Source organism: Python bivittatus, unplaced genomic scaffold (genome assembly GCF_059951505.1).
Source record: "Python bivittatus isolate LINGU-HERP-01145 unplaced genomic scaffold, Pbiv_v1 ctg000220_np1212, whole genome shotgun sequence".
Lineage (NCBI taxonomy): Eukaryota > Metazoa > Chordata > Lepidosauria > Squamata > Pythonidae > Python > Python bivittatus.
In genome coordinates, this window is record NW_028277048.1 from 35,857,743 (window position 1) to 35,929,831 (window position 72,089).

Below are 72,089 nucleotides of genomic sequence, written 5' to 3' on the forward strand. Positions count from 1 at the left end.
CATGATATTACATGTATTTCAAAGTTGCAGAAGTTAAAATGAATATAGGTCAGCTTCAGTACAGGGAAGTAGAAACACTGTTGGTGTAAAAATGCCCTAAGTAGAATTTTATTTTATTTTATTTTATTTTATTTTATTTTATTTTATTTTATTTTATTTTATTTTATTAGAAATGAGGGACATAGAGATGGAGATGAACAATTAACTCATGGTTAAAATAAATGGCAGGCCTCATCTTGAAGGCCAGAGCTAATGGTAGGCCTCCTGAATCTGGCATGATAAAGAGCAGGGAGACTCAGGTTCAGATCTTTCACTAGACCATGAAATATCCTGGGTAATCTTGGTTCAGCCATTCTCCCTCAATTTAGTATAATTCATTGGACTACTGTGAGGCCAAAGTGGTATGTAGCATGTAAAGAAAAAGCAAGAAACATGCATATCTCCTACTGATATCTCTACTTTGACCTTTAGGGAATTAAGCTATATGAACCATTGAGCAGAGTCCTTTTCTAGCATTCATAATCTATAAACATAGAGGGCCATGTGAGATACAGTTTTTGGTACTGTCCCTCCATATGCAATCTCATACCATCAATGCTATTACTGGGAAAGTCTGCACTGGAAATGCAATAGCTTGAAAAACAAAGTACTTTGCCAATCAGGATTCATGATCAGGTGGAGCTCTGCAACAATTTCATCTGAACGTAGTTACCTTTCAAACAAAAGACTCAGCTTTTAAATATGGACAGGATAAAATAAGCCTGAGAGAAAAAAAATAACAATAGGGAGTCTCTGTGTTTGGGTCCAGGATACATATTTTGGTTGTGTCTTTGAGTGTTTCTTTATCAGCAAAGATTATTCTGAAAAGAGTGACCTGAGTGAATATCATAGGTATCAGAGTTGTGGGTGGGGGAACTCTAAATTCAAAGAAGAGTGTTTCCATTGGGGGCTCAGATCCCACCTAATCAGGTTCTTAATCAAGTTACTTCAACCTCACTAGCGCTTGTGTGAAATAGGTGTTTTGTGACTGATAGTAGCCACCCCGGGCAGCCACTTTGTGGATGGATATCTCTCATGTCAGCCATTTTGAGACTGAGTTCCAAGTGTGTCAATTGTCCCTGAAAAGCTTGAGATTCCTGGGCTAGGAAGAATCAATCATCCAATGTATGTATGTACTGATTAGTTCCCACTTGTTTTATAGCCAGGTACCCCTTTAAATGTCATTAACCCTTTATCTTAACCCTTCTCAGCTGCAGTTTGGGGCCTATGGATGTTCCCTGGGTTTATCTCCAAATGGAGCCCAACCCTGTAGACTCATCTGAGCTGGCTACGCCTGGCGCCAGCAAGCAGGACAACTTGGTGTATGGAGCTTAGCCAACCTGGCTCTTCACACATGGTAGTTAGTGCTTTGTAAAACCCAGTAGTTATTACAATTAAAAACATTACTGGGGAGCGTCTCCCTTGTTAAGCGTATTGGGATTAAAAATAAGTGAGAGCTGTATCCTTGGCAATGAAGAAGCCACTTTATGCACTATTATTATTTTTGAGAAATGATGCGGGAATTGGGGTGTGTGGAGAAAGGATCTGGCAAATCTGACTAACTGATGTAGAAAGTTCAGGGTAAAAGGTGGGATCTGAAGCCTTCCCATTTAACTCTTTGCGGGCTGGCAAAGACTGCCAATGACTGTTTATCCTCTCCCAGCCATGTACAAGCATCCAGTGGGTGGATCCCACTTGGCTGCTCCCCACTGAGCAACTTTAGCCCACACCCTTCCAATGAGCCTATTTCATAGTTCCAGAACCAACGTTCTCCCTAGATCTCCCTGTTATTTTAAAATTATTCCTCATACCAATGCACATCAACCTATTGTAGTCATTTCATTGCCAAGTCTAATATCTGCTTGGAGAGTACAATTTCAAAAATGCACAGATCATATTCTTTAATCCAGCCCTTAACATAGGACCATGGGGAAGTTCCGTCTGATAAAGCTGTTGTTATGGAGGCTAAAAATGATGTTCAGGTCTCGATGGAAGAGGAGATTACAAAGATAGAGTTCACAAATCCTAATTGCATATGTGGCTCTGTGTGTGTGTGTGTGTGTGTGTGTGTTTAGAGGTAAAATTGCATGGCATATTAGATACATAAATGCCTGGTAATTGCTCTGCAGATAAAATAATGCAGCAAATTCACATTCACAGAGATAGGTATCTATACATGAAAGTACAAGAACAGCGCAAAGCTGCAGACATAGTGCTGTGCTGATAGCAGAACAGAGCATCTGTCTCAGGAAGCCATGTAGGTAGAGATTTATTTTAATTTAGCTTTTAATTAACATGGTGCCCTTCTAGTGCCCAGGCGTTGCTGAAAGTGGTTCCCAGCAAAGGCACAATAGAGCAGATGTATTAATGGAATGTCACCTGTGCAAAACTCAGATGCCAATGAAAGGTTTTATTTCTGTGACTATATCACCTGGGGCATGTTCATAAGGCTGTTTGATACATATTGTAAGGTGGATTGACTGGTTTTGATTGGAACAGGATAATTTCACTGCCAGCAGATAGGGAGAGGGGAAGAGCATCAAGATTTTCCAGTGTTTATATTTACTTGAGGCAGGGGGCAGAGGTGGTCAGGAATGTGTGTTTATTTCATGCAGGATAAACCTGAAGGGCATTATGGTGAGAATGACTTTAAAAATAGTGAATGCTAAAAGAAGCCTAAGCAAAATTTTATTGAAATCTTCACAGTTTGGGAATTAAACTTCCATACTCTAGACCTTTGTAACCAGATCATGAAGACACTTAATCCCATGTTGGAAAGGATTTAAAAAGACTCAACTGTTTTCATTTCTATCAATAAAAAGAAATGGGAAAAGGTGAAATTTGGGAGAAGAAAGCACAAGTCTTACAAACACAGACTACAGATACATGCACGCGCGTGCGCGCACACACACACACACACACATCACCTTCTTTGTGATAGAATTAGTGTTTCCAGGTACAATTCCCTGGGAGATCCATCAACAGCATGTAGTTACAACTTACAAGGCACACTAGAAACTTGGACAGAAAAGGACTAGTGGGTGGTAGGGATTAGAAACTAAAACTAAAAAGGAGTCTGAACCCATGGAAGCAGAAAGAACTTTAATATCATGTAATTTGAATAAGCTTGCTGTACACCATTATAGCCAGAATGGGACTGTTGTTCAATGAGAGAGCATAATGTTGTACACATGAAAAATCCCCATCATTGTCATCTCCATTAGTAAAATATTTCTATTAATAAAAGATTTCTTCCTACTTTGTGAAGATCATGTTTAGCCACCTAGATAACCCAGAGCAATAGGGTATCTCAGGGACCAATGATCTGACCACATCAGGCAACTTCCCTTGTTTGTTTTACACTTGTGAAGATATAAGAATTGTGACGAAACTCTCATGCATTGCTAGAGATTGCAAGGTAACAGCTAAATAGCAAGCAAGCGCTTCTACATTAGGTCAATAATTGTCTTGATCTGAAGAATCAAACTGTTTGCCTGTTAAAACAAATCCAAATATTCCATCCAATTTGATATCTGTATCACAGCTTTTCTCTATTTCTAAATATTTTTAATTGCATTTTTTGTTGAGCATACCAGTGTGATACACGTAACCATGCTCAGGAATACAATATGATATATAACCATTCTATATCACTTTTTAATATCCTTATTAATTAGCTTCTCCCTGACTAAGTAAGCAGTGGTCTGAGCTGGTTTCTTAACTAATATCAAATAATTGCTAAAAAAATTGTAAAAATGTGGAATAATTGCCGTTTATGGCATACCAACCAATCATTCCATATTTATCAAGGAGTAGAACATTTCTATACACAGAAAGATGTTAATGTGCAGGTGGCAGACCTTATTTGACCTTGGTTGATCTTGAAAAGCTAAGCAGAGTTAGGCAGGTTAGTACATGGATGGGTTAGGGAGATTTCAGTAAACTAGACTGAGAAGTAAAAAAACTTCTCAGAAGAATGCTGCAGCAAACATTTCCATTCTGTTATCAAGAAAGCAATGTGTACATGTAGTTACAAGGGACACTACTTAGTTGAATAGCTGCAATTTCATAAAGTGGTTTCTAAAGGATGTTGGTTTTATTATGTATACTCTACTTACCCTATACTACCAATGAGCTGGTATCACCAATAAACAAGAAATTTCCTCCTTCCAAGGCAGAGGTGATGATTATGGATGAGCTCATGATAGTAAAGTGTGTTGTGCATTAAAAGGAGCTCCCTCTTGTGTCATCATTCATGGGCTAAGTAAAAAGTAACCATAACTATGTTGGCAATGAAAAGAAATCCCAGTTCTATATTTGACTAATACCTTTATCATGGCCAGTGAAAAGTGCATGTAAGTTTTTAAGTTCTTCAAAACTCTTCCTCCAATAACATTTTCCTAAAACAAAGGGATGGAAAAAAAGACAGAGATCCTCCCCCCCCCCCAAAAAAAACATTGGGTTGCGGTATTTAAAACATAACATCACGGTTCATGGCCTGTCTCAAGATAGAGACTGCAGATAGACTGTATTAGTGATAGGTGCTACGTTCACTCAGTAATGAAAGCAGTGGTAAGATTAAAAGCAACTGGACAAATATCAAGGGACTGGTGGCTAGAATACACTCTTGAACATCAATGTTTTGTGTGAACCCTTGGTTCAAATCCCCAAGCTCTGGACCCAACATGATCTTGAATGGTTCACTTTCTTTCAACCTAATAAAGCATGAGGTTCATAGATAAATGTGAACATGGAAACTACTTATACAGATTGTGGGTTATGCTGTCATTGTTGCATGATTTGTCATTCTGTTGTCCCAGTGGTAACTCATTGGTGCCTTTTGCCAGCTGAATTCTGTGGTGCCTCTTATGATCAATGTCATGCTGCTCTCCCATCACAACTACCATATGAAATATCTTCTCAGTGCATCTAACACAAGTCCAGCAAGTGTAGGGGAGGCTACCAGAAAGATAGCTGAGTTCTCAGCACAACACGGAATAAGAGGACAAAAGCATAAGTCTCTTTTTTTTTAACATCTGAAACTATGTGAGGACAGGCATACATGTATTCAGAGCTCTCAGAGTAGACCTCCACAGTAAACACTCAAAAATCATGTTTTGGAAAAGTTTGCTGAAGGTTTACGCTAAGTGCTTCCACAAGTATTGGGAATATTGGTTGTGGCTTTTTCAGTTCTTACACTCTCTTCCCTTTGAGCCTGGCAGAAGCATCTTTGTGCACACCTGCAGCTGTTGAACTGGGCATTGTTAAGCTGTCAAAACAAATAGTGTAGCAGAACATATGTTCCATTGGCATCTGCAAATCATCAGTGTCAGGGACCACACCAAAGGCTGGGAATTCCCTGGAGCTGGCCTGTAGCTCCTCCAGCAGATGGACTTTATGAGTCCCAGAGGGGAAATAATGAGGAGAATATCTACAAGTCCCTGTAAAATATGCACCAGATGATACTGGAAGGAACAGAAAATAGCTGGAGGAAGGAAACTTCAAGGAGACACTGTTGAATAATCTGTGGAAGAAAATACGCTTTGAATGAAAGAATCAACAGCCTACATTTCGGCTTCATTAAACTGACTTTCCTTGTCCTTTTCTCATAACTTACTAAGTAGATTCCATATTATGAATTCTCAGCATTTAAAAATTGTAAGCCAGTTTTATGGTTGCAGTCTAGAGCAATATTGGGCATATGTTTGATTTAGCTATTAATGAAGTCAATCAGAATCAGATTGTCAGTCTTCTCAGCCACCCACCTCTTTAACTTCTTGTGATAGTCCCTTAAATGCTAGAAGCATAAGTGAGCCAGTTGTTTGCTTATCGTTTTCTGAGAATCCGGGTAGAAATTGCATGTCCATCTCAATAAGGACATAATTTATCCTCACTTTCAGCTGGATACACCTTGGGTTGCACCTGCCTCCACCTCTCAGTGTGTTTAGAGTACAGTTAGGTACAGGGGAAGTGTGGATATTGACTGGGGCCAGACTGCAACAAGGGAAGAAGAAATTGGCTTGCCATGTCTCCACATTTTCAAAGTTGGCATGCAAATGCCTCTCACACATACTACAATGCCATAAGCTTATGTGAATGAGAGCCCACTTCCTCAGTTCCCACAGTGTAACATCAAGGAAAGGGAACATGTCTAACAATCCTTTATTCTGATGAAGTAGACTTGACTGTAGTCCACAAAAACATACACTATAATGAAGAGGTTAGTCTTTAAAGTTCCGCAAGACCCTTTGGTGTTTTTGAAAAGCATGTTATTCATCAACAAATCAATACAGTTCACAATCACTGACTTTAAAATAAAAAAGGCATCAGCATTAACTATTCACTGTAGAATCTGTAAGGCAGAACTAGGCACTTTTAAGGGACCAAGGCCATGCTCAAAATCTGGAGGGTTGAGGGTTGTGATGGTGGGATCCCACCACATACAGTAGGTGGGTGGGGAATTGAGGGTGGTTTTGTAAAAAAACAATCTCTGAGCTGACTATTTTAGGTATTATATTATTGTTTCTGATCTCAAATTAATAGTAAACTGTGCCTTCCGTTTTCAGCAGTCATGGTCAGAAGGAGCTCCAAAGGCTGCAGAACGGGGTTGCAGATCAGGGGCTGAAGGTTGCACACCCTTGCTCTGAGGTTTGTCATCAATAAATATCAGGGCCCAAGGAACAAAGAAGAAATAGCTATTTCCATCATGAAATACGTATTTCCATTTCTTAAAAACAGGTGCCTGTGGCTGGAAGCAGAGTCACAGAGCAGACTAGATGAAAACTTAATGCTTTATGACTGGGTCAGATGTAACTTCTTAACATGCATATGTCATCTGCTGCACTGATGAATCATTTAAAATAATGGCTTGGGTATATTGATTGCCTTGTCAGTCAAGAGATCCAGTTCCTGCAATCAGGAGATTCAGATTCTCCTCCCTCCCTCCCACAGTGTGCATATGCCACCTCATCATTGATTCTAGAGGGCTCACAACAGTAAAACCTTTCCTAAACCATCAAATTATAAAAACAACATAGAAACCATAATTAAAAGAGTCACTTGGTATAACAGATAGAAGCTATCTAGTATCAATCTATGTGCCAAAGGCTTAATGAAAGAGGAGAGTTTTCACTTCTTTGCTCAAAGCTATCAAGGAGGGAGCCATTCTGGCCTCCAAAGGCGGCGGGGGCGGAGGGGGGGGGATTCTGCTTGCTTCCGCATAGCGGACCCTTGTTCCAACTGGGTGTGTGTGCAATCAACAGTATGCCTTCCAAAGTAGAATGCAAGGGGCAGGAAGACTCTACTCAGACAAGATAGTTCCAAAGATAAGGAACACTCAACCCAGAAAAATCTTTGTAGGTAATGAGCAGCACTATCCATTGTACCTAGAAACCTATTAGTAACCAGCGCAGTTTCTGAACTATCAATTACATACTGCTGAACTGGCCATAGACCATCAACAATAGGCAGATGCATTTTGGTCTAGTTGTAGTTTCTGAATAGCAATGGGGCAGATTCCCTGAATAGTTAATATCTGCATGTCCCAAAAACATAGACATAAATTATTTCCCACACTTCCAAGCTTATTTTTTAAGAAAAAAAATTCATATATTTTTCTTCCTAGCAACACAGAGAAATAGCAATAGAGGTCCCATATCCTTGTCTTCCCCCTTCCATCCTTGACAGTGTGGTCCATTGCTTGCTTTTCACTACCACCACACCACCACAACCACCCACATGTTTCTGTAGTTGATGTGCAATGCAAAATTATCTTTCAGAAAAATCTTTAGTCACCAGCGGCATGCAAGGGCTGCCACATCCATCCGATTCTGTATGTGGAACTTGACTGTGAGCATTTGGGGAGTGGAGAGAGAGGAGAAAGCAAACTTCACAACACTGAAGGGATATTTATCAGGTTAATCTCTGTTAAGCACGTTTTCACAGATGCAGCTTGTGAAGACATGTTCATGTGCATATGTTAGTGCTGGCTCATGGCAAGGAAGGACTTTGAGAAAAGATCTAGAATCCAAAGGTTGCTGTTATGATTTATGATTTGTTGTCTCTAGGCAGAGATGTATGACATTACTAACTATAAGTGCTGCATAAAATCTCACTGGATAGTTCAAGTGGTACGTTAGCTGACAAGGAATGCAAGAGCAGGCATCATCAGCAATCTGTATGGAGGATCAAATATCCTTTAAATAATGCAGTTCCCAAACCTCTGATATTAACATTCTTCCGATCTCAGGAAAGTGAAACCTTTCAATGATGTCATGCTATCAAATACCTACCAGACAGGAAGACCCAGAGCAAGTTCTGCAGCACTTCATAAAAGGACAAATTCATCAATATAATGTGAAACTGGCCAAGCCAGGTAAAATTGTTATAGGTGCCAATTTTTAACAGTAAATCAGAGCATACTACAAATTACAAGCTTCATCTGGTAGAACTATTACTATATTCCATTTTCTTCCACAATGAAATTCAAGGCAGCAATCATTCAGTTCCCATTCAGGCCCTAAGTGTCTTCAAAGCCACTGCATCATGACCCTTCAGACTTAAAAAGCAGAATGATGCAAGACCCCAGAAAGGATCCTTAAAATCCTTCAAGCAAAGATACAAACAGATCTATGTATTTTCTTGATTCTACTTAAAAAAAAAAGCTATGAATTTTTGAACTCATATTTATACTCCATAAAAGAATGACGTTTTCTGGAGAAACTAGTGCAAAGATTCTAGATCTAGTTCTTGGAGCTCAAGAGTGCACACCTTCCATCACTTTAAAAGTTATAACTGGCTTTGCATAGTAGGTTGAGGGCCACACTCCAAAAGTAGATGGGATCAGTGCCTGTTCCGTAAGATAGATTGGGGATTTTTGAGGAGAAAAAAGGGTGCTTTAAGAGACTTAAAACATCAGTTTTACTCCTTAAATTCTCCAATTCCCCATGGCAAAATAAGTCCCACATATCCTGTCAGGGCTGTGAGGGGCCATAAAGCGGATGCTGGTTGTGTGCGGCTCATCGGTGACATCTATTCTACCCCTGATTTAAACTGTCATCTAAATCTATTCCTAAACTAAAAAGTTATAGGCCTTCTTTTCTTTCTCTTTCTTTGACTTTAAGGAAAACTATCGTTACAACCTCTGCATCTCTTTCATTGATACTGAGTAAGCTCCATTATTTCAGATTATCTCTACTGCTTAAAAACTTTATTCTTGTCTTTTAAACATTTTAAAAAGTGACAGGTATTTGTAGTATTCTCATTCTAGTCAACGAAAGGCACAAAGCTCTGGTTTTTCCAAATCCTATTTTGGATTCAGAGCTCAGATCAAATTAGGCAACCTATAATTCAGTCTAACTTGAAACAGACTGTTTTCTGAACCACCAAATCAGGGCTCGATTGAAACCTATAGTCTGTGCAATCCCTTACTTATATGCAATAACTGGAATTTGAAAACAGACATCCATTCGCTCAGAAGGCAGCAAACTACGAAACACAAAAGCTGGGAACACAGTTGAGTTTGTTTCAATCTGGTACACTTTCTTTACACAGAAAAAGAGTGATGCAGTTGATTCGTTAAAAAAAAAGAGTGGTCACCTTAGTCAGCTTCAGAAAATTGATCTTTTTCCTGGGTGAAATTGTTCTGTTTTGACCCATTCTGCACAGCTTTTGGCTATCTAGCCTGCATAGAATGGCACACTGGGAAATCCATACTGAGATTTCAGTATAGAAGAAGAATATCACAACTGGAAAATTAATTGAATAAATGATAAACAGGAAAATTCATTTGTCTTGCCAGTTATATGTATTGAAATAGAAGCAAGTGAGTTCTACATTTAAGGAGGAGATCTGATCTGGCCAACCATTTAAGTCTTTTGCAAATAATTTAACCATAATATTCATAAAGATTGTTTGCATTTTATTTATTTTTGTCATCATAGTTCACTTAATTTCCATGGAATAAATATACTGATGAAGAACAAACCAAAATCCAAAACCAAAATTGCATCTTCTTCTTCATCGAGTAAGGTAAAGACTTCCTTGAGTTAAGTTCAACTTCTGGTCACTGTTTGAATATATCCATGTAGTTTTCTTTGCACCAATACAAAAATGGTTTTGCCAATGACTTCTTCCAAGATCTTTTTTTCCCCCAATTTTTCAGTCTAGCTATAGCACTGGGATTTTCTGATTTTCCATCCAAGTAGCAATCTGGCCCAGCCCTGTTTCGTTTTTTCATCAAGGCCAGTTTGGTCTCACAAAGTATTAAACATAAAATCATTTGATTACTATGGCTATTATCAAGCAGAAATTAACCAGTGCTGAGAGTAAGGCTAGATATAGCACATATCTGCAAAAATGCTGGACACACTTTTTAGATTTATGGCTTTTCGGCTAGTTTAAATGTTGTGGAAAATATGCAGAATTGGTCTGATTAGAGACAGTGGTTGGACCGTGAAAGGAATACACTGAAAATAAAAATACTGTCTATATAACATTAGTATCTTTTCTTTTCTTTTTGATTGATCATAGTACTGTCCTGAATAAGAAAGCAACTCAGAAGAAATTCTCAACACGTAGATTTTATGGATTGGGAGCAATAAGCAGACTGCTTCCAAACATTCTTTGAATTGGAACATTCACCAAATAGAACATTCAGATGTGCCATTTTTACAATGAACTTTCCATTAAAAATATTCATTCAAGAAGTAGTATGCCACATGTAATGGCCAGCCAATTTATATTCAAACACCCTACCAAGGAATACATGAAAATCATCCTTTTGTTCCCATTACATTCCCACAGTAATTCTTGTTGCTTATTTTATTTTATTTATTCAATTTATATGACTGTCCATCTCAAGTTAATGGATCTGGGCAGCTAACACATTTTTTAACATTTGTTACATTAACATTTGTAAAATGTTAAATGTTTTTAACATTTTATAATGTTAAAAATATATTTTAAAGAACCCAGAAGGACAACAAGAACAACACACATAAAACAGCAGCCAGAGTAAAAAACAGATCCATCCATAACAATTGACATAATTGATGCACAAGCTCAACCCCACCTAAATGCATCCTTAAATGAACTGCTTGAAATGCGTACTTAAGAATAACTTTATATAGAATCCTCAGCCAGCCACGACAATAGAATTCATAGTTATCATGAAAAGCTCTCTGGTGAGGCAACTGAGAATCCCATTACAAAAGAATCTCTTCCATAAATCCAGAAGTTTCATTACCAAGAGAACCAGATCAGAAAACCTCAATAAAACCAGGAGATTACTTTTGTGTTCACACCCTTTTTTTTTTTACTTAATTACTGATTTAAATAAAATGTTGGGGCTCTTAATGAAGCTCAGAGATGTGTCAACAGTGCCACATTTTGGCACTACATTGGTTAAGTATCTGTATGTCAAGGCCAACATCATCCAGGAAACGTTTGGTCTTCAACAGTTGGTATCCTGATGAAATGCAGTACATTTTATTTCATCCTTCTTTTCTACTTAAAAATGCAGTCACTGACACTTTCTATAAATTACTGCTAAGGCTATAGTATAGTGCATGCTTGATTTGGTCCCAGAAAGAGAGTGTGTGCATAGTTTGACAAGAACAATCTGAGCATTTAGGAATCTTTGGCTAAAAATTCTTGCATTTTTTCTTGCAATCTCTTTATAACTTCTCATTCCTTTTCCTGAAACTATTTGATTAAGGTGATTTGTGATTCCAGTACGTTTATGAACTGCAGATCACATCACATCCAATGCTGCCACCACCGGTCTAGTGTGTTTCTTCATATATGTAAGATTACATTTCATGGTGATGTTCTGCTATTGCCACTGAAGAAAATATTAGGTGCTACATAGGTCTGCAAGGAATCACAGCATTTTAGAACTGGAAACAAATTGGAAGATGGCTTAATTTTTAGTTTTTTTATTGCCTGATTGCTTAAAATTCAATTTAATGGAAAAGCAATATGGTTAACACAGAATAAAATAAAATCAGTGAAATGCTCATGGATTGAATGCAGACTCTTGCCCTTGCTTTACATATGACGTGACCAAGGATTCTGTGCAAGTGTCCTATCTTTCCCTGTATACAATCATTTTCCAACAATTTACACCTTGCTGGCCTCACACATTTCAAGTAAATCCCCAAAAACCACAGCACCAGGAACCTGTTTTTCAGATCTAAAAACAAGGGAAGCAAAGGAGACGGAGAGATGTAACTAAAAAAAAACAAAAACGTACTATTGATACCTTCAGCCATTTTATAGCAATAAAATAATACCAATACAGATTCAGATTGAAAGAAATTTAAGAATAGAAAACAGAAAATTCTTTCTCAAGGAAGAAACTAGAAGATTGGGGATGGTTTTCAACCTAGTGTTAGCTGCACATTACTTCCAATAAAATAAAAAAGGCAAAATGACCGCACATCCCTCAATTTGTACCTATTGTAAAACTGGCCTTCAGCATAGCAGCAATCTGCAGTCCTGTAGGCTATAATAGCAGAAGTAATATTCCTTCTCCAAAACTGCCATTCAGGAAATTCTTCCAGAAATAATGCAATAATGTTTGAGACAGATGGAAGGAATTTGTGACCCTGACTATAGTTCAGGCAGCCACACGCAGCATGGCCAATGGTGAGAAATGCTGAGACTTTGAAATCAGTAACATCTGTAGGTCACCATTTCTAAATCACTGTTGTACAACTACAGGTATTGTAGATTCAAAATGGTGTTTAGCTTTTCACCACATTTCAGTGTGTATGTGCTGGCATCTAGAGCCAAAGTATGCTTACACCAAACACTTCCAAGAAAAAGCAGCTATGGCATTGTACTCCCCATGTTCCTATCTACATTTGCACTCTATACTAGCTTCAAACTGAAAACAGCCAACTTAAGCATGCTTTTTAAAAAATGTGGGAAAATATGAATTCTATTCTGTATATAGCTTGGCACTCCGTTCAAGTAAATCCCCCAAAAAGGTGGCACCAGGAACCTTTTTCAAAGGTTTCAGAGGTCACCAACATTTTTCCCTTAAACCGAAAACAGCCAACTTAAGCATGCTTTTTAAAAAGTATGGGAAAACGTGAATTCTGTACTGTATATTAGTTGGCACTGCTTTCAAGTTCTCTAACCACAACAGGGACTTGATAAATCAAGGATTAAAAGGAATAAATTCAGGAGTTGTATATGAAACAGTATAAAAGCTTACAAATATGACAGTATTTTACATCAACCATGGCACAAAGAGGTTCCACCAAATGTTTTAGCACTGGTATCCTCATGATGCAGTCTTTATCTTATTTGCAGTCCAGTGCAATGGCAAGGCTTAACTCATCCATAACTGTGTCAGTTTTAAAGTACTCTTTCCCATCTCCTCCTGACACAAATCATAGCATTTGAGCAATCTACAAGATAAAGCTGGCATCCATTCCTATTGGCCAGTTGAAGCTGCTGCAGGTACGCCTTCAGTCTTCAGTCACTGGTCACTGTCCCCTGGCAGTTTTAGCTTGGACTGCAGTATAAACCAGACAGCTGGTTTCCACAGAGGCATTCCACATAATGCCTGACCTGTTCTTTGCTGTTCAGGCATTATATGGGCTGCTTATATACTGTACAATGATAAACCAGTCCTTTGGAAGACCACTATACCTGTTATGAAATACATTTAGTGGTCTTTCAAAAGAATTGGAGACCTTATCTGTAAGAAACAAGGGCTAGCATTGGATTTAAAATGGGAAAGAGATGTATTGTTGATTCTGCCCAAATGCATGCATTAAAGCTTTTCTGCTGCTCTTGCCAACAAGTGCAATTTTGTCTAGTTTAACATCATTTTGCACATTTCATGAGATACTTCCGGATGCTGTCTTCTGTGTCCGTTCACTACCAGCACTGGGATTTCCTTGAAGCACTTACTGATTTTGGATATTTGGGAGCTGGGTTGACATTGATAAGAGTTCTGTCATTTCCCCTTTTAGCCGAGTGAAAAGAAGAACAGTTTAACTGTCTACCAGTCTTTTGAAGTCTGGTAGACAGGTTTATGGTTCTTCCTGCCACTTGAGCTTCCAGAAGAACAACAGGCCAGGACTGAAAAACAGCATGAGCTGTCACTCAGACAATTTGAAAGATGGCTAAACCCTTAATCCAAGGCACTCACCCATACTTGTCCAACCTGCCATGTCATACTTTAAGGAGAACAGTTGGTGGAAGTTCTTCCTATTAGCAGCTGACTCTGGGTAGGAGGGGAAACACAGCCAGGGAAATCTACCAATCACTGCCCTTCAATTGTCCCAGAGTAAAGCTGTGTGTGACAACCAGTTTGGCACAGTGGTTAAGGCACCAGGCTAGAAACCAGGAGACTATGAGTTCTAGACACGAAGTGAGCTGGGTGACCATGGACCAGTCACTCTCTTTCAGCCCTAGAAGGAGGCAATGGCAAACTACTTCTGAAATCGTGCCAAGAAAACTGCAGAGACTTATCCAGGCAGTCACCAGGAACCAACACTGACTCGAGGGCACAATAAACAAATAAAAAATCACAATAAATAAAGAAAAAAAGCATCACAGGCAATTCTCTACTGAGGCAGATTAGAGCTAACCCATCAGGGCAACACAAATTATGCTGGCATATTTTTCTACTAATTCAAGGACTGGAAGCCATGAGGAAGAGCCCATAGTGATAAAGAAATTGCTGTTGTTAAGCATTCTGCCTTAGGCACTAAATAGCCTTTCTAAGCCTATTTCACAAGCTCAAATGAACAAAAATAAACAAACAACAAAACAAAAACAGAATAATTCATGTATTTAAGAGACTCGCTTAAAATAGCTTTATTTCATTCTTACAAATGAATTAGGTTTTTTGCTATGATGTGGTATATTTTTCTCCTAAGGGAATTCTTGCAAAAAATTGTTTTCTGATTAAACTCAGCTATAAGATCCTATCACTACAATGGGAAAGTTTGCTTCCCTAATCATACCACTTCCAATATCCAATATTTCTAGTTACCAGACATCTTACTATGTTTAAACATCTGCTAATTCTGTTTTTGCTAGAAATATTTTTATGCTAAATTTTATTACAAGATACTGTACTGTATTTTGTTTTACCTTTTGCTCTATAAGCCACACAGAGAATATTTATGATGGTAACCAAACAAATTTATTTTTAGAAAATCCAGTGACTTTCAGATGCTCAGACTGGAAAGTCTGAATTATTGGCTTTGGTGCAGAAGCAACTGCACTTGTACTTCAGTGGGGCTACATTATGAAGCTCCATAAGGAAAAGTCCAAACTACTTTCTAATAAGTAAATACATTAACAAAGATCAAATTTGGTAATGTGAGAAATGAAATTTCATGAAGATTCAGCAATGAGGTAAACTTTAGGTTTCTGTGATAGACTGTCATACATGGTATTCTATTTCACTCTTCTTCACCTGGTGCTATCAAGATGAACTGCTACACCTTCCAGAATCCCAGCCATTAGACTGAGGAAGGATATCCTTTCTATTGTCCATATTTCTGGGCCAGAAACCACCATGAGACAGACATGCAAGTCTTTTATTTAATAAAATTTACTTTGTAATACATCTCCTTACCTGATGAACTTTCCTAAAACTAAATCCTGAGAGAGACAGACCTGTTCTTTCATTCTTACCTACTGTACAGCAATGCAAGGTTTATGGTCCCCCAAAGAAGAAAAAGACACCAGGATGGCAACAGGAATTTTAGTAATCCTCATCCCATTACTAGGTATACCTGAAAGCTAGAAGAGAGAAAGGTTTTGCATACATGAGGAAGAGTTTAATTCCTTTAGCTTTCAGAGAAGGTACAGTTCTAATATATCTCTATTTAAATTTATCCCAAAACTAATTTGAGGTGCCATTCACACTGATTAGTTTCCTGAAGCTTAGGTTGAAACTTCTGCAAAGTTGAAGAGATATGGAGATATGTTTAGATGATGAGTTTATATCTTCCTGGTTTCCACATGACTAACGGGATACGCTCTGATTTCTTCAGTCACAGCTTATATCTATTTTGAATCTTACACATGATGGGCTACAACTCATAAGCAAACAATTTCATAATTTATAAAAGAGGTATTTTCCATCAAGCAAAGTCCTTTTCTCCACAAACAGTTGGATCTTCTACACTTGGCCTTTCCGTCAACATCTTCTGGATCCCAATTATCACTTTCTTTCTTGCACGTTATCCTACAGAGAAAAACAAAAGCAATGTATGTTATAGAAACCAGTGTGTGTATCTCTTAGAATAAAAAAATGGAACTACAAATTTGTTCTCTCATTGACAAGACACTTAATATTTGCAAGTGAAAAAAAATGTGCATGCTTCATTTGTTTTAATGCTATCTGACTGTTGCTTCTGCAGAAAAATACTAATCTCATCAATACGGGTTTCTAACAACACAGAAAATACATTTGGCATAATTAGCTGCCATCAACCACTAACTACAAATAAACTGGAAATGAAAGTGGAGTGCTAAAAGTGGGTTGTCTGCTGCTGAACCCTTATAAATAAAGTAATTAATGATTAATCATCAGGAAGAGAATACCTCATCCTTTTCCTTAGTCATGGATTCCCCTTGAAACTCTTTCTCTGAAGCTCATTTTCCTCTGATTTAGTGCCAAATCTGAAAATAAGCCTTATCAGGAGGAAAACAAGAAGGCTGGGGGAAATCATTTGCAGGGAAGTGGGAATCATCTATTCTTCACATATGTTTCTTGTGCTGTTGCTACAACATCTTTGTTTTATAAACATTTAGCATTTTCTGACTTCTAATAGATCGTTCCTGCCACCGTAGCATTTGCATATGAGCTTGCAGTTTCATAAACCTCACAGAACCATGATAAATGACATTTTCCATCACATGGAGGTTTCAGAGGAAAAATTCCACTACCACACCCGTGTGGATACAGGGATTTAAAAAAATTAATTAATTGGTATCATATGAGGAGTGTATGTTTTAAGTCACATGCCAGAGGAAGTATTAGCCTCTCCCACACCATTTACAGTAGTTCTGATCTTGGTTAGGCCACTGTGAGCTTACTCTTGAGTAAAACAATATGCAATGGTAGCTGTCTGATACACAGTCAGTTTATAATTTCAGTTTTCATGGCCATCTACTCACACATGATTCTGGACAGTTTACAAGGGTTAAGAATAAAAAATAGCATCAACTGGAACAGTGATTTTCAAAAATGGTCCTGCCAGCAGAAAAAAACTAAACAGCTCAGCAGCAATTTCAGACTCTATGATGGGCTCACACAGCACCCCAGGCCATTGCAGGAAGAGCCAATCGAGTACAGTTATGACACATTATGAGAATAAACCGCATTTCATAACTCATTGGTAATAAAGATTTATAAGCAATATTAATGTGGAATCATGTATATTCTGAGGCAAAAATCTGTTTTGCCTCAGGACTCCAAGCTATATTCTGTAGTTTGATCCTTACATGTTTGCAAATAACATTTAAAAATTACTGAATGGCCTCTAATCCAATGCTCACAGCATTCAGGACTCACTGTGGAGTCCTTGGTGCTCTCTGAGCTTGGTTGTTTGCTTGTAGATGTTTCATTACCCAACTAGGTGACATCATCAATGCGTGTGAGTGGGGTTTTACAGTAGCGAGCCCTGCCAATTTTGGTGGGGGTGTGATTTCTCCTTGGTAGTTCCTTGATTAGGGTATTGTTCTCTGCTTGATTGTTTGTCTGGTATTAATCCCTGGGTGTTGGCTGCTAGAGACATGTGTCTTTTTGTTTCCTTCTTAGCTTTTTTTAATTGTCTCTTTTGAACAGTATGTAAATGTGGTTTATCTCTATGTGTCTACTGATGGCTGATTTGTCTGAATGCTAAGCTTCCAGGAATTCCCTAGCATTTTAGGATTTGGCTTGGTCTAGGATGCTTACAGTTTCCCAGGTGAAACTGGTTGAGTCTCTCCATGTGTTGTGAGATTTAGGAGTTTTCACTGTGTCCTGCTAGTTGGTGTTCATGGATGCGCTCCACTAATCTACATAGTGGCTGTTATAATCCTTACACTGTATGTTGTAGATGACTCCTGTTTTTCCTTCTTAGGCTACTGGGTCTTTTGATTTACTGAAGATGTTTTGGAGGGCTTTAGTTGATTTGTGTGCTACAGTGATGCCATGTGATTGTAATAGTCTGTTGATTGTTTCTGAGATGTTTTTGATGTATGGCAGTGTTATCTTTTCATAACTTGTGTTGATTGTGTTGTAGTGGGGTTGAGTGGTCAGGCACTTTTTGATAAAGTTGAGTGGGTATCCATTTTGTTGGAAGATGTTGTACTGTATAGGCGGTCTGTTTCCTTTTTTTTTTGGTATTCTGGGTTGCTGCAGTGCATTTGTGCTCGTCTGAATAATGTTCTTGCACACCTCCTCTTGTGGGAGGTTGGGTTGTTACTTTGGTAATGGAGCACTTGGTTAGTATGGGCTGTCTTTCGATAGACTTGGATTTCTAATTTGCTGTCATTTCCTCTGCTGATGAGGATATCCAGGAAGGGTAATGTGTTGTTTTCTTCTTCCCCTGTGAATTTTATCCCTTTCAAGATGTTGATTGTTTCATGCATCTTCTCTAGTAATTCCTTTTTTATTATGACAAAAGTGTTGTCTACATACTGGATTCATACTTTTGTTGTATGTGTGGGAGTACTATAGTTTCTAGACGCTGCATTATGGTCTCTGCTATGAATCCTGATATATATTTTCTTCTACTGGATTCAGGACTCAATTAAAGGGATAGGCAACTCAATGTCAGATTCTATCAATATGGAAAGTGAGTATGCCAGTCATGGAATTCTAAAAAGGGATCCAAGATCATTGCCTCCTATTTGTAAACGTTTTCTCACAGCTCCTTACCCTTTTTTAAAACTTTGTATAAAAATTCTTTAGGAAAAAATGTATCCTGAATAGATGCATACTGCTTATTGACTGATGAATTAAAAATGCCTCCCACCCAAATTTGGAAGCCCCAGTAATACAATTGTGTGAAAAACTCCATAAATGTAGTTCTAAATTCTTGGATGGAGGTGGGGGAATTGATTCCTTTCCTCCATTTCAAACATATTTTAGAAGCAAAAGGCTATTTGAAGCATGCTGATGTGTACATAAGGCTTGATTCATATCAAGTAATATTTAAATGTGTTCTAAAGTTTTGAAGTGACAGTAGTCATCTCTTTTATCAGTTGAAAGAAAAGAAAGTGAGGATGATGTTAATCTCAGATGAAACTGGATTAAAACAAAACAAAAGCAAATTAATGCATCTTCAGCTAGAAATAAAGATGAAAACTAGAGCTGAAGAAAGTAGAAAACCAAGAGAAATGGTTGTGTCTAAACTGGCATAGCATCCAGGGCAACGCTGGCTGTGTCGCTCCCCTAGAAACATTTGATCAGAAAGAAATGAGGCTTTGGCCCAAGATGCAAACACCAAATGACTGGGTAACACCACGTGGCTCCAGCTGGCACTTCCGTTCTGTTGCTTGGCAACCGCATGTGCATGACCAAAGATGATAAACAGAAGGCCAGAGGGAAGAGGGGCTGCTCAGCCACTGCACTCAGTCAAACAAAACTTGGGAGGGAAAGCTGCATTAGGAACGGGGGTGGTGGAAAAGGAAATTAGATTGGACAAATTACCATTGCACACACCCCTTTGCAGGCTAAACAAGTGGGCTCTGTTCCCTTTAAGTGGCTAACAAGACATACATTCTAGCATCTGGACAATGTTTGACTAGCATGAGGCCACGGTCCAAAAATTAACACTTTGCTACAGTCGTGACTGCCTGTAAATTATCATGTGATAGGATTTAAGAATCCTAGCTGGGGGAGAAACAAATGAAGCCTCCTCTCTCTCACTCGCTCTCTCTAGCTATATAGGTAGAGATTCCTTTGAGTTGAGCTCAGTTCCTAATGACCACATGGAGACGTCCATGTAGGTTTCTAGGTACAATTCTAAAGGGCTGGCTGTCGCCTTCTTCCAGGTGTTTCTCCAAATTCCTGCTCCAGTTTTTGTCATTAGGTTGGTGATATGGCTTATGACTCTGTCACAAATGTCCAGTTTATGACACCTGAAGCAACTGATATAACAAGCTTTTTAAATATCTTTGCTCTTCATTACATTGTGTATTACTATTTGGGCTTCTGCAAAAAGAAGATGCCAACTTTTGGCTTATAATAAGATATGGGGACTGCTGGGAAGAAGAATAATTTTAAAATCCACTATTTTTATTATTGAAAAAAGCTACTTGAGAAATAGTACAACGCTCAGTTGTGTGGAAAAAGTTGACATCCTTTCTACACTGTAAACAACAAGCCTTGTGATGCATTAAAGACTAGTGTACCTTGTTGTATTTCCTGCCAAAAAATAACTCAGGTGCCCTTCCAAAAGGATAGCACAAAGCAATATGAGAAGAGCCCGCATTATGATTCCTTTATCACCAAAACTGTCCCAGGTCTTCTTCTTGCTGGGAAGGTTTAAAAATGGACACTGACTTGTGGCCCAGGATATCACATAGTAAGCCACTAATCTGGGAAAGGCTGATACTGCAATAAATGCAAGCTTAAGTCCTCGGTGACCCCAAAGGTTCTGGTTGACTTTGGGCCACTCACCACCTGTCAGCCCAATTTACCTCAAAAATGTGTGGTGAGAGAAAAAGGGGGCTATAAGAGCAGTAAATGAATAAATACAGCCACTGCATCTCCTCCTGATATCCTGCACTGCTTCTTCCTTGTTATACTTCATTACCCATCTCATCACCACAAGCTACAGCAGCAAAGGCCATTAGCTAAAGTTTTAAAGAAACTCATGGAGGAAAAGCCCATAAAGAACTATTTATCATTGTGGCAATTCAGCTACAATCAAAGTCAATAAAACCAAGATATCTCAGACCATGCATGGAAAACTGTTGTTCTGTTATCTGACTATCCAGATGGGTTGCTTCTTTCTTTGCATCTGCAGGAGTGTTACCATAAAAGATCAAAGCTCTTTCTTAAAATGCCTCACCTAGATCTAATCTTGAGTGCCCAACAGACTTCCTGAGGGTAAACAGGTATGGTAATCATCTTGCCAAGAATCGGTTTTCCCCTCTGCATACCGTGCAGAGGAAAGCATATGATGTAATGAGCCAGCATCCCAAACTGGGTTCTCACTGATCAGAAGTCAGGAACTGGATAGGTGTGCTCTCAGGGTCTCCTAGAACTAAAGGGGACAAAAATATGTAATAAGATTTTATATTTGCTGCAGATATATTAATATTTAGTAATATATTGGGAGTCCTTTAACCCCAAAATTTAACTTGTGTCTCCATTCCAATATGGAGACAATATTACTGAAAGCATCAGAATTTCAAATCTCAACTTCAGATGTCAATTATTACAAGCAAGGGTTTTCTGACTATAGCCATTGTTGTTAGATTTTATGTCACCTTTTTTATATATTTGGGTCAACTCAAAGCAGTGAACATACCTAATACTCCTGCCTCCTGTTTTCCCCACAACAACCCTGTGAGGTGGGTTGGGTTGAGAGAGAGTGACTAGGCCAGCACCTTAACCATCACACCAAACTGGCTCTGCATAAGCCATATAGCCATAATCAAATTATGAGAAGATACTAAGATCCAAAGTGGAAGTGACTATGTATCTCTATCAATGTTATAAATACAGTTACAGTTATGATCTGCATCACATCTTTACCCTAAGATGTCCATGATTTGTAGCTGTGTACCATTTGTATTCCACAATTTGTACTTCGATACCATTCCCTATAACAGTTACTTCTTCTTTTCCCTTGCCATGTGCTACCTAGGAAGGAAGGGAAATTTGCTTCTTGTCACAGCTTCTAGTTAACAGTTTGAATGGGCCTATTCAAGAACTAAAAGGGTGCTTACAGAATATCTTGATTCTTCTTGGGGGAATAAACACAGAGAGATAATTCCATGCATCACTGAACCAATCTGCATTCAGTGGAATCTATAAGGTTTGGTAATGCTCAGCAGAGATACATGGATTTTGATTCAGTGCAGTAGAAATCTGCTACGTATATGTATTTACAGAAGATCTAGTTTTTCCAAGAAATGAAATCAGAAATAAATGAAGGCATGGGGATGGAATCTGGATTTTGCTAATAGTGGGAACAAGAAAAACAAACAACCTATGCATTATTCTGTACTCATATAGCACTGTGCCCCAATTCAGTTCCTTTAGGGATTCTTCCTAAGCAGATGACAGGTCTGATTGTTATGCATGACAGTTGTGCCTGGAATAGACAGCAGTGATAAAAGGGCCGTTCTTGTTTGACATGTATTTCAGGAGCCACAGAAGATGAAGTATTTTGTGGCTGGCAGAAGAATACTGTAAGAAATTAAGTTCAGTTTGAGGTGAACTGCATCTAAGAGCTGATAATGACATCTTGGCAGAGTACTTTTATTTGATCTACAGATCTTTCACTACAGCAGGGGTATTTGACCTAAATGAATTCACCAGTATCTACTATTCACCAGTATCTTAGAACTTCACTCACCTCCATTCTTTTTACCCCAGTAAGTCAGATGTTCTTGTACAAAATATAGTATCCTATCCAGGCATCAGGATCCACCAGAAATGAACATCAGGTAACATACAGTATCCTCCATCTGGAAATGTTAGACTTTCCAAAGTCACATTATAGCTTTCTTACAGGGATGAAAGCCTGATTACCCAGCATTCTCAAACTCCCATAAACATGTAGTGGGGTTGAATGATTCAACAATGGGCCACCCTTGGAGTAAAGCAGGAGATCTCAAGGGTCAAGAATCCTGGGCCTCCAGCCCACACTCCCTTCTGCACCGACCACAAGTCGGAGAGACTCTCTGAGGCCTTCAGAGGAGGAGTTATAAACTGTTGCAGTTAGAGCTGGCCTCTATACAAGGGTACAAGCTGTAAATGAGCAAATTTCACCTCAAGCAGCAGGACAGGAAGACAACTTCATCCAGAGAAAACAATGAAAGAGGCAAGGATAAAATAATAATGTGTATCTAGATCTATCTGCTTGCCATTAACTTCTCTTGCTCCTCCACCTTCTTCTATTCAGCAAACATATGCTTAGTAGTGCACGAGATACTCTCTTGGCTAATTCATTTGGGGTGTTTTTCTGATTCAGGGGAAAAAAGAAAAGAAAAGAACTTGTTGGGACATGGAATTTTGTTTATCTCCAAAACTGTGTGGGCTGCAGAGTAAAGCAGGAAAGGAAATTATTCTGGCAGTTTTAGCCATACAGCTTTCCCCTGGCAATTATTAAAGCTTAATCCCACCACCCCCACCACCCATCCCTTAATTTTGGCCCTTCAGTTCTGAATGCAACCACTCTATTATTTTCATCCCTTTTAGTAACCCCCTGCTGAAATACCCAGGCAAATATGTGCCATAGTGGAAAACTTCACTTTAATGCACAGATACCATCTGGTTGGCATTCTGTTTCTAAGTTTGCTTGTAGCATGTTAAATCCATTAATTATGGATATAACAAATGAATATACAGATACATCCAGGACACATTTTTTTTCAAAGTTGTGTTCAAGCAATTTTGAAGGAAGGAAGGAAGGAAGGAAGGAAGGAAGGAAGGAAGGAAGGAAGGAAGGAAGGAAGGAAGGAAGCAAGGAAGCAAGGAAGCAAGGAAGCAAGGAAGCAAGGAAGCAAGGAAGCAAGGAAGCAAGGAAGCAAGGAAGCAAGGAAGCAAGGAAGCACCCCAAGGTTATTTTCAAAAGGTATAGGAATGTGATATAATGAGAATTCCTTGATGGCTAAGATGTCTGAAAATTGGTGCTGTGTTCAAAACTTTATTTTACACTTGAAATGGCCCCAGTAAAAGACATCCTTATTCTAGAGGATTGACATTGTGGTGTTACAATAAAATCAAGTATGTAGGTGTGCAAAGTAATTCTCCAATTACTTTGGAGAAAAAGTTCCAAAAAAATCCAATTTTTACCCTACTTTGAGAATCCTCCTGCTTCAGGGTGGAAGAAGAAGTGAGATGCACCAAAATACCCTGATATCCAACATGAAGGTGTCGGACATTGTGCAACTTTCAGGCTACGTGTAAAGGAAATCTACATCATATTCTGTTGTAGAATTGGCTGAATCAGTGTGATGGGATGAAACATTCCAACAGCACAAGAAGTTCACAAACTCTGGGAAAGTGCAGCTGCCAGTTTTGGATTTAAATTTCATATAAGCCATTATTGCAAAAATGCCTAATAGAATAGTTTCTCCAGAAGGCAGAAACTTAAAAAGCAGAAAGCCCAGGCTGAAGGAAAGGGCAGATCAATTACTGGATTCAGAGGTACTTATTTGGAAAAGTTAATGAGTCAAGGGGCTTGGTAAATCTAGATTAGCTTTCTCCAGTTTCATGGCTACAGGTTTTGTTACAGTTTGTTGAGAGCTTTCTCCCCAAACCAGGTTAGAAAGGTTAGATATTTAGAGGCTTGTTCCACTTTAAGAGTTGCATGGGAAGAAGAATTCTGCCAGCTATTACTGCTGCCACCACTGCATTGTTTCCCCTGGAAACAGGACATGATTAAAAAAAAAAGTCAAGATGGAGACCACAACAATGTGATCAAAGTTCCACCTGTTTTTTTTATAAGCATCACGTGTGCACCACATTTAAAAATGGGGGAACTTTGATCACACTGCCATGACTGCCATCTTGACTTTTTTTCACCACGCCCAAGGACATCTCTGCTTCAAATGCTTAAAAGGCTAGAAAAGTAATGGAGCAGAATATTGAAATGCATGTGTGAATTTGAAGTACTGAGTCAATTCTTGGCTACAGGCTTCCAGAATTTTTTTATTAAATAGTAAACTGTTTCTAGGGCCTGTGTTTAGTTAGAAAACTGACCACAAGTATCCCAAGTTGCCATTTAAATCAGTTTTTGTTGATTATTTTAATACCATAGCCAGGAACCAGTAACATTTACAGTACCATGGAATACCAATACCAGTGGAGAGTGCCATGCACTCTTCTGTTTTCATCTCCAACTTGGCCAAATCTAGATGTAGCCCACACAGAAGGGTATGAGCATGATGGGAGGGAGAGGGCATAAGCAGTCAGTCCCATAAAAGCAGGCAGGGCTGAAACAGGAGTAGGAAGCAAGTTGAAGGTGGGAACGGTAACATGCCTCTCTAAAATACTGTCAGTATGATGAATCAGTTCTAAGCCAGCCATAGTAGAGCTACTATCTTCATCCTCATCCTCATCCTCCCACCAGCTGCACAGGCAGTCAAAACTGTATCAGCAGAGGAAATGCTGAGGTAGGGGACTGGATTCAGGCTGATGCTGATAACCAGCATCAGATTCTTTGATCATCCAGCTTTTCAAATTGTCCCTCTGCAAAAGCTGATTTTAATATAATTCTACTGAAATAAGACATTTTTTCATGAAGCACACCACTTGAATAAGTGATGTTGAACACTGGCTTACTGACTCAGATTGACTTCGATATAATTACCACCTGCACCTCCTAGTGTTCAAGACTGATTTGAGAAGCAAGGGGAGGTTAAACTTCAGGCTAAAGGAAAATAAGCAGATCTTTTATTTCTGAGATAAAGATATAATATTTCTATATTTATTACCACTTTTTGCTCGTAACTAGTTAATATATAACCACGTTCCAGACAGGTGCTGTCAGCTAAGCTTTAGCACTTCTTGTGTAGATGAAAGTTGAGTCATTTCCTTTTATGTTGGTAAATGAAAGATGTGTCACAGAAAGAACAGATCCTTTTACAAAGAAAGGAAACAATAACTTTTTCACACATTCATCCAACATTTTCACACAGAAATTTCACATGGATTGGTTGACAGAAATGAAATTCAATGATGCTCGAGGCCATAAAATATAGGAATCATTTCAGAGAATCAAAAAAGTTGATTTGAACTTGTTTTTCCTGTTGGTGTTTATATCATATATACTGTAGATCCAAATATATGAATGTAATGATTGTGGCTGTTTTTGTGATATTTGCATAGACTTTACCCCATTGCTATTTTATCTACTTGGACATCATAGATTTGTATAGCACTGATCTAATATGTAAACGCTCCCTTGTAGCAGGTAGACATGGAAAATCCATTAAAGGCCTGATCTTATAGTTGACAGGAATTTAAGTCTGAAATAGGCATCCTGATTTCTTTTCTCACAAACAGCTGTAGTTCTGAACTGTTATTATAAATAAAATCTCCTCCTTACCCAGGGATGTAAAATAATTCTATCACAAGCTCCTTTGGGACTGGATTAATGCTTTACCCCTAAAGGAATTTATAGTGAAATGATGCTAGCCATAAGTGAAGTCCATTTAGTATTAATCCTCCATGCCAAAGAAATCTGCTAAAGGGGGCGGGGTGCTTTCTTTTTTTCACAACATGCAAGGTCACTGAGAGATCTCTTTCAACTTGTTTCAACTTCTAAGAAGCTAGCACCCTATCAGCAGCGCTGGCCTATTTACAAAGTTTTCTTATTTTTCCCTTGTGCTTCCTGGAATGACTTTGTAACATGCAATTCTGCAATTCCAAGAATTACCAAGGTAAAAGGAAGAATACTTTTTGCAGACAACACAGTACTGCTATTAACATGTTGGGCTTTTTTAAAAACAAATATGATAGAAGAGAGCCTCATCTGCACTTGTATTTTAAAAACGAAAGTGCAATCCCCACCTGCCCCCATCCAGCCTTGTGAACATTTGTTTGGATTTAAAAGTTCCTACTGAGAAAGTGCCATACTGAATTTCCCAGGCAAAGCAAGCATTAGAGCAAACCAAACAAACTGAATTTCTAAGGATCTGCTTATCCCTTCGTCTAACCCAACAGTATGAAAGAATAAAGGCAAAAATATTCAGTTTTGTAGTGATCTCAAGCAAAATGATGCTTGACAGCAACCAGCTGAAAATTGCACTGGAAGTTGCCACGGTCTCCAGCACTACATTCACCAGAAATGGCTCTGCCTGTACATTCAAGTCAAGGCCATATCTGCATTTTTGTTGTTCCTTGGTCTGGCAAAGGTGAATGAATCAAGCACCCCTCTATGTTTCGCAAACTTGTTTACTTCCCACACAAGAGGAAAATAACTCTTGACTTGCAAACTAAAGAGAAGGATCTCATTTGGCTGCAAGCCTCATGAACTGTATTTTACATTTGCTTTATTTGTTAGGAAAATCCTGCTGTGGACTGAAAAAGATAATTACCTTCAGCACAATAAATAATAGGTTAACTCAAATTAGGATTCTCTTCTCAGCTACAGCCTTGCCTACGCACTGTGCTTAAGAAGGATACCATTCCTTTAAACAGCATATGTGTCATATCTGAACTGACATGCTGATGAAAGAATGAAGAAAATCCCCTTCTCCTTGGTTTCTAAAACAAGATAATAAACATCAAGGTGATGTTAACTCTGTCTAAACCACATTGGTTCAGGGGGCAGCTCATTCAACTGGGGCTTCTTCATTGAAGCTTCTTCCCCAACTCAAGGAATGACGAGATCTGGCTGCTAGTTTGATAGGAGTGTTAGTTTAAAATTCCAGTTTTTGCACCATCTGCTGTCAGTTTTTATTGTTCTACAATCCTGTCTCAACACCAAGATTCTTCCTTAGCCTACAGATGATACCAAGGCAGACCCACACACGGCTCCCAGTGCTTTTAAAGTACTTTAAGAGGGTTTTATTCAGTTTCAAACTGCTTCTATGCTTCATTCATATTTCCTCAGAAAGAACCCACTTACATGGCTGCAGGACTCAAGCAACTTCATCTCCCTGATCTCAGGATGTACCATTTACATGTCTGTTTATTTATTTGATTTATCCTCTGCCATTCTTTTCAGATTTTCTTAGCTGGGACTCAAGCAGCTTGCCTGGAGACTTTAGCTGAAGTCCGGACCAGCCAAATATGCAGAAACTCCCACTCAGGCCAGCTGAGGTATCACAATAGAAGCCATTTAAGGTAATGCCCACTTCTATTGAGTGTGGGCATGTTGGAATCCCAGTTTGGATGGTATGTGCCAAGTAAACCCACCCAAGGAAACAACCTTGCCATCCTACTGCTATTACAACAGTGGGGATCACACATCACACCCAGCCAAAATGAAACAAAACACATTACTGCTTGGGTTCTTGAGGTAATTAATCCTAAAGCAAGGTTAAGTGAACATAATTACTGCTCATATAACATGCTACCCTCAAACTATACTATGGGTTAAAATGATGGCCTGATTGACATCACATATTTTTTTTTAGTGTAGCATATTATATGAATCCAGCCTACCACTTGATGCCAAACATGGACCCACTTCAGGATTTCTGTACTGAAATCCATCCAACAATCTTGTTTTCATTACCTCAGCTTTGATTCTGACTTATATAAATTACAAGTCTAAACTGTGATCCTGCCAAGTCCTCAATTTCACAGGAAACCATGATATAGCTACATCTGTAGTTCATCTATTTGCCATTGTCTGGGGATATCCAGCACCAAATCAAAGGCAATGTAAGTTACCAGAGTTTTTCTCCTCCAGAAGTATCTAACTTGTCTGTTGGAATCAGAAGCCAAAAGTAAAAGAACACTGTTAATAATAAAAGCAGACATCAGTGCCTAATCAGAATTAACCATGAATACTATGTCATCTTGTATCTTGTCTATCAACTACCAAAGGAGCTAGCTAAAAACTATATAATATTGTTGCCAGTCTATTTGAGGTGTTCTGTGTTCTCTGTACATAGGTGTTCCTTTAAGTTCTATGAATGCAAACCTCAATCACGTAGGCAAGACTTACATTGGCTAATGGCTTGGTGATGTTTTTATGGGAATGAAAGTTACTGATTAGATGCTGTTACAAAACTAGGGAATTGAATCATAAGAAGTATAACTAATGAAGCTTCTTGATCTCTCAGACATATGGTGCTATACCTAGAATTGTTTCTGAAGGTACTTCATTAAGATCCATCTGCCTTCCCACTATTAGCTGGAAAATCCCCCAAAAACAATCATCATCCTGGACAGTTTCACATTATACGCCAATCTGCTTGACTCCTCATGCCTATGAGGGAGTCCTCCCTTATCCTGGGGCTGTGCAAAATGTAGGTGGTTTGTAATGTACCAACACAGCTGAGCAGCCTGTGTGACTCACCAATTCCATTCTGCCTATACATATCTAGAAGCCACCACAGTGGGGAGGCTTGACTTGAAACGGAAGTTTATGAGTTAAAAGTCAGTAGCTTTAAAGCTGGGTGGAGTTTTAAATATTCCTCTTCCCTCAATGTTACCAGTGCTTTAATGCTATCAGATTAATTCTATTTTAACGCAACAATTATTCCAAATCCCCAAAATGTACGTCAAAAACTGTGGTGATAGGTATAAATGACCTGCTTGGACTATAGATTCCTTAGACAATGATAGATGCTTTGCATATGAATAATAACAAATAACATCTATTTAATAAGTTTGTGAGTCCAGAAATATGATTACCAAGACTGCAGTGATGGCATGTCAATCAGGAAAAGAAAATATGATTGTCATATATTTGATATTGATGTATGGAATATGACTGCAAAATGGGAATCCCTGTATCCCTATAGGCAAGCTTTGGCTTCCCTATATCATGCCATGTCATTCTGTGATTAAGATGGGGAGAGGAAAAGGGAGTTCATAACCAAAATGAATGGTGTCTGGCACCAACTCAAAGGACTGGAGATGCAGAAAATCTCACAAGTCATAATAGTGTTTGAGATAAGCTAGTTTTGCAAACAATGTGATAAAAAATAAGTCCTGAAAATAATGTGACTTAATTCATATTACTTGTAACAAAAGATGTCTCAAGAAGCCACTGGATTAAAAAAAAAAAAATCTTCCTGCATTGGAATGTGTCACATGTTACACTTAGTGTTTCAGGGGCATGCCAAGAGCTGCATTCCAGCAGTAACAAGACTAAGATAAAAGTGGAGTTTCATTAAATGGAATGTAAATGCAATTAATTTAAATTTAGATTAATGAGAATAATACAGCTGGATGGTGCCATTGGCATCATTGAGTCCAACCCCCTGATCAGTGTAGAAATCTGAATTAAACCATCATAGGTAGATGGCTATCTACCTGTACTTGAACTTATCCAAAAAAGGAGAGCCCACCATCTCTCTGGATACTTGGTCTCACTGTCAAACTGCTCTTACTGCTAGGAAATTTCTTCTAACGTTCAGTTGGTATCTGCCTTCCTATACATTAAAACCTTCTAGAATGAGATAGAACAGGATTTGACCTTCTGTGTAGCTTCCCTTCAGGTATTTGAAGAGTGTTATCATATGTCCTGCATCAGCCTTTTCTCCTCTAGGCTAAATATATCCAACTTGGATCTTCAGAACAAAGAAAACTCACAAATACCTTAAACTGTAGCAGTTAATCTAATTTTATTTAATACTGGAATGCATTCCAGAAGCATAGAAAATGGAATTCTGATATATTTTTGAGAAGTCACATTTTAGCACATTTATTTGCCAGGTAATATATTCAAAACTGTAATTTAAATAGCAGTGGACATACAGTATAATCCAATTGATTATGCATACAAGTAGAAGGACATGAGTGCTTAGTACCCTGGAGCTTTCAAGTGACACAGTGATATCATGGAAGAACGGTTAATTCAGACATTTCCAGCCTGGGGTATCTGATTGGTGTTTGAATAAGCAACTATAATACCTAACTAGCATGGCCAATTTGACCACAAACAGAATTATAAAGTAGGAAAGGGCCATTTAGACCATTGTTTTCAACCACCTGCTCAGTGGAAGAAACCAACTTAAAGCATCCCAGTCAGATGGCTGTCTAGCCTCCATTTAAGCACACCCAACAAAAGGAAACTCACCATTCTGACTAGGCAATTCTACTTTTAAATTTTTCTTACTGTGTTTTTTTTCTAACATTCAGTCAGAATCTGTCTTCCTGTAAGCTAAATCCATTGTCCTGCACTCTGGAATGAGAGAAAACAGGTTTTAACCTTCTTCTATGGGACTTCCTTTCAGGAATTGAGGAGCACTGTCATATCCTCCCTTAACTGTCTTTTCTCAAGGCAAACCACACCCAGCTTCTTCAGTCTCTCTTCATAGAATTGAGTTTGTCGTCATCTCTTCATCCTTGTTTTTCTTTGAACCTATCCCAATTTCCTGAGCAAGAAAATGGGAATTTTTCAACAGAGGTCAAGGGGAAAAGACTTTGTTTGTTTGTTTGTTCTTTCTCTTTTATGTTATCATCTTCTTTCAGTCCAGGCTACTCTTTACCCAGAGAAGCAGCTTCTGCAAGCCTGTAACCAGAGCAAGCAAATAGGGAAACTTTGCATCAGGGTCTGGCCAGAGGAGTTGGCAGGGAAGGCTCCAAGTAACACAAAGATGAGGGAAGCATCATTGTGACCTACAAAGTGTGTGCAGTGTTAGTCTTCTTCCCCTAAAGGGGATTCAAAATACACTAACTGCAAGGGCAATCTTGTTTTCTTACTGGAGGGAAAAGTGATGGAATTTGAGGAGAGAGTTCCTATATTAAAATGCATCAGAGAAGGTAAGAGGTTCCTTGACAGGACAGCTGAAGCTCTCCAGGAAGGACAGAGACATGAAGAGAACACTGAAGAACAGGGGAAAAAACCCTTTTGGCAGAGGCAAACACATGGAAGCATGTGATACCAAGAAGCAAAGGATTGGAGGTGTTCGGTGCCAGAATGATTGACAGTCATTTGAGCAGACCAGGCATGGAGAATTCTCGAAGACACATGGGCCCCCATATATCAAAGAGACCCAACAGCCACCCTGAGAAAGAACAAGTATATCATGGTAGTGGGTGATTCCTTGTTAAGGGGGACTGAAACAGCTGTATGCAGACATGATATGATGTTGCAGAAGGTACATTGTCTTCCAAGTGTCCATATACAGAATGTGACCAAGAGGTTTGCAACTATTGTTTCCTTTTAATTCATGCAGCAATATATGACATGGTCAGAAGAGATCTTGAAAATATCTCTAGAGACAAGGCCTTGGGCAAGAAGGTGAAGGCTGGGGACTCAAAGTTTCACAGGACACTAAAACATAGACACCAGTAGGTAGTACTCAGAACCTCAGATATTTCTATACAATGCACAGAATATGAGAAATAAACACAGAAAACTAGAGAGCCTAACTCAATAATACAAATATGATGTAATATGCATCACTGAAACTTCATAGAATGTTTGGCACATGGCACTGGAAGCTTAACATTTATTCAAAAGCCAGAAAGTGAAGTGGTGACCCAGTAATAGGTGATGGTAAAAAGACAGGACTTTTTTTAAACTCCTATTTTATACCTGTCTTTTCTCAGAAGGTGAATGGAGATGTAGCTGATCATAGTTATGCTACTGGAGCAAGGAGGGAATTGGAGCTTAGGATACAAAAGGAGAGGGTAAGAGAGCTAATTTGAATTAATTCAGGTGTCCTGGGCCAGATGGCTTATATCTAAGGGTATGGAAGGAACTAGCGGAGGTGATTGCAGAACCATTCTTTGAAAACTTTGAGAATTCCTGGAGGACTAGTGAGGCCCCAAAAGACTGGAGGAGAGCAAATGTCACCTCCACCTCCAAAAAGTGGAAGGAGGCTGGCCTGGGAAACTACAGACTTTTCAGTGTGACATCTATACTGGGCAAGACCTATAAATAGATTATCAAGCAGCATGTATGTGAGCACTTGGATAGGCATGTTACAATTAACAGAAGCCAGCAACAGTTTGTCACAAACCAATTGTACCAGATTATCCTTATCTTCTTCTTTGATAGAGTTATTAGCTTAAAGTTCAAGGAAATGCTGAATACATAGTATATTGGTACCTCAGCAAAGGCTTCAACAAAGTCTTTCATGACATTTTCTTTACTAAAATGGTAATGTATACTTCTGCTACATGAACTCCCAATTGGTAGAATGACCACACACAAAGAGTGCTCATTAATGGCTGCACTTCACCTTAGAGGAAGCATTGAGTAAAATACTCCCTGGGTCTTGCACCATTCAACATTTGTATCAATAATTTGGATAAGGAAGTTGAGGGGGCACTCATAAAGTTCTCAAGAAAGGTAGCTAACATTTTAGATGAAAAACATTCAAAAAAAGGTCCAGACAAGCCTGAGGAGTGGGCTGAAGTGAACAGAATGGAATTTAACAAGAAGAAAGATAAAAATCTACATCTGAGTAAGAAAAATGCAATGCACAAATATAGGATGGAGGAGACCTGGCAGTAGTACATAGGAAATGGGTCCTATGTAGATGGGTCTAGTTAACCATCCAGTTAAACCTGAGCTAGCAGGATAGGATGCAGATTATTATCTATCTATCTATCATTGTGTTATAATTAATTATTATTATATTATTATATTATACAATTATAATAGTAGCACGTGCTATCTTGGGCTACATTAACAGGGACACAGAGCTCAAATCATAGGAATGTTCCAATCTACTCTGCCCTGTCAGACACCATTTGGAGTACTGTGTCCAGTTCTGGCTACCACAATACAAAAAGAACAGTGGCAACTTGGAACAGGTTCAGAGGAGGGCTACCAAGATGATGAAGCATTTGGAAACCAAACCCTATGAGAAAGAGTTCATTGAAGAAACTCCATAGAAAAGATGATTAAGGGGAGATAGGATAGCAGTCTTCAAATATCTGATGGAATGTCACACAGAAGGAGGATGGATTTTCTCTCTGTTGCTAGAATCAAGTGGGTTAAAACTACAGGGAAGGAGTCTGGGGCTAGACCTCAAGAGGAACTTCCTGCCTATAAGAGCTGTCCATCAGTGGAACAGGCTGCTGTATATGTGGGGTAAGTTTTCCTTTGCTAGATGCTTTTAAATAGAGGCAGGATAATCATCTGTCAGAGATGTTCTAGCTGATTCTGTGATCCTTTCCAACTCTATGATTCTTAATGTGGTGCCAAGAACTGGATACAGTATTTGAGGAGAGGTCTGATCAAAGCAGAATAAAAATGAGCAGTTGCTTGACATTAGTTAGAAATTATACATTGGTTGTTGCAGCCTAAAACTGCATCAGCATTTTTGCAGTCGTATTTCACTATGGAAGACTTACAGCAGGGATATGCAACCCTCAACCCCAGTGCCCTGTGCAAAGTCCCTTGGTGTACCCTGCCCCCTGCCCCCTCTCAGACTATGGTTTGGTTTTCTGCTGTTTTGAGGTTGTAAACACACAAACCTCTATGGAGTTTAACTAAACTCCTCTCCCCAAAACATCAGGAAAAATTGAGTCTCACCACAGCTGACATGAGTAGGGTGCCCCACCCATTTTGCCTCACTACCTGGCCACTGCAGTCCTTGCCACTTCCAAAAACAGGTTGCCCAATCCTGGGTTAGAGGGAGTAACACCTCGTTTAGATCCTCAAGCTTTACATGTGGATTCAGGTTTAATGGGTTGCAAGGAGCTAAAGTTCACACCTGAAACCACAAGTAGCAAAAACATTTTAATATATCCTGCCCTATGGTTACTTCGTATTGGTTTCTGTTAAGTGAAGAGGGTTAAATTCTGATCATGGAAAGTCAGTACATAACTAACTATACAATATACTTATTATCACTATAATCATGTGTACACACACACATTCTTTGCAAAACAGGAACATTATTTTCACATCCAGGCCATCCCTATAAACAGGTAGCAATTGCCCAGTCGATGCTGTGAATTAGCACAGCAAAAGACTCTCTAATTGTCACAATGGACTCCAGGAGTGGATCTGGAAGAGAAATTAACTTGTATCCTCTATGAGACAGGCCCGCAGGTGAGGATTAAAGCCAACCATAGAGACAGGGTGGAGAAAATGTTTCAGAAAAGATCCCCACCCTGCATTTGGCCTTTCGAGAGAGGCAAACCTGAACTTTTCCATGCAATGTAAAATGTAGTAAAAGAGAATAAAGCTTTTAGCTTAGAAAGTATTTTTCCAAAAATATTAATAGCAATGCTTCTTTAAAAATCTCATTTTGCATACATTACCCTTTCAAAGAATTAAACAATCTATAATCACATCTCTCTGATATTTGTAGTCCATTTTTTCCTTAGAACTTCTTTATTTTCTACACAAACATACTTTTTCCCTAAAATACTTAAGGTCTAATTTTCTGGAGGAAATTCAAAATTCAATCCCATTCTCACGTTCCATGTATAAAATCATGGGGAAAAAAATTACAAATAACAAGGTAGCAGTGCAAAAGGGGATTAAGCTTCAGAGGTATCAGGCACGTGAAAATCTGAAACAGAGAGCCCTATGGATTTGAACAGCCAGTCTCCATGGATCCAAAGAAGTGAAGGTAGCTGCAGAACTGGGACCACCGAAGCAAGCTAACCCCACTTCTCCTGTAGCCACCAAAGATGCAATTCCTCCCTCCCCAGCAGACACACATTTGGAATGGACAAGAAAAGTCTCTCCTACTTACTAGTATGTGTGAAAATAGATCCTCCATGTTAAGGAAGTCCGCAGTGGGCCTGGGTCACTGTTTTCAAGGAAAATTTCTACACATTTCCATTATTTAGAGTGGGAATCCTTTTTTGTGTGCTGAAGCCATGTGGCCATCAGGTATCAAGGCACAACAGCATTGCAATTAGCCAGGAGGTGCTATCCCTCCCATATGCATTATAGAACATCAATATTTGTATACAAATTGCTACAGCCCAGACAGTTTACATTTCCAACAACATGTACATGAAGCCACTGGGAGGGGTCATCTGTCATTTTGAGATAAGGTATCAGTATGCTTATTAAATTCATTTGTATCCTGAGCCAAGTTTGAGATGCTATACATGTCCTTATTTGGCATTTGAAGGCTGTGATACACTGTATGGGACAAAACAAGCTTAAACTAAATCCCAGGAAGGTGGAGTTGCTATCTGTAGATACACAATCTGGCTCTAATCTGACTCTCATGTTAACTCTGAATTAGTTTGAAGTCCCCCTGAAGGAGCAGGTCTAGAATCTTGGTGGTTCTCCTGGCCTTGCAGGACTTCTGGATCAGCAGATGTGGGAGGTTCCAGCTGGTGTGCCATTTACAGCCTTTTCAGGACTAGGAAGCTCTTACAACAGTGACTCATGCCCTTTTCATTTTGCATTTAGAGTACTGCAAGAGGGAGAGAGGGAGGGAGGGAGGGAGGTAGGAAGGAAGGAAGGAAGGAAGGAAGGAAGGAGAAGAAAGGGAAGGAAGGAAGGAAGGAAGGAAGGAAGGAAGGAAGGAAGGAAGGAAGGAAGGAAGGAAGGAAGGAAGGAAGGAGTATATCTGTGAAGCTAAGAGAATGGAGAAGGATCTGAGTGAAGGCTGACTGAACTCATAGAATGACATTAATGGATGTATGCAGGAAAGTGAAGACATAGGTTTAATGGTGAATGAAAGGGCTAAAAAGTATGAATTGTTGTCATTTGTCTTTTTAAAAAAAACTATTGTATTAATTTTCTTGAAGACTACAAGTTAAAGTAAGAAAAAGATTTAAATAAAATTTACAAATATGCAAGAAAGAATAAAAAGAGATGGGGAAAAAGACAACAAATTTGTATGTTATTGAAAGAAAGAAATTATAATTTGACCTTAGTTCTCATGAGAAACTGACTCTTTGGAATAACCTGCATTTAAAAATGGTAGGAAAACTTTCTTTTGGAAAGAATGGTTGGAAAACAGAATAGTCATTTTTAATCAGTTATTAATGATACCTTTAAAATTGGTGAAAGTTTATAAAAGGAACATAATTTACTAAAACCAGCTGAATATATACAAAAAAGTATTGGAAGAGAGATTAGTCTCCCGACATAATGAATAGAAAATGGATATAATGAAAGAGTATGTGGAAACTGCTTAGAACAAAACGAAAAGAGTCATGTTACAGAGTGCTACAGAAATGTGTGGAATTATGCTGATGGGAAGTTTGAAAAAAGATGCTTGATGCTTGGCAGATGATGAAATGAAAGAGGCAGTGAAGGGGGGGGAGCAGGATGGAAAAATATATGGTATAATGTGATTAGAAAGAAAAAGATAACTGCAGAGAAAATAGTCAAAGAGAACAAGGAACTGTTGAGATTAAAAAAGGTAGAGAAAAATGCAGAATGGTTTTGATGGAAATTAAAACACGCCTTGGAAATGGGTGCAGATTAAATGAGGAGCCTCCAGTAGATTGAATGGAATTGAAAATAAAAATCATGAAATGATTTGAGTTGAAATTAAAGTGAGGGAATGCTGGAAGGGGTATTTTGAACACTTGTATGGAAAAGATAGTGGCATGCCAAGAAGTGGAAATGAAATGTGTGTTTTGTTAATATCCAAGAAAAAACTGATGATGAGGAATGCTTTGAGAATGCTGAATAATGGTAAGGCTGCAGGTGTAGACAGTATAACTGAACAATGTTAATATGTGAATAATACATAGATGTGTTGACTGTGTATCTTAATTAACATATGTGAATCCTACATCTGTTCTTGACAATTGGAAGAATACTGTTATTGTCCCCCTGTACAAAAGGAAAGATCTCAAGAATGAACATAAATACTGCAGGAGGATCTCTTGGTTTAGACTCCCTGGGAAGCTGTTTGGCAGAATTCTGATCAAAAAGGCACATAAGGTGACAAATTTTGGACAGTGCACAAATTTTGGATAGTGAAGGCTTTATGCTAAGCCAGGGTTGTGCAGATTTTTGCTCTTCAGCAGATCACTGAAAAATGTATGAATGCAAGAACAAAAGTTTATTGTACATTTGTTGATCTACACATGATAAAATGAACAGGCTTGAATTATGGAAGTTTTTGACCAAGTATAGAGTTGAAGGTTGCTTGCTGAATGCAGTAAAAAGTTCTGGTGTAAATAAAGTATGCATGAAAATGTTTTGAACAAATGGTTAAACACTGAACAGGGAAGGGTGAAATTTCCCTTGGTTACTTAATATATTTTTGATAAATATATTAGGAATGCTTGTGGTGAGATTAGAAGTGTGAAAATATGCATACTTCGGTACACACATGAAGCTCTGTTGTTGGCTGAGAACCTGAGTGATTTGCAGTGAATGTTAGACAGTATGATACAAGAAGTATGAATCAGAAAATTAATGAAGGCTATTGTTTCACAAGAAAAGTGAGTGAACCAGTGAATAAACAATTTCAAATTATATTTAAATGGCAAAAAAAAAAAGAGCAAATAGATGAATTTGTGTGGCTTGCTAGAAGGTTTATGAAACATGTAGAAAGATTTAAAAGAATGGAAATTTTTGATGATGCAAACGCTAGAATAAAATGGGTGGATAGTATGTGGTCCATTACATGAAATGAATGTTTGTTGAAGGAAGCAAGCATGTAGAAGAATATGCATTAGTGCACTCCCCATATGGAGGTGGAAAAGGAAGTAGGAGATGGGAATGTAGGGAGAAACACAAAAGTAAGTATCATGGACATGGGGTATTTCAGAAGTGTTTGTGATAAAACAAGAAGAGATAGGGTCAAGAAAGAATGGATGCTGAATGAATGTGGATTGAATATAAAACTGAGTGACCACAAGAAAGAAGTGCATTGAGGAGGTTTGGTCATACAGATAGAATGAATGGGGATCAAATCACACAACAGATACATGAAGAAATGGTGAATGGGACAAGATGAAGGGAAAGTTTGAGTGATTGAATGTACTTGTTGAGATCCTCAAAAAAAGATGAGAATTTTCAAGAATAGAAGGCACTGTATGAAGTAATATGTGAATGCAATGAAAGCAACAGTATTTTTGCATGGATAGAAAAGCGTGGGGTGGTACTGTATAGTGAACAGTGTTGGTATAAATTAGTTTTAGCTAGGTTTCCTCTTATTTTCTTACCTCATGCCCTTAATTTTTTGGGTTTACTTTTTCTTACTCCTTTTCTGTGTTTTGCACAGCACTACTTACCCTGCAAAGGGAACAGCATGATGAGTATGTACATACATATGTTAGCTTTACATTTTCTCCTTTGTTCAAGGAATTGGAATCAAGGATAAGTATTTTTTCACCTCTTAAATTCAAGCTGGGAACCACATATGCTGTATGCTGTTTGGAAAGATGGGAGTATGACACAGTCAGAACATTCTTGTGTCAACAAGCCAAAAGCAAGAACAATTTCTTCAAAGAGTATATTGAAGATAACAGAAGCAACAAGTTTCTGTGCTCCTCCATATAGAAACAAATAAGATTCTCAGCCTTCAAAACAAGGATACAAAGCGTGTGTGTGTGTGTGTATTTAATACAGTTAACTTTATAATCAGAATGCCCCACTCAATAGTCTTTAAAAATATCAGGAAATGAGGGACACGTTTGTTTGAGAGCAGGTACTGTTTCTATGGTTGACTTAGTTTCCCATTGTCAGTATGAGGTCTTAATTAAAAAGAAAGTTCCTTCTCTAATCCTCTTTAAATAGGTGTGAGGAACCTGTGGTTCTGTAGATGTTGCTAAACCACCGCTCACAGCAACGTCAGCAAGATTGCCAATAGGAAGGGATGTGGAGAGTGATACTTCAGCAGTATCTGGAATCTACAGGTCCATCATCCCCACTATAAAGGTTTTGTTTGTTTGTCTACCATGTTTATACAGCCGCCCATCTCACACAAGGTGACTTATAAGGCATCCTTCACTGAGATTATCAGCAATAAATGGGGTAATCAGGAGATGCAACTTTAGTTTTCATCTTGCCTTTCTCTTCAAGCTTGTGTATAATGAATAATAAATAAAATAGTTTACAGTGACACTTAGCTTGAGAAAAGGAAAAGATTGGCTGGAATGACACTATTTTTACTGACCTACTAAACGCTGGCAATGATAGATGCTAGGTAACACAGGTGAACAAGGGTTAATCCTTCTGGATACCTGACATACCTCCAGTAATAGGAAGGTAGGTTCTGGGAGAAGAAAGAGACCACAAGCAGTGGGAAGCTATTCTTAAGACTGTCTGCCTGCACGCATTTAAGGCAATAAACATCAGAACCAGGTGCAATTTCCTAGCACCAAACAGAAACCTGCTAAGTGTGCTCTGCACTGATGTTTCCATACCATCTTCAGGGACAGCTCCACAGAAATTACATTGTAGTTCTCCAACACAAAAATGAAGAAGTTGTAGATAACTTCCTCAGGAAGGGTCACAGTTGACAAAACAGATGGGACTGGTTAAAGGAACTCCTGAGAACAGAAGTCTGAAAATGCTTATCTCATTTGAATATACAATTTATGTATTATATTAAACAACAGCTGCCAAGCTACAATTTTATGGACATGTTGCTTTTCATATGTATCTTTATCCTGCCTGCCTCAAGGTTTCCTAGCAAGCTTAATGGCTCACTGGAGGTTTGAACTTGACCTCTCCTGTCTAAGTCCAACGCAGTATCACATCCTTATCTCAGCAAAAATGGCTGTAGGACTTTTTGTTATCTTACATTATTTGCTGCTGGCAACTGGGCTCAGAGGAAAAATGTATCTAAATTTGTTACGTTTGATCAAACTGACATTCATTGGAACTGAGTTTAAGAAGTTGCCTTATGCCGGGTCATCTAGCTACCCCCACCCACCCCACATCTTAGTATTTGCTTGCTTTGCTTGGCAACAGTTCGGCAGGGTCTTTGTCAATTATTTTGCATCTCGCTTTAAGATTAATTCTTCTGCATGCAAAGCTTGAATTCTTCTGCTAAATGGGGTGCCTTCATGGACCAGGCAGGAAAAGTCATACAGGCTCACCATGGAAGCCTATCTTACTTTCCCCAAATTGCAGCAGGCCTCCCAAGAGATGGAGGCCAGGAGCTTTGGGGAGCAAGATTTGCCTGCTCACCCTCTCAAAGTCTGCTGATGCTGGCCTCTGAATAGATTCCATCTCAGGGGAGAAAGGCTTGCCCGTGGGAACTAGTTCTTGCTTGGGAAAGGCACATTCCACCTGTGCCCTCCAGGAGTTCCTAATGACACTGATGGGAGCAAGTAGCTTTGACACTTGCATTCAGACACATACAGAAACTATGCAGAATGCAGACTGACCTCTTAATCCCTAATGGGTTTCCTCCTCTACAAGTTTGGTGTGGTTTCAACCACAAAGCACACACTATGGGAAACAAAGCAAGCAGGACCGGCCCAACAGCCTAGTAAGCTAGGACGTACTGCAAACAGCTGCTCCCATGCATTTCATTCCAGAGAACAGGCAAAGAATCAATCATTCATGTTCAAAACACTCCACTCTACTTGGCCTGTATCAAATACTTGCAAGGCTGTGAAGATGACCCTTGGCTAGGTAGGGCTGCACATGTAAAAGGAGTGGAATTTTCACTTCCACAGAACCAAGGGGAACATCCACTGATGGTCTCCTTCTTACTTTTTTTAAAGTTTCTGGTCCTTTATAATTATGTAAAAGAGAGAGTTTTAGTAAATTGTACAGAGGGAATAACCAGAATCTCTTAAATTTCCCATAGCTATTAAAGTTAATAAATATGTTCCTTTTTATAAATCATGCTTTAAAAAATACAAAGTGGTAGACAGTGAAAAATTAATATGGTTTATTAAGCATAAAATATAGAAGCTACAAAAGATAAGATGAGAAAGAATAAAACCAAGCATTGTGTAAAAGAACAAAGAGCAGCCTCTCCCAACCTGGTATCTTCCAAGTGTATTTGATAAACCTTAGACAGCAGGTCCATTGGCTAAATTCAAGAATAAGTGATAGAGTTAACGAGGAAAGAAAAAAAAGTTTAACTGATTTAATAGCATGCATTTTATAATGCCTGTCTTCACAGGGTAGCTTACAATAAGTAATGCAATTAAAATATAATTAAATTTATTCAGCTATATAAAATGTACAGCAAAATAGCATCAGCAATAAAAGTACCATAAAGTGAACTTTTACCAAAAAAAAAATAAAGGAATATGACGGGAGCAATGAATCCATTTTAACCAAGGTTGGCAGATAACAGCAAGCTCTGAAGAAGAAAAGAAACATTTGCACGTAAGAATGAAAGAACACACACACAATCATTATAAATATCACTCATACGGTCTGACTGCCCATCCTACAGAATTACATGAGATTGTACAGAGGGGAGATGACCTTGTCAGAAACATGCAAGAACCATTACCTAGGCAAAGAGGGCTGAAACATTCTTTAAAACCTGGGAAGCAAGATAATATTTGGAAGTGTTTCAGGCAAATGCCTCCCTCATTCACGGAGGTATCAGAAGGAGGTAGAGTAAAGTGCAATCAGACTTGCAAGTTTCTATTATTAGAGCCAATCTCAATAAAGTATAGTTCCAGTCTTCTCGTGGAATTGATTTTCTGGTCTGGTCTATCTAGTGGGGCTGACAGAGACAAAAGAATTGGCACTGGTTATGATTCTTGGCAAAGGTTTCACTGCATCCCCATATCCAAATTGCTTTTCCTGAAGACAAAGGATTCAAGCAAGATTACTACCTATGGGGATTCCCTCCTTTATTCATGATTGGATGTCAACATGCTCTGTGTCTGTCTATCCACCCCTGCGTCCCAGAATGACTAAATACACTCTGTGCCCACTAGTTTCAGTGTGTTAACACAACTTACTGGCAAAGAGACGATGCCTATTCACCTCCATTCAAGTTTCCCCTCTCCCATGACTTCATTACTTCCAGGTTGCCCAACACCTTCCAACCGCATTGCTGAAGATAACCAGGTATAAGATAATAACACTCACCTACCCTGAAAGGGTATGGTAGCTATAACTTGGATGGTTAAAGTGAAGCCCTTTGAACTCTATAAATTCCCCTCCGGAGGGTTTCGGAGGGTTTTCTTAGTAGTGATCCTTACTTTATTGAGTTGACTACCTCATCCACAATATTAGGAAGGCCCTTGAAAACTGAATGCTTCAAATGGCTCCTCACTGAAGTTTAATAATTATCCTGCTATTTTATTCAGTCAGTTACAGAAATTCAGGAAATGCAAGTGTCTGTGTGCGTGTGTTTAATAATTACTGGCCTTGTTCAGAGAGTAGCCAGCTCCGCCAGTCACTTTTGTGTCAACACAGTTGACCTGTGGCCATGCTGCTTTTGTTGTTGCTTTAGCCTCCTAGCCATCACAAAGGAGATTGAGAGGCTGTCACCAACTCCATGTGGTGGTGAATTGAGGGTTGGCATCACTGTGGCACCAACCTTCTTCTGCTTCTCCTTTTCCTCTCTTCCATGCAGCCATGGGGGGGTGTTACAGACTGAAACCACTGAAGAGATAGAGAAGGGCCTCTCAATTCAGTCGCAAACATTAGAAGGGATAGTTAAATAGGTAAACTGAGCTAACTGAGGAAGTTACTCAAACCGCAAACCAGGTCAGATCTGTTTGGGGCTAAAATGAGTTTTGGAGTTTGCCCAATATGCTACTCATCTCCATAACATAGCCCAATTTAATATGGCATGCAAGAGGGTCTAATGTAGGCTTGACAATTTTTTTTAACTAAAAACAATAGGCCATTGTATTTGTATATCAGTAATTCATCTGTCACCTGGAGTGAACTAATCCAGAATGGGTTTATGTAAATTTTTAAATAAACATATATCTAAAAGCTAAAAGTTACCGTTTTTATATAGAGGGCCAGTCTCACCAGGGACATTAACAATAACTTTTATTTACAATTTGTGGTACTAACTACCCAAAGCATAACCTTAGCATCACTTTGGGTGCTTGAGAACAAAAGCAGCATGTCAAAAAGACAATATATCTTCATCTAGATTACAAGTGCTCAGCAACCATAGACTGTATTTACTCATACAACGTCACTGCTACCACCTAATGACACAAAGAACACTGTATATAAAATATATTTGCTAATTTATTTCAGTTTCACATTTGTGGTAACAGATGCATAGCATACAATGCAAAAATTAAGAGAAAAGGGATTGGAGAGAAATCAGAGAAGATTTTTCACCTAATGTCTGTCTGTCTGTCTGTCTGTATTTATTTACAGTATGTATCAAATTTTTCACCGCCCATCTTGTTAAAAAAACTACTCTGGGCAGTTTAGAGAGAAGCTAACATCAATTAAAAATACAATATAAAATAGCCCTGAATAAATAAGAAATAAATATAGTCCAAGAATTGATGTTAATTGGCAAGTAGCTTGGGGAGCATCATCAAGGCATCAGCCATCCCCAGGATTGGGTAAGATTGTTGTCACCCCACACAAGCTGGTGGAGTCAGGTCTGGAAGGCAGGGAGGGTAGGGGCCCACCACACTATGGCGGGGGGATATTCCAAAGGGCGGGGGCAGCGGCAGAGAAGGCTCTCCTCCTGGGCCCTGCCAGCCACCATTCTCTCGCTGACGGGACTCGCAACATGCCTTCTCTGCCTGAACAGGTAGGACAGGTTGATGTGATGGGGGTGAGACAGTCCCTCAGGTAACCTGGACCTGCATGCATCAATTTTATATATACATATAATATGCATAATAGTAACAGAAAGATAAAACTGGCGTAAGCAAAGGGGGGGAAATGCAGCCTGGAAACTAGTTTTTGAATTACTCATATGAAACTACTGAATATGAAACTACTCTTTCCTATCACTCCAAGATTGGTTTTCCAACTCTTTTGGTGCAGCCTGCATCCCAAAGTCACATAGTTAATGAGTTAAATAGAGGTCTTCAAACACACCCCTTAAACTATACTGGGCCCACCTGGATAAAATTTCTAAGACAAACATACCAGAGTGCAGACTATTCCTTTTACAGTGAGACTAACAGATGCTAAAAAACTTCACTGCCTAGGGTGGAGATGGTAATTACTGTGTTTGTAACTGCTTTTTCTTTTTGTTTCTGTAGTTTTTTAAGCCTGTATAAAATCTCTTATAATAAAAATCACTTTACGAAAAAAAAAACCTTCACTGCCTAATGGGTTTGTGTTCCTGGCACCTACCTTGCTTTCAATTTTATAACCTTTTTAAAATTGCAAGCATGATTTCAGCAAAATGTCATCTAAACTGCAAACAGTAATAATAATAAAGTATGACTCAACAGCAAACTGGGTATTTAAAAAACAACAACAACAAGAGCCAGAGCTACCACAAGTTAGATTGTCCAAGAATCCAGGATAGCCCACAGGGTTGGGTGGTCCAGATGGAGAAAACCTGCACAGGTTGCCTCTTCCAACTACACTAGGCAACAACCAGAAGGCTGTAGACCATAAAAGGGACAGGATGCCTAGGCTCAGTCTTTGTCTGTCTGTCTGTCTGTCTCTATGCAAATATACAGAAAGAGAGGGAGCAAGTACGACGTATGCTGAAAAAGCACGCTCCAGAAGCCACCCGCCAATGGAATGGAGCTCCTTCTGATTTAGGACATGTTCTTCTGTGTTGGATAGGGGAAAAAGAAAGTAGACATATTGGATGAACCCCTGTTAGTAAGTTCACACATACATACACACTGAATTAATGAATACAGGTACAGGCTGTCCTCAAAGGCAGCCTCTTGCAAAGAGCACTGCAATCCTGTCTTCTTCAGCAGAGTTTCCAATGGCAAGGGAATAGTAAAGGGACCCTTTCGCAGCATCACCAGTATATTGTGGATAATGCTGGCTCTTCCCTTCCCCCAGGCCTCCAGCAGCAAAGATCAATATGGAACAGACTGAACAATGGCCTCATTTTGATTACAACCAGCATTTCTAGGTTGTGCACCTTCTTCAACCAAGATAGACGAGATGGCAGTGAAACTAATTTTAAAGGTGCATAGACAAGGCAACGTATCTAAAGAGATAGTGATGAGTTACGCAACCTCCCTGTCACATGCATTTCTTTTTCCTAGGGGATATTTTTAACAAGTTAACAGATTGAGGAATTTTATAAACACCTCACATGTTGTTCAAGTTGCCACTGAAAGTAACATGATTTTTAGTGCCAGAGAGATATTTATAGCAAAAGGTGCAGCCATATTTTTGAAACCTCAGAAGATCTTTTGGTGGTCTCTAAAATCTACCCAGCACCTTCCCCAGCAACTTAATGAGCTAATGCTTCCACAAGGCACACCACACAAATGAAGTTTTCCATCTCTGCTACCATAACTTAGCAATGGCCACAGGCGTCAAAGAACCTTCCTTCCCACCCAGTCTCCTTTAAAAAAAAAGTTTCTCAGTATTTGCTGAGACTTTATGAGGAAAAAAAAAAAAACCTGTGGCTGCTGGCTGATTTTCATTATACTCCAGAGTTTGCTGGTGGCCCTAGGTAATCTTCTGACAAACATCCTCACACCCTGATGGCTGGCCCCAGGGCAGACCACAGAAACCTTCAATCAACCCCTGTGAACAAGGTGTCCACAGTCCTCCTCTAACTCTGCTGAGTCCACTCAAGGGAGATATTCCACAGGGTACATTCCATGTTCTTGGCACTTACCCCAAAATATATGGTATGGTGGATGGTCAACCAAAGGAAAAAAGGAAGAAATTTAAAGTCTGCTATTTAGAGAAGGTGAGGAACAAATTATTCCCTTTAAATCAAAAGGTATTTCCTTTCCCCCTCATTGCCTAATGTGAGATGCCAGCTATGGGTGGGAGTTCCACATTCGTCAAGGACCCACACAGGAATACAGAGGAGAAAGAGCACAATCTTGAAAAAGCCATATAAAATAAAATGAGGCTGCAATTAAAAATATAGGAAAATAAAGCAGCTTTGAAAGGTATTTGATTGGAGGATATGTGCTCAATAAGATTTTCCAAAGGTCCAAACTACAGTTAATCATCTGAAGGTAGCTAATATAGGTTTTCACATGTATTTATTCCAGCTCAGACTTCGGTATGAGTTGCACCCACTCAAGTCACTGGATAAATTCCCTAGCAGAAAGCCAAACTACATAGAAGCTTTCAAAGCTTCAGATTCCAGAAGCTCATGCAAGTTCAAAATCATTTCAATCAGGCAAAACACAGCCTTAATGTGATGGTATGCCAAAGTAAAATAATGAAGTCAGTATGTATTATAGCATGACACAGGGACTTTCCTCTATTGCTTCAAGAGACAAAGGTCTAAACCATTCAGGGGTTTGGAAGCTGATCAAGCTGATCTTGCTGGATCTCTTCCAAGGGTATTTCCACATGGCACCATTTTTGTTCCCCAATCCCTCCAAAGTCTTTTAAAGTCATCCCTGTCATCATTTACTCTCCTGCTGACTTTGGAAGGACGAGAACAGGCAGGGAATACTGTGAATCGGTTAGGGCTCCCTCTAGCGGCCAGCAGAAAGAGCCTAAAATCCTTCAGCTGCTGCTCCATTCTCTGAGCTACAGCAGCTCCTGGAGTAACAGAAATCCCTCATCCCCTCTCCACATAAAAAGGGGAAAGATGAATGAAATGGCTTCCCTCTTATTCAGTGCCCACTGGGGGCATTTGTCGTATGCTTGGCCTTTTTACAAAACGTCTGAGCTGTTGATGTAAAGGGAAAGCTGCTACGATGTCATAAAAATACAGCAGGGCTGTGGCCATTTATTTTATTTATTTAGCAAATTTGTCACTATCCTTCTCACTGAAATGACCCTGGGCAGTTTACAGCAATGCTAGATTGGCACAGAAGGTGCAATGTGGGTGGCCCCCCCTTATAGTTTTTCACTCTTCCTGAGAGTAGAGTGTGCAGTGCAAGTGGCTTTGGTGATGTCTTGGAAGAATTGGCTTGATAGCCAGCAACAGTTGGGTAGTGTGTTTAATGGAAGCTAAAATGGCTCAAGAAAGTGATGAGTGAGGATGATTCATCATCCCACTCCCAAATCAAGGGGAGGAGATTAGTAAGATCTTTTTTCTGTGTACCAGTTAGACAATATCTGCTGAAAAGGGAGCATTCCCAGCAACTTTTTTTTCCTGCAGGATTCTTTTAGATATCAGCTGTGGTACAAGAAAGTATTGGAGTGTTTTGCTTCTGTCTTTTAATTATGTACCTGGAACTTCAATAAAAAAATTTAAGATCAAGAAAGTATTGGAGGGTTAATGTGCTGAATCCTCTGATACATTGATGCCATGTACATGGAAATAAATCTTCTATTACAGAAAGACCCTAAGTTTCCAATGTCCTTCTGAAGCAGAAGTGGAGAATCTTTAATTCTTCTGATTGGAGAGGAAATTGCTTTGTTCTGCTAGCATACTGGTCCGATCAAGATTTCTCTTTTTACTGCTGTTATAAACAATAAGAAAACAGTCATCAGGTTTCCCTTTACTCACTAATGAGTGCACAATCAATGGGCAAGAAAAGAGAGTACATATATGCTAAAACTCATTAAACTTTCCATCACTCAGAAGTAGGGTGCAAGCACCTAACATGGGTGGACAACATGAATACTTCCTTTCTTACCCATCAAGCCCCATATTAATTGGAGAGAGAAAAGAGAGAGAGAGAGAGATACAAACTTAAAATCACAAAGGCAATCCACTACACAACCCCATGGACCTTTTGCAGTCCAGGTATGTCCCATCACTGGAGTGGATGGGGCTGAAATGTTCAGACCAGCTTTTAGTTTGATGAGGTTCAGTAGTAAAATGGGTATCTTAAGTATTTATATTTATGATGCCTATTTTGCCCCTTTCACCCTCATCCAAAAAGGCTGAAAATATTGGCCCCTCCTTCTTTAACTATTGGATCCACCCACTGTAGCCCTTCCTGGAAAAAAAAAAAAGTTCAGCCCCAGACATAGAAATGGCCCATCCCTTCCCTTCCCTAGCATCAGTTTTATTTCCAAGAATGCCTCTGCAATGGCTGTAACCCAGTGAAAATCTAGACAAATACAAAGTAAGCTGGAATAATATGAAGCATCTCAGGAAAGGTGCATGGGATCAGAGAGAATGACTGACTAGTTTGTTGACTGCCATAGCAACCATTTTGCAAGAGTATCTAAAACATGCTCTCAAGTTTTCCAAAGTCCACCGAGTGAAAAAGAGCCCATATGTCTGACATAAGAATTCACACTGATGCTGATAGGGCATCCTTTAACCTGATTAGGGCTAACAGATCTGGGCTGAAAAAATCTGGAGAAGCGATGGCAGCAAAAACACACCCATCTGTAGTGGGCCTAGTGGATGTCTGTTAGCCTTGAACGTGATAATGGAAAGATTATATAAGAACCCGCACCATCATACTTGCACATACGGCCCTTTCAGAAGTACTTTGTTACCAATGAGCCAATGTGCCCTTACCAGAATTACATTTATCCCCAAACCTGGTGAGGCAAGAAGATGATTATACAAACAAATGAATATAAATGTTTGCTCAAAGGACTCTTACGTTTGTTATATTTAGCAAAATACCAGGCTTGCTCATCAAGTTTACTACATTGAGTGGAAGCGGACAGAATCCATTTTCAATGAGACAAATCTGTCATCTGTACTAAGAGAAATAGGAGTCACACTCTGCGAAGCACAGCAGTGCTTTCCTCCAGGGACTTCAATTCCAGCAAGTTCTACAGCAGACTAGTGGGCATTTTTGGAATTTTGAGACTGTTACACACACTTTCATGTGGCGCCACATTCATATAAGATGTAGCCAATCACAAAGCGTGCTTATACCAGAAGGCAAAGAAAGCACTGGGCTACAGCCACCCAACATTTTATTTTCTAAGAACACCTCTGAGATCCACCTTGGGCCCAGAGGCATTATTGGAACTTCAGGTAACACTGAATGCTGTTGATTTACACTAAAAAGTACATCTAGAGCAGGCAGCTTGGCAATCACCAAGGAATGTGTCAGCTGACACACTGTTGCCCCCAGGCACCATGTTGGGGACTAGGATCTAGAACCAAGGGAGTTTTCCTATAGAGCCTCTACTGTCTTCTTCTTGGCCTTAAAGCCTCTTGTTTTTCCCCTCCTCCACTGAGGCTCTTTCAGCCTGCACTTTCTGTCCAACCGGTTCTACACTTATTTTTGTTTCATTGAGGATTATTTCCATGGAGATGTCCAAGTGACAGCAAGTAGCGGGGGGAAGGGATGCAGAACCCACCTGCATTCAAGCCTTAAGCCCTTACAGTGTGTCAAAAAAGGATTGCAGTTATTGTCCCAGAAATGTCATTTAAAAAAAAACACACAACCCTCAACTACAGTTTTTGCCAGGTGGAAAGAAACCTCTCACAACTGAAGGTCATTTTCAGCCTGAGCATCAAAGATAATGGAGCAATGTCCAAGAATGATCAGCTTCAAGAATCAGGGCCAGAGTCAATTCTTCTCCTTTATTCCCCTATCTTGCAAAGTTTTCCACCAAGGCCATGTTGCTTAAGTGTTGTATTTTGAGTAGTTCTTGTCATACTTTTGGTGACAAAAGCTCAGCAGGCTGGATACATGGGGAGTAGAGTCTTTTCACAAAATAAAATCGTTTATTGTGGTTGCTTGGTGCTTTGTAGTACTTAAAATAAGAAATTTTGAAAGGCAGTATCATAGCTACAGAACAAATTCAGAGCTGGAAACAATGTTCCTTCACCAAGAATTTTTCAGTTCCAACTGTAGTATTCCAAAACCATGTACAAGCATGGGGGAAAATATATATCTATTTTTTAATGGATGCCAAGCCATAAGGCACATAGAATATCCCACCAGAAAATGCATTGACAATGGATAATGTATGACAGTGCCAAATATAAGACTGGGAATCCTATATATCTCACTATTCTGGTGATAGCTAAGGTATGTTCCCTCTCAGGTTATCATCTAAACAGGAAAGCTAGACTGTAAAAGTGAGATACAGATCTAGCTTTTTTCAATTCATTTTCCTTCAGGACCAAACATAAATTTCCTGATAAGTATCAACTGTGCAGATGTTAGATTTTTGGCAAGGAACATGTGTACGCTCCCAAGGTAACAAACATCTCCTGGGTACACATTAAAGCTAAGTGCACGGGGGGAAGGGCAGTTGCATCCTGGAAGCCAAGTGGTTGTTGTATGTCTTGAGCTATGCTGTGCAAGTGCAGAAGTCCTTCGCTGACTTTCAACATACATAATTTGTTGAGGAATTTCTTCTCAATACCATTAATAGGCAACATGAGCAAGACAGGTATTTTTGCACTCATGTTCAATTGTAGGCTTCCCATGTGCTTTTGACTACTGTAATATAAAACCATCACAGCTAGCAGATATTAATGAACTTACACTCCATGCATTTGTCTAGATTTCTGTTAATGTCACTATATTCTATGATAGGTTATGTGATGTTATCATTACTTGTTTAATGAAGATCTATGTAGCTTTTTAAAAAAAACAAAACTTTTTAATAGTAAGGAAATAAAACTCTCTGTGAGAAGAGAAATCTCCATACAGAAATATTCGGTATTCAAAGGACATTCTATGCACTTAGCAAAATGAGCAGGAGGTCTTCTAAAGAGGACAATATACTACTATCCCAGGCAAGAGAAATGATAAGACCCCTGAGTCAGATTCTATTTGTATCTCTGATTTTGGAATATATTGCTACAAAATTAAATTTAATGTTTAATTTTTCTGATAACAGCAGGATACTTCAGACTTAAATATGTGAATGTACACATGAGTTGTGTGTGTGAGGTGGAGGCTTGGAAGTTCAAGGAAGTGCTCTGGTGATAAAGGATCAACATAAAAATAAGTTTAACACTTAATGTGTTACGCTAGTATGGATAAAGAAAATGAGCACTGCCCATTTCATTCACGGCCCATACTTTAATCATTTAATTTATTAATCAGCAGCTGATGGAGCAAAGAAGGCTAAATCACTGGAAGGTGTTGTTTTAGAAACTTTCAGTTTAGCTTTGGAAGCTGACCAATTAGTGTCAGATTTTTTTTCCAGGGATCTGTAAGTTACAGTCAGTTAGTTTAACATCTAGTTCTGGACAAGTAGTGGAAAGCACTATTTAAAATTGGTGGGAAGCATGATCAAGTACACAGAAGAACAAATCTTACTTTTAAAAATAACATAATTTCTGCACATGTGAATCCTCTCACTAACCTTTTAGAGCATGCCAACAAGCATGGATAGGAATAAATATTCTATTTAAACAAAAGGAAAATGACAGGAAATTTATCTGGACTTTCAACAGGTTTTTGACACAAAAGATTCTTCAACAAATTGATCTCATAATTAGTAACAGAGATCCTGTAATAGACATGTAACTGATTAAAAAACAGACATTTGAGAGAATATGGAAAAATGGCCAAAGAGATGTAAACCACAGAATCCCTAGCAATATATGTGTGGAATGGCATATTTTATCTGTTCATTAAATAAGCTGCAGTTGCTAACAGTGAAGTATAAATTTGGGCATTAAAGTGACAAACATGGTGCCATATAAGAAAGTGCAGTGATGCAAGCTGGAGAAAAAAAAATGCTAACCTCAGATAGAGTATGTACCAAAAGGTTATCATCACTGTAACTTATTTATTTTATTTAGCAAATGGATAGAGCCACCTACCTTAACAATTCTAGGTAGTTAACCAAAATGCAGATAAAAATGTAGATTAAAAAAATGAAACCACATTTAAAAATTATTGAGGCACGTCACAACTACTTTTGATGTGAAATAAGATATTGACACTGGCCTCCACTAACATCCTGGCCCCATGGCCAGAGGAAAAAGCCAGGCCTTCATGGCCTTCCAGAAACCCCATAGGATTGCGGCCATCCAAATCTCAAGGGGGAGGTTGTTCCATAGGGCAGGTGGCACCGCAGAGAAGGTAGGTCTCCTGGGTCCCATGAGATGACCTTGATTCACAGAGAGGCTCTGAAACGTGGCTGGTGTGGGTCTTCCAGGCTGTGTGGCCATGTTCTGGAAGTTTTGTTTCCTAACATTTCGCCAGCATCTGTGACCGGCATCTTCAGAGGGCAGGAGCACAGACAGGAGCAGTCCTGTCTGTGCCCAGGATGAGGGGACCCTTTTGTGGGTATCTATAGACATCTGGGGGGGGGGGGGATTGGGCGTGTGTGCTGGCGAAACGTTAGGAAACAAAACTTCCAGAACACGGCCACACAGCCTGGAAGACCCACACCAGCCATCATATTCCAGCCGTGAAAGCCTTCAGCTCTGAAACATGCTTGCCAAATCTGATGGGATGGGCAGAAACCACTGGAGACAGGCAGTCCCACAAGTAGCCTGACCCTGTGCATGCAGGGCTTTAAAGGTGACAACCAACACCTTAAATTCCGCCTTGAAGCCTGCTGGAAGCCAGTGCCGCTCTTGAAGCAGTTGTGTTACATGGATGTACTGTGTGGCACCCCTAATTACACACTGCCACATTCTGACCAGCTGCTGCTTCCAAATGTTTTTTAAGGGCAGCCCCTGTAGAACACATTGCAATAGGCCAACCAGGAGATTGGACGAAGGCATGAGTGAACTCAAGCAGTGCCTCCCGATCCAGGAATGGGTGCAACTAGGGCACAGGGTGAATTTGTGCAAAGGCCCTTCTGGAGCAGGAGCTGTGCGTTCAGGGCTACCCCCTAACTGCACACTAACTTTTTTTTTATAAGAACTTTATTAAGTTATAAAAAGCATACAGATAAAAGCAAACAAGAGCTAATAATCAAAGAGAAAAGTAGACAACAAGGAGGTTAGAGATAAAGAAGGAATACAAAAGTGATAAAAATTAAAGGAAAAAGGAAAAATTACAAAAAGAATGACTTCTGACTTCTTATACAGCAGATAATAGATAAATCATATAGTGACCTCTTACTCTTAAACTACATCTTAACATACATATTTTGTATAACTTATTACTTTAATCATCAAATCCATAAATCATAGTTTCATTTTTTTCTGTCTCCTGCAAAAAGTCCAAAAGGGGCATTGCACACAAACTCTGAGTATGAAGAAAAAAATGCAAGAATCATAGCAAGAAACTAAATGACAACTCAGTCCTGAGAAAGGAGAGAGGATGAAAAAGAAACTCAAAATAAGCCCACCTTGATTCTGTTTGGAATTACAGGGGGCAGAGGGAAACTTTGGCAGGCTTTCAAGATTCTGTTAATATACACTAAACCAATAAAGATTGAGCCAGTTTTGGTGTGGTGGTTAAGGCACCAGGCTAGAAACCGGGAGACTGTGAGTTCTACTCCCATCTTAGGCACAAAACCAGCTGGGTGACCTTGGGCCAGTCATTCTCTCTCAGACCTATGAAGAAGGCAGTGGCTCGCCATTTCTGAAAATCTTCCCAAGAAAACTGCAGGGACTTGTCCAGGCAGTGGCCAAGAGTCAACACTGACTCAAAGGCACCAGACAAAACAAAAATAAAGTTCCAGTACTGTAGTCTGTTCCAGGACCTGGCCTACCTTGAAGGGCTGACACTGGCAAAGTGCTACTTCATTCAGAGTTAAGCATGAAAAGTCTGCTGCTCCAGGGACCCTAAACCCATAGCTACTCAATCTTACTAGGACCAAGTTGAAGCCTGTTCTTCCCCATCCAGACCCTCAGCTTCCAGGCAACCTGAACAGCATCACTTTGATGACCCAGGGTGGAGAACTATAGCTGAGTATCATCAACATACTGATGATGCTTAACCCCACGCTGACAAAAGACATGTTGAACAGGAGTAGGGAGAGAATCAAGCTCTGAGGTACCCTGCAAAACAAGTGCCTGAAGCTAGACCTCTCCTCCCCCCAACAGTAAAAGGAACCAGCCTTACGGGAAGGAGGAGAACCATGATAAAACCACGCCCCCCACTTCCACCCCCCTAAACCAGTCCAGAAGGATACCATGATTGATGAGATGAAACGCTGCCAAAAGAAGGACAGGATGGATGCATCATTTCCATCCCGATTCCACCAGAGGTCAACTACAAGCATGATCAATGCTCTCTGAAGAGTCTGTTTCCCCTAGAGATCTCTGGAACTACAAGCCTTAAAATAATTACCTCTGAAGAAGAAGCATTGTCTTAGAGTCACATAGAATAAAAGCAAATGCTATTTAAAGAAACACAATGGGAGAAGTCACTTTTATCTCACTGACACCAAGGACTCTTAAAAATGTGTGTGGAGTCCATGCACTCCACACATATTATTTTAGCATCCTTAGTCTCAGTGAGGCAAAAGCCCCACTAGTTGCTTCTTAGCCTCCCTTGCCTCACCTCAGACCTTCACCCACTACACACGCTTTCTTTTCCTCCCTTACCAGTTAATTCTTCCCTTTGAATCACCTGAATCCAGAGTTATTACCTTTTTTCTTCCTATTCCCAATATAGCTACCTCTCCTCCTTCTCCTCCATGGTTTCTGCTAAGGAGAAGGAGAGGAATGTCTCTGTGTGTGTACTTTTGTGTTTGGGTATGGTTTGACTGGGTGAGAGAATGGTTTCTGAATGCATAAGCAGATTGAGAAATGCTCAATCTGCTTTATTTCATAGGCAATTAATTTTAATCAGTAGTTACTAATTCAATTAATAGTGTATTTTGCCTGGTCCCTATCCTTTTTAGGATAGGAATATGCCTTTTGATCAGTGTTTATATGCATGCACAGATACATCCCTCTATGCAGAAGCACATTGATGGGGAGAAGTTCCAGGATTGGTTTCAAGTGGACTTTAGGTTGACAAGGTAGAAAAGCTGGGCATTGTGCAGGATTTTTGCTTGTATTTTTTTATTTATTTCTATTATTCTGGGAGATCTCATCTTCAATTCAGTGCTGTCTTCTTCCACTCAGGTAAGTGGAAGGAAGTACCAAAAGTGAGGCAGCATAGATGTGTATTACATAAATTACATTAAATGTTTGAATTGGTTGCCATTTTCTTCTAATCACTTCCTTAATCATTTGATACATGACCTTTGAACATTCCTAAGTACAATAACATTTTCTCTAAACAAAAACTAATAAAACATACTGTGATTGGCCTACGGGGACAGACTTTTGGTACACCCTGTATATTAATGGGATCTGGATAGTATACCCCAGAATACTAATAGTTGATCTCAAGTTTATACAATGAAGCTAAATAGTGAAAGACCAATAATAGAAAATACTTCATCTGCTACAACCCCCAAAATATGGAATGTGTTACAAGTATTGTGATGAACACACAAACCCATGGAGAATTAGGCCATGATCAGTAATGTGCTCACCAAAAAGGTTATATGGTAGCTTTAGTATTGGGGACGGGCTGTTTTTTTAGTGCCAGTTGCTGGGGAACCCAAGTAAGAAGGAGTGCCTTTGCTCTCCTGCCCAGCTCTAAGCTTCCTATGGCCAGCACTCCTTATGCTCATATGGCCTGGTGCGCTATCCTTGAAATTCAGATGAGAGCTTGAGCAAACCCAGCCCTTAAGCGAGAGAAGTATAACATGATCCTTTCATTATGTAAAAACTCTTGGCAATGCTCCTCCATATATATATATCCTCTTAGCAATTTCGCATCCGGTTTGGGAATTCCAAGAACATCTGCAATTGTCTTTTGCTTAACCACACATCTGCGAGACAAGGAGCATCATGCCCCTACCTGCAGTGCCCTGTCATTAGAAACGAAGGATGCATTCCCTTCTCACCAAAGCAGTGCATAAACCCTCATGCTCCTGCGCACCTGGAGCACTTGCCTCTCAGCCCTAATCTCCCCCGAGACCTCTGACAAAGCAACTCATGACCTTCCTACCGTTAGCCGGGGAAATGGCAGACACAGGGAGAGCAATGAAGTATTATTGCTGACGAATAGCTCCCACCACAGTTCCCAATATAGTTTACAGCCGCATCGGGACAAGCTGCACCTGATCCATTGAGGAGAGGAGAAAAACAGCCAACAAAAGGCTTTAGAGCTCGTGCCTATGCATGTTGCTGTTATGAGAAAACATTGTTTGAGATCAGGGATGATTTCTGATCTCAGCCAAGTGACAGCTGGGGAAACACAGAGATTTTATTAATAGCTTTGAGATAACAAACCACATCACAGAGAGAGAACCATAGCTCCTTTTAGACATACCTGAACTTTCCTCTTGCTAAAGGAAACAAGTGGCAAGGGCGGGGGGGGGGGGGTACGTTTAACCTGCAATCAGCCGGAAGGCATCAGCGGAAAAGGAGGGAAAAGCAAAGAAAAGAGATAATCCTAAATAAATATCCAAGAGGAGTCTATCAATCAGATGAAGGTCCCGACACTGAGAATGAAAAGTCATGAGACTCAAAAGGAAGTGGTACAGGGCTTCGTGTAGCAATCTTCCAGGCCTGCAGCCAAAGAGATACTTGGGCCCTTCCAGATAGTGCTGTGGAGCTTAGGCTGCCAAAAATCTGTCTTGCAACCAGCTCAAGAGGAAGAGACAGAGGACAACACTTTGGAGCCCAGATCGTGTTGAGTTTCTTATTGGATGAGGGAGAGGAGAGGGAAAACCCCTCTTCATTGGAGCCCCGAGCTGCCTCAAACCCTTCTCCTGCTTATGAGGCATTGTTATTTGTGAGAAGAATCCGTCAGCCACTTTTCCCAAATACCTTTTGCAAAGACATTGCCAAGCAGTGTTGACAATAGCATTACCATTCTGGAGTAATAAATTGCCCTGTAGGTATAGATGGTGGAGGATAATAAGCTAAACCCTTCCACAGCAATACAATGGAGCCACAAAAGAGATCAAAGGCTGGCTGATCTACCCTTCTGCTATGAGACAGGACAGTTCATCTAGGCTTCCTGCCCACCCAGTCTCTGTGCAAAGTCCAGACTGCCAGATAATGCAGTGGGAGTGATGATACAGCATATTTAAAAGAGGTTATTGCTGAGCAATAGTGATTCATATATGCAAGTCAACACTGAAGGGAAACTACGCATAGAGACTCTCCAGGAAGATGGGATAATTTTGAGCCTGCCAATAGCAAGAGCAGGGAAATTGTGCAAATTGTACATATAATATTGAGGTGGTTTGGTCATGCAGACAGAAAGCATGAGGACTGAATTGAAAGTAAGTACAGGTAGTCCTCATTTAGCAACCCGATTGGGACTGGCAACTCGGTCATTAACGAAGTGATGGACCACAACGGTGCTTATGATCTTAATTCAGCTTTAGACCTGCAAAGGTCATAAATGCGAGGACTGGTCACAAAGTTACTTTTTCATCACCATCATAACTGCAAATGGTGGCTAAACGAGTCAGTCACTAAACAAGGACTACCTGCAAGTGAAGGAAGGATGAATGAACTGAATGAAGACTGAATAGTTTGAGAAGGAGAAGACTGAAAAAATTGTGGTTGGATGGAATTGTTGAGGTCCTCCAAAAGAGAGAGGTGAAGATTCAAGAATGGTTTGCAAGGATGGAAAGGGGTAGAAAAGTAGAGTGAATGGGTTGGTGTGAATTGAAAGGCTATTGCATGGACTTAGTATGCATTTATTGGTTTTGCTCCAGGACCCCAACTTTTTAGGATAGCTGGTATCAGCATGTAAATCTTGGCAATCCACTTTTTGAAGATTGCTGGAAAGGTATCAATGACATTGTTTTACTGTACATTAGCTTTCCATTGTAGAGAATATAGCTGGCTTTTTATAGCATTTAGCTTTGCTTTTTTAGTATATATGTTTGCATGTCCTTTTTATAATATATTGCACAATCTTCACATAATTTTTAAAAAAAGCTAATGATTGGAATATACTTCAAAGATCAGAAAGGGAATTGACTGGAATGATCAGGAAGCAGATATAGTTGACCACTACAGATAAAAATAGGAAAAGGTTGTAAGAATAAAAGAAATTCAGTTACATTAAGTTATTATTTTCAGGCAGGAATTAAGATGGGAATATGAGATGTTAATGTACCAGGAATTCTTAGGCTATCCCATAGGGCAAGAGAATCAATGCTATGCTGTTAAGAAAGTGTGAAAAAGCTGAATAAAATGTGTGGGGTTTGCCCAGACAACCTGAGGATAATCAGTTTATGAGGGACAGAAACTACAGAAAGGTATCTTTTCTTAATTCCTGCTCACCAGTGGCCTACAGTCCACCAGTGCTTTTCTCCCAAGGCAATGTGGCCCTTAACAGAAAAAAAATGTTGTCCACCCCTGTTGTACATTAATTCTCTGTGCCTGCCAACTAACATTCAGCATGCAAGCTACCTAATTCTTTACTTCTATTTATCTTGATAAAAGGAAAATGGCAAAATATGGAGAGGTGTTGGAAAAAAAAAACTTGTGAAATTTGTATTGCCATGCACATAGCCATTTTTGGTTTTCTCTAAATATGATATTTCGAATCTCATATGTAACACAAAGAAACTGATTCAGATTCAGCTATCCTACATCTATACAATGCACACTCTTAATGGTTCTATAAAGCCTTTCTCCTATCACATGTACCTACCATGGTACCAACATGCCCTGGCAACATCTTTTTTCACTTTCTCCTCATCATGGTTGCCTTCATCTAATAAAGAGCCCATGAGTGAGACAGCCTTATGTAGGGCTATCAAATCTGGGCTGAAAAAATGTAGACAATCACCAGATGGAGCATCCTGAATCCCTTTAATGTCATCTACTGCTTGTCTGGATTTTTGAAACGCAGATCTGGTAGCCCTGGGCTTAAGATATCCTTAGCTGTACTACTGTTAAAATAGCATTTCCCCCTTAAATTGATAGCTTCTAATGACAGTCAGTTTAAAGTATAAAATCGGTTATACTTTGCTACTGATTACATCACGAAGTCAGGTGGCCCCAAGGCGATGGGACCAAAGAAGTCCTTAATGGCCATTTCAAGTTGATATCCCCTTCATGGATCACTGCCTTGTCGTGGCGAAGGGGCTTGCATAACTCAGTGAAGCCATGAGCTATACCGTGCAGGGCCACCCAAGACGGACAGGTCACGACAGAGAGTTCTGACAAAATGTGGTCCACTGGAGAAGGAAATGGCAACCCACTCCAGTATCCTTGCCAAGAAAACCCCATGGACAATGTCAAAAGGCTAAAAGATATGACGCCAGAAGATGAGCCCCTCAGGCCGGAAGGTATCCAATATGCTACTGGGGAAGAGTGGAGAGCAATTCCAAGTAGCTCCAGAAAGAGTGAAGTGGCTGGGCCAAAGCCGAAAGGACTTTCAGCTGTGGGTGTATCTGGAAGCGAAAAGAAGGTCCGATGCTGTAAAGAACAATATTGTATAGGTACCTGGAATGTAAGATCTATGAACCAAGGCAAGCTGGATGTGGTCAAACATGAGATGACAAGATTGAACATCGACATCTTGGGAATCAGCGAATTGAAATGGACGGGAATGGGTGAATTTAATTCAGGTGACCATTATATCTACTACTGTGGCCAAGAAACCCTTAGAAGAAATGGAGTTGCACTCATAGTCAATGAGAGTGGGAAAGGCAGTAATGGGGTACAACCTCAAAAACGACAGAATGATCTCAGTGCGTATCCAAGGCAAACCATTCAACATCACAGTAATCCAAGTCTATGCCCCAACCACTGATGCCGAAGAAGCTGAAGTTGACCGCTTCTATGAAGACCTATACCATCTTCTAGAACTAGCACCAAAAAAAGATGTCCTTTTCATCATAGGGGATTGGAATGCTAAAGTAGGAAGTCAAGGAGTAATTGGAATAACAGGCAAGTTTGGCTTGGAGTACAAAATGAAGCAGGGCAAAGGCTAATAGAGTTCTGTCAAGAGAACAAGCTAGTCATAGCAAACACTCTTTTCCAACAACACAAGAGACGACTCTACACGTGGACATCACCAGATGGTCAATACCATCTATACAATGCAAAATTTAATTTTTTTAATTAAATTATGAGATGGTTAAATAGCATCACTGAAGCAATGAGCATGAAACTGAGCAAACTCAGGGAGGCAGTGAAGGAGAGGAAGGCCTGGCGCGATATGGTTTATGGGGCCACGAAGAGTCGGACACGACTTAACGACTGAACAGCAACAAGTTGATATGGGTATCACTCCTCCTCTTTGGTCTCCAGCCAGCCTCATTCCTTTAAGAGATGAATATAGGAGCACATGAAACAAAGAAAGCTATCTGCTTAGGCCCGAAATAGCATAACAGTGAAATGGTGTAATAGTGACATAGTATAACAGGCTGAAATAGTGAAGGGACGGGACCAACTCCTAATCGCAGTTGCCTTCCTAACAGAACACAAAGGAACTTGGAGGTCAAGCTTTCATTGAGTAAAGAAAGGAAAGGCAGAACAATCCTAAGACTGCTGCGCTTCTAACACAGTTCCATTTGTGACTCTTACCTGTTGTTGTTCTTTTAACTTTATTCAATCTGGGTTAAAATAGATTGTGGGGAAGGAAGAGATGCATAGGAAGAAGCCTACAGATGAGGACAGAATCCTGTGGCCAGACCTGTCCCATTCCTGTGGCAGTACCATTGCTTTATTTCTCAAGCCCTGCACAGGCATTATCAGGACAGTACCATTCATGTTGGCATCGTTTTCTGCCTACTGAAGGAAGGGTAATGGCAGCAGGGGAAGGCTCACAATCATTAAGCATATTGGCACAGGGAGCCAAGGAGGTACAGGGAGAAAGCAGATCTGTTCCATTAAGGCAGAGGTGAACCCAGACAGACATACTACTTAGCAAAAGTATGCAGGAATCTTCCAAGAATATTATTCTAAAGCCGATTATATATATAATATTACAAGGAAGAAAGATAATATGCAATTGATTTGCCCTTTCTTTTACAAAAAGTGGAAGTAGCAAATCCGACAATAATTACATTACAGGCCAGATGTGACAGGGAATCTGAGTCTCATTGAGTAAGAAACAAATCCAACTTCCATTTCAACAAATACAACTCCAGACTTTACAGCTTGGCAAAGCACCATACATAGAAGAGCACATTAATCTGAGGCTACATGAGAGAAAAGATGATTGATGCAAGATTAGGCACTGGCTCCAAGTTTCAAGATACATTCAATCCAATCCAGCCTAAAGATGCTAAGGCCCATCTAATACATCCCTATTACAAACCATGCCTTTGCATTATAAAGTTGAACTTAGATGTGTTTGAAAGAGAACTGGGTCATCTAATCCAAATTAAGCCTACTAGGTTTCCACACCCATGAGTGTTTCTAAACAAAGATATATAGCATGTACTACAAATGCTCTAGTAGGTTACTGTATTACACTCCATGTCTGCACTTCCTGTTTCACTATCAGTGTCATCTTAAAATGAATCTGCCCCCACAACCTTAATGCACAAGCGAAAAAGGGGGGGGGCAGATTTCCCCTAGAAGTTTATACTGTAAACTTCAACAGTGGGGAGAAAATAGAATAAAACAGTAGAAAAAAAGAAAGAATGGAAAAGGTACAGAATAGGACAACATTGTTTGACCATGTAAACTGACCATTTTATAAAATGATCCAATTACAAACACCATAATTCCTGATCATTGGTCATGCTGGCTGGGGTTCATGAAAGTTATAGTCAAAAACCTGAAAGGCACATCAGTTATGTACTCCTTACAAATGCTTGTTTTTAATGAAGAATTTTGACCAAATCTTAAACACAGAACTTCACAGAAAAAAATCAGCTGTGATAGAGGGAGTCTCTATAATAGGAAAAGTTGGTAGCTACAGATGCAATCACCATGTAGATTCTACCTGTTCAGTGACATTTTTCACAAGCAATTAAATTCTTTCTACCCTCCCTTCCTTAAATGAGTGGCAGAAGTTCATCTTGCATGTTTTAGGAGCCCTAGGTCACAAAAGAAAGTAGGAGTAGGAAGGACAAAGAAGAAGATGATGTTGGAGCTGAACAGAAGTCATTATTTTTACCTATTTCCAATATAAGTATATACTGTGGACACACAAAAGCAAGAGATCCTTTTGGTTTTGCAAAAGAACAGAAAGAGACCTTTTCCTGCGCAAGGGTCTTTTGTGCAGTTTTATTTCAGTACGAATTTCCTCTGTTCTCCCTCTCCAGTAATTTGAATAAATTTCACACTCTTGCTGGTTGATGACCGCAATAAAGTTTGATTTGATTTGAAATTTCACACTGGCAGACAGTTTCCTTCAGTCCAAGATATGGCCACATTTCAATGGTAACTTCAGATGAGAGAGACAAAAAGAGCCATTCAAGAGAAAGAAACTTTATTTCTCAGTCAAAGGGGAAGAAGAGATCAAACTCTTACCAGTTCTATTAAACACAAAGGGTTAGAAAATTGAATGCAAGGTAGTGCCTGTTCCATTCATTCATTGCAAAAGATTCCATAGTCATTTTTCAATTAAATTGTGGCACTCGCTGGGTCATAAAAATGTAACATAGATCAAGAACTTTGTGAGATTAGAAGCTATTGTCAGCTACATCTACCTTAGGGGAGAAAGAGATGAAGAGCAGGTACTTTTTGAATATCAGCTGTTTGTTCTGGTTTACATATCTCCCTCAGTAATATTCTTGAAGCAAACATTATTAGATCATTGTACTTCATAAAGGGGGCGGAGGGGAGGGTAGACAACTGATGTTGTCTATATCCTCTATAGTAGGTTAAAGACAAGGATCCAACATAAAGAAGACCTAAGAAGCAATACATCATGCTCTTCATTTCACCTCACTGATCCTGCCAATAAACATCCTGCACACTGTGGCACCCGTAGACCACATGAACATTCAAAGCAGGATAGCAGCCGCTCTCTTACAATGGGATTAGATACTGAATCCAAATGACTGGTCTATGTTACTAGAGCTCACACTACGTGACTTTACACTTCATTTCTATAAAGATATCTAAGCATTAAACTTACTAGAAACCTAGATTATATTACTTTTTTGACAGAACAAAATAAGTCCTATTGGTGCAGAAATCAGCACGTGCATGTTAAGAAACATGGATTCTTATTTTTATATGAACAGAATGGAAACAGATCTTATTGATCAATTTTAATTACAGGTTGTGGTCTGTTATAAACAGTTACTGTAAATTATTCTTTGATACACAAAGTTTGGACCACCTTGTTGATGTGGCAGCATGAACTCTTCTAAACTATATTATTCATGCTGACATGGGAGTGAATTATTCTGATCCAGCTATTGAATATAAGGAACTTGTCCTTAACAGAAACATTGTGTTAAGAGAACTCAGCTTTATATATCCACAGATCTACTCAACCATAGCAGTGGTTTCTATATTCCTACACTGCACATACAGTATAGTCTTTTCAACGAGGACTACGGCTATTTCATCAGATGCCATTTCCCAGGAGAAGAGAACAAGAAATAGTTTTCAAGATGAACAGGAAGCACATCACTGAGTTCATTGGTACCACATGGATATGAACAAACGCCTGCATTTAATGGTGTGGTCTCTAGCCCACAAACGTTTGTGCTGTAATTAGAAAATAAATGTGTTAGTATTTAAAGTACTGTATGTTTTTTTTTATTTTCTTTCATTTTTATTACTGTAACAATCTAACAGGAATACTCTTTCACTATCTTAAATTAAAAAGGGTGGTTTGTTCTGTTTTTTAATTCGGCGGTCCTGGCTTTTGGATCTTTTTTCCTGAGGTAACAGAAACAAGTTGTCAATGGAAAATGAAATGCAAAGTTAGATGGATCTCATTGTCTAAAAAAATGACCAAGAACCAGATTAGATACAGGACAGGGATGATATAATTAGGTCTTCAGTGTATAGAGGAATACAGTGGTACCTCAGGTTACGAATGCCTCTGTTAACGAACTTTTCGGGTTACGACCAGCTCCGGCCGCAAAAATTTACCTCGGTTTGCGAACTCCACCTCGGGGTACGAACAGGGTACGCGGCCATTTTCCTTCCCGTGACACGGTCCGCGGCCATTTTTCCGCCCCTGACATGTGGTCTGTGGCCATTTTACACCCGACATGTGGTCCACGGCCATTTTTCCACCCGACACGTGGTCTGTGGCCATTTTCCACCCCTGACACGTGGTTGTAGGGAGGGGGACTCTCCCTCCAAGCAATAGCCGCCTCCCTGTCCTCTACACCAGAACGAATTAACGGTAATTACATTGAACCTTATGGGGAAATTTCCTTCGGGTTGCGACCAATTCGGGGTGCGACCAGAGTCACGGAACGAATTAAGTTCATAAACCAAGGTTCCACTTTATTATTTCCTGTGGGAACCTCTTACTCACGTTCTCCCCCTTTTTCCCTACTTCTGGAACATCAGATCCTACAACTAATTTTCATTTCTGTCATGGTGGTGCCACAATATTCCATTTGTCAAATAGGTAGAGTAAGAGGAAGGGCAGTGCACGCAGGTGTGTTTAAGGCAGCTTATTTGTGTGTGCCTCCTGAAAAATGGTCTGAAGAAATTGTGATCAAGCCCACAAGATAAAGTGAAGAAAGGTGTTATCCCCTTCTCTATGCAAACTGCTGCTCACTCTTCTCTGCTAAGAGTTTGACATGAGTCAGGAAGAGGCAAAATGGCAGCCTTTGGGTGTGCCAGGCTGGTCAAAAGTCCTCCGTGCACAATGTGCTAGGTCAGTGTTCTGTAAGAATACTTGCATGACAATGTCTTGGTCCTTATCAGTGTAGGAGGCCCTATAGCTCCTGCTTTGCCTTTTCCAGTGTTAAATCCAGCTACCACCATACAGGAGAATGAATTGCGGCTTTGCAACAGAAGACATTTTACACATTTCATCTGTGCTCATGCCATACAATCTCACAGAGTCAAGTTATTCAGGTCAAGTACATCGTTTGCAAAAATGAGTGCCTGACTCCATTTTTAAAGATACCATGGATGTCAATCTGTGATAATGTGAAACTAACTACTTTGGAACAAGCTGTTCTTTACAAGGGATTCTCCCCATTTAACAACATTGCTGTCTTGAATCAAGTGGATGAGTGATGTCACATTTCATGTAAAATGAAGGGGTTGGCTGTGTTTTTTCCCTGATGGTGAGATAAGCAGGCCAGATGGAGAATATTTTAAGCACAAACCATTCCTGATAGCAGTCTCTGCCTGGAATTAAAAAAAAAATCCTTTAGGTGAGTGTTTTGCGGATCTTTATAACATGTACTGGTAAAGTACTTGCATTATAATAAGGAGAACTCTAACGAAGTCCTCTACCCTATCACTTATATCCAACTTTCCTTTTTTTTCTTCTTTTTCTTTTTTCTTTCTTTTCTTTTTTCTTTTTTCCTTTTTTTTTTTTTTTTTTGAGGCAAATCACCATCCTCCCTGTAGCCCTGAAAATCCAGTGATTAAGGAGGCCAATTCAGAACATCAAAGGACCCACTCTGTCTTGCACAGCTCGATATACAACACTTAGATAAATCAGATATGGAACTGCTGCTTAGCACTATACTGAATTTTCAAGAGGACCTGTAAGCAGAAAACTGGTATTTGCTAGTGGCTCCCCAAAATCCCCCAGCTACCAGCAAATGCTACTGGCTTTTGCATATTTGGTTTTGTTTCTGGTTACATTCAGTCCCTGCTCCATTCTCTTTTGATAGCCTGCATGCATCAAATAATCCAAACTCAAGGACACCAAGCTAGAGTCACCATTTATTTACCTGGACAGGTGTTAGTCCAAAAGTGTAGACTTCAGAGAAGTTGGGAAAGTGCCAGAGACTCTGATTAAGATGCGGGTGGAAAATAAAACAAGATGAGAGGAATTTTGATTAATCAAGAAACAAGAGGCATGCCCTGTTTGCCCAAGATTACACTGTGGAATGTGGCTCTCCTTTTTAATAAGCTCATTTGTTTGAAATGGGATGATTCATGCAACGTTTGGCAGACAAAACAGAAGGGGAAAAGGATCCATGTGACCCACTTTGCGTCTGAATAATATAGGACAGAGTTGTGAGAAAGCCATTCAGCTATTGTCACAGAATTCACCATCAGGAACCATTCACATAAAATATATCATGACACAACCCAGCACATGTGGAACCTCAGCTAGAGTAGATTCTCAGCCATTATGCCAGGCCAGCCTTACCTGACAAAACAAATATTTATCTTCATCTTCAGCTCAACTGTATGCCTGTCAGTGTCAGGAAAGAGAATGGAGAAGACCTGGTTGGCCACTAAGGAAAATAAAATGCTGAACTGAATGGCCTTTGGTCTGATCCAGAAGGCTGTGTCATATGTATAAAAGTGACATGACTGCACTCTATCCTATTAATCTGCCAGTTAACCAAACCCATCACTACAGTACATTTCTGTTTTTCCCTTGTTTGTTGAAATGGTAGAGCTATCTTTAAGGTTACACTGGGGCACTGAAATATGTGCACAATTTAATTAGGCTTGACCAACCTGTGATCTCGTAAGGGAAGACAATTCTCCATTATTTCATAGAATTTAGAAAATGGATGATGATGTCATCTGCAGGTGCTCGGGGGGGACAGTAAAATGAGTGCTGGAGGGCGTGATGCAAGGTCTAGCAGATTTTGGGAACATGGGGGAGGAAACAGGACCATTGCAAAAGAAACACCTCAACCCAAGAGAGCAGGGCAAGCATGAGACACCCAGATAACTCCTCCTTAATTATGCTAGGTATAAGTTGACTGGAGAATTGCTTTAGTGGGCTTTCAAGATTCTGTACTTCACCCTCCTAGCAATAAAGATCTTTCCAGAAATCCAAGTGGTTCTTTTTTTCTTAGTTTCCCGTCCTGCAGGGCTTGTCAGAGGATCACACTGACCTATAGGCTGCGGGTTGGCCATTTCGGCCTTAGACAGTCCAAACTTCTGGCGGCCAGCAAGTTGGGAAATGGTCTTATTGTGAGCAACTTGCACAGCGTCATTCTTTCATAACAAATTGCTGTCAACGAGTCCACATGTGCGTTGATACTGCTCTGTGACACACATGACTCTGTAGCCAAGAGAAAAGGCACAGAACCAAAAAAATTATAGCAGTGCACTACATAAAACAGCAACCCTAACTATACATTGTTTTCAAAAGCACCTGAATCAACAGTCCAGAGGCTAAGCTGTGTTTACCTAAAGCAGTTGTGGCCCTGGCAATGTGCCACATAGGAGAAACCCTGGTTCCACCTTCCTCTGGCTTGTATACTTCATGTGCCAATTGACCACACCTCCACCAGTTGTTTATAGAATCTTGCAAAGCTGTACTTGTGGTAGGCAAGCTCTCCTATTAGTTAGAATCAGATCTCCTCACCTCCTTCAATGGGCACAGGAAAGAAGACTTCCAGGAATGGCTCTTCTAAAGAAACCACAGCTTTTGTATTACAGCCCCTAGGACTGGCCTGACCATTAGACTGGGATGTAGTCACCTTTACTAGTTGTTTGGGATAGGGCAACAAATAGCTGGTAGTAGTAACAATAGTAATAGTATTAACCAAGACCATTTTCCATAGCAGGGCAGATAAGAGATATAGAATGTTCTATCTGAATAAAGAAAATGACTTAACCAACCTTAGATACTAGGTTTGTGCAAGCTATCCATCAGAGCCCTTTTCAAAGTGTCCAAAGAGCCCATTTGAAACTGCTGTTCAACTCATTGAGACACCACATCCTCTTGAAGGCTAAGCACAGCTATTTAGGGGGCCTCTCCCATCATCTGAGCACAGATGTGCACACACAGACAGTATTTCTACTTCTACTTTCCTGCCAATGCAGAGTAGCCTCCAAAACATTCACACAGCCCTATCAGATACTAAGGGTGGGAAGTTGATCCTCTGACTTACGTACCAAAATGTCTTGGCTCAGCCACATCGTACGGAAGTTTCTGAAAACAGCCTGATCTAAGCCCATGAATGTGGGCATTCTGGACCTTCTGTCCTTTGGAAGAACAAGCTGGAAGTCAAAGGATTCTGTGTATGCTTTACAAGAGTGCCCATGTTTTCACTTAATCAGTTGTTGATATAGTTCATTTTACTGGAAGGGGATCTTACAACTGTACTAGATAAAATCCATCCTGATATTTTTAAATAACATCAGTACTTTGGGAATATGAGGTTTTGCCAGTTCTGTCTTTTGGTTTGCAGGGATGAGGAAATAACATACTGTTAAAGCTAAGACGGATACAGATTTTTGGGAAAGTAATTTGACTTGACTATTTATCACAACAGTGCATTTGTTTGTCTTTCTTTCTGGTGCTGAAGACTATGTTCTGGGTGTTCAGTACTGCCACATATAATTCAAACTCACAGCACCAACAAACATAAAACAAGTTGCAAAATAAAAACAAAAGTTCCTAAAGCTTGGTTTTCCAAAGCACATTCATCATGCATGGTAACTAGGCTGCGTGTGTGTCCTAGACCCATACAAATCAAAATCTGTGTGGGCTGAAAACTTTGGTAGACATGTTAAGTCCTCCCAAAGGGGCCTCCGGCGTCTCCTAGGTAAGTTTTGGTGCAGGTAGGAGCTAGCTTGATTACATCTCCGTGGGCTTTTAGACAGCATTAGTCAGAAGCACCTGCTTCCTAATCATTATCTGACTACATGAGCAGCCAATATCAGCCTGATCAGGTACAGGAGGAAGGATAAATATTTGGTTTATTAAAATCCCACATCTTGCAACAATTTGCAGTACCCACAGGCAAGCAACCATTTCTTTTTGGGGCGGGGGCGGGGTACTCTGAAAACTAGTCTCTGCCAACCCACAGTAGGAATCCAGGGGGGTAATGTGTCTGTCCACAGCAACTATTCAAAGAAAGAACAAGGGCTCGGGGTACCATTGTTCTGAGAACAATATGGGAATGGGGGAATCATATCCCAGCACAACAAGAGACCTCTAGAGTGACCCCCATCTCAAGATCCATAAAACAGAAATAGTTAAACATTATACTGTAATGATAGTAGCAATAGTTAGGTTTTAAACTGAATTAGAAGCTATTTCAATTAAGTAATAAGTATTGCCTACACATATGCCCGCATACACACACACGCACACATGATTTCTATGGTCACTCAACTCATCACCAGTTCTACATAAAGTCTGGGAAATATTATACCATATACCTGTATAGGTTTTGTACTGTATTGGAATCCCTCCAATTTTATTTTTTTTTAAATGATGTTTGGGAAGGTTGGAGTGGGAATATATTTCCATCCTGTTTGTCAGGCTCCCTTCATCATTTTCTAGACAAAACAGATGATTTGTTAAGTGAAATAACATGCCTTCACACATCTAGAGGAGTGTTCTGAAGGCACCACAATGAGATCTGTGACAAATCCTCCAACAGAAACCATAGCCCACCCAGTCAGGGCTTGGGTTCCAGCATCTTCACAGAGCTTACTAAAGTCTGGAGAACCATCTTGGAATTCTGATTACATATACTACCTGAGATAGCATGTCAGAATGTGGTTACTGGGATAGACTGAAAAATCTGTGTTACTTAACAAAGTCTTCATTTTTCAAAGCAGTGCTCAACTACAGGTTAGACCAGGAGCAATTTTACTGGTTTATACCCATTTACAGGAGATTGAGAATTTATGAAACTGCTAAAACTCTAGCCAGTGACAGGCTATGGAGTCCATTGGAGTTGGGTGGCTAATAAATCCAAATAAATAAATAAGGACTTTAGTACAATGCAGAGGTTAGTACAGTGCCAAAAACGAGAACAAATTTTGTCGAAATGACACACTCACCTCTTCTTCTAGTTCACTGGACCCTTCACCCGAGACAGTAACCTCACTTTCCAGCAGTTTATCAAACATTAAGACCTATGGCTGACAGAGAATGTGTCCCACATCACAGCTTCCCTCAGTAGCTGTAGGTGAAAGATGACTAGCAAAAGTATTAATGGAGCATAACTACCACCTGTGAAAATCGTGCAGATTATACATTCAGCCCAATGTTCAAAACCAACCCTCTGTTTTGGGGCTCAAAAGTAGGCTACCAGCCTTCTCCCTAACAGCACGATCCCATGTTCGTAGAGACAAAGTATAGCAGGGGAGTAAGACAGAAATGCAAACCTGGAGAAAGGCCCTCGTGGGATACCTCTGTAAAAACTGCAGCTGTCTCTGACCCCGTGCAGTTCAACAACTGAGCATGCTCCCAGACAAGTTCACCAGCTTCCATAGCAGTGTTTCTCAACCTTGGGGGCTTGACGATGTATGGACTTCAACTCCCAGAATTCCCCAGCCAGCATCAAACTGAGGGCATATTTTCTCTAAAAACATGCTCTTACTTCATCAGAAATTAGGCACATCAGGCACCAATGTGATTTTCTACTTTATTCACCAAAATAATTTGCCTCTCTTCAGGGTCACGTGTCTTATGTTGGGTGAAGGGAAGATGCCATTTGCTGTTCAGGTAGCAAATTATCTAACATTCACTTAACTGGACTCAGTGTAAGGCAGTTAATCTGGGTTTGGTGCTTAGCCTACATAGGAAAAAAATCTGCCTAAAATAAAATAATTAAAAACTAAGGGACTAGAATTAATGTTCTACCACATCAGCAGACTCTGCCCAGCCAAGTCTTCAGAGTGTTTCATCCTTTTTGCTATAAGGAAAAAGCAGAAGGGAAGGGAAGAAAGTCCATATCCATTTGGGACATTCTCACTTTTGGAATGACAGTTCTTGTACTCTTGTTCAATATGCCTTGAACCTACTTAAAAACATGGTACTCCAGTGTGCCTTGTGGTCACAGCATATTCCCTAGCAATAAATTTATAGGGCAGCAATTTACGATAGCGGCGCTGTTCTTGGACAATAACTAGTTTGAAATAGTTTTATGAGGGGAAAAATTCCAATAGCGCATCTAAAAGGCATTAGTAATTACAGCAGCAGGGCAAAATGAAAACAGAAAGCATGCCCTGCTTCACCCTGTTTGCAAGAAAGAGATCATCTTTCATAACTAAGTTCAGGTACAAATGCGAATGAGGGAATTCCATGATACCTTTGGGTGTCAATTCACTGACGCATATCTATCTGGGCTAAGATAACAGAAGCTTTGTCTGTTAAATTATTTAAAGGCATCCTTCAGTATATTAATGGGCTTATATAGTATTTATTTTGCATATCTCATAAATTTACATTAATATATGAAATTCCATGCAATTTTATTGATAGAAAGGAATGCTTTGGAAATGGTTGCTGCACCATGACACCAGCAAAGAGAAGGCATCAGATCTGATGCTAAAGCTATGCAAGATAGAATCCAGGAAAATTGTCATGTTCCCATTTCAATTTTCTCATGCCAGTGGGAAATAAAACGTCTCCATATCCCTGATTTTCACCTCCCCCTATCCCTCACCATCGGCCATGCCTG

The 72,089-nt window shown here is 39.6% G+C and overlaps 1 long non-coding RNA gene across 2 annotated transcripts; it reads right to left on the reverse strand.

The window, feature by feature from the left end:
- Positions 1-10,060: 10,060 nt before the first annotated feature.
- Positions 10,061-56,958, reverse strand: LOC148216324 (uncharacterized). Of its 2 annotated transcripts, none has more exons than XR_015795735.1 (3): positions 56,936-56,958; positions 21,084-21,278; positions 10,061-16,261 (listed from the first exon to the last, which is right to left on the reverse strand). It is a non-coding gene; the product is annotated as an uncharacterized LOC148216324 (long non-coding RNA). The 2 variants fall into 2 exon arrangements; XR_015795736.1 differs by lacking the exon at positions 56,936-56,958 and adding an exon at positions 56,612-56,756.
- Positions 56,959-72,089: the final 15,131 nt, after the last annotated feature.